Consider the following 72,089-nt stretch of genomic DNA (forward strand, 5'->3'; position numbering starts at 1 on the left):
AAACCCGTGGGATACACGGATCGCACAGATTTTTTTTAATATTATATTATTATTTTTAAAAAATTGAGTTCAACTCTTAATTTTGTTCATTTAAAATTTTAAATGATATGACTTCATAATAATTATATTAGTAGACGTATATGTTCATAATTTTAGAACATTTAAACTTATTTAAAGTGATAGCATTGATATGGGATAAATGTTATTATAACGAAATTATCATTTTATTGAGGGAAAAAAATATAATGTCTCCATTATGTCCAGGCCGTAAAAATATTGTTTTAGCATGGTGATTACTTAATCGATTAACTACAATTCTATAAAAGATATTTGAAAAAGATAATATTACTGATTGAATAATATAGTTTTACTGATAATTTTATGTTCATTTAAAAAAAAATATTATTTATGTTTTTATTAAAATTTGAGTTTTAGTTCATATCAATAGGATACAAATTATACTTAGTCTAATATTAATTTGAATTATCTCAGATCAGTGTTTTACATTATATTTTATCCCGATGCTCAATACACCCACAAAATTAAACTAATTATTTTTAATTTAATTTTATTTATTTATTAAAGTCCAGATCAATAAGATAATTTTATTTTAGACTGAATAATTAGTATATTTATTTATTGGTCGAATTGTATTTTTATTTTAGTTTTGTGTTAGTCTAAATCAATTGTATAATGTATTTTTTTTTATTACGGATATATAAAATATATATAATTTTGTTTATCCAAGTTCATTAGTATATTTTTTTTAGGAGGATAGATAGTATTATTATTTTATCTTAGATCAAATTTCAATAATTATATTTAGTTTGTTTAAATTTAATTTAGCCCGAAATAACAAATTAGAATAATATAGAACTCGTTATGAATTTAAATTTAAATTGGTTGAAGAAGTTGAATTTAATATAAATTATAATGATATAGAGTTTCAATATAAAATAGAATTGAAATTGGTAAAATAATACAGTAAGTTGACTTCAATAACAATTAGAATTATAATTGATTGACCTAATAATTAAAATTAGAATAATTAAGTGAGGGTAATTAAGTAATTTCAGAAAGTACCGACCAACTACCAAATTTTTAATATTTCGTCTATTATAATATAATATAGATAGATATAGATAGATAGATAGATGGTATAGATATAAGAAAATACATTTATTATAAAATTAATATTATACCACTTCGAATTTGTGCGACTTTTTCTATAATTATATTTTGTTGACTTTAACGTTATAAAATCCTCTTTGGATATATGCAATAAAAAGAGACAAAAAATAGCAGAGTGAAAATGGGTACAGTAGCGCCATGGAAGCAGCTTGTGTTGAATGCTATGCAATCCAATTCTCACCTCAAACACTCTTCCTACTTTCAGCTCGTAAGTTTCTCTCTTTCACTCACCAACGCCCTTAATGATTGCATATTTTTTTAAGCTCTATTTTTCTTGATTCTTCTTCTCATTTGTTTAATTTGATTTGGGTATTTAGGCAACAATTGGAATTAATGGCAGACCTGCTAATCGCACTGTTGTTTTCAGGTTTTTTAATCATCTTCTGTTTTCAGGCTTTTTAAATTTATATATTTAGTTGTTTTTTTATTTTGTTTGATTGACCAGAGGATTCCAGGAAGACAGTGATAAGATTCAAATCAACACTGATTCTCGAACTCACAAGGTTCTTGTTCATCCCTATATGTTTAATGTACCTTTTTTCGAGATTGAAAGAATTGAAAAATTAACAAATTGTACCTGAAATTAGCTGTTTGTTCATTTCAGGTGGATTACTAATGTTCTTAACTCGTTTGTTGAGAATTTGTATTGATTATAATATGACTCATTGAATCCTAGCAGTTGATTTTAAATGCATGTCTGTGTATTTCAACAAATGGAACAGTCAGTTTTCTGTTTTTTTGGTTAAATCATAAACGAAACATAATTTGCTAATTTGGACAAAGGGTGTACGGAAAATGGCCGGGTGTCCTTGCTGGCATTAGGATTGATAAACTGTCATCTTGTTTTGCCTCCATCCTCTCCCCTATCAGTCCTTAAAATTAATAAAATCCCTGCAATTTCCTTGTAAACATCACCTTCTGCAGACCAATTTGTTAAATCCTGTGTGTGCTAAATTTCATTCAATCTCCATTAAATGTTAATGAGTTTCAGGAGTGAGATATACGCACTTCATTTACATATATATGTGTGTGCACGGATATATCTGAACCTTTCTCCTTGTGTTCACACATACATATTTGTTTCATGTGAGGGCTTGATTGGATTTATTGCATAGGTTTCTTTGTTTTTCCCAAGCTGTTCTTCGTGCGGTTTTTCTCTCTTTTTTTTATTGAAGTTCTTCCTACTAAATTATATTCCTGTTAGTAAGTCACAATATCACAGACTCTTATATAGGCATGTCAGTGGACCAAAGCTTTGATCCCATCCGTCTTAATCCAGGCCTTAATAAATAGATTCGGATCATACTAAAATAATTCGATCTGATAAGGATCTTATCTGGTCCAGTTAAAAGTAGGTATGTATTATACCTCATCTGATCCAATTATTTATGTAGTTGTATATATTTCAGTTTATAAATTTAATTTAATAAACATTACAAAATTGATAAACTTCTACGAGAGCTATTTTTCGTTTAAGTCACTCGTCTCTTTCTTTAACACACACGCCCCCCCCCCCCCACACACAATACATCGTTTGATCCAAGCAACAGAGTCTAGAGTCTAGTGAATAGAAAGTTATTTCCATGTACACTTGATTAATTAATTTAAACATTTTTTCCACAAATTCGCAAAGTTTCTATTTTAGAATGAAATTTAAAATTCTTCTCATTGTTCAATATTCAGTATGAAATGTGATTCTTCATAATTATTCCTATATTCGTTATTTCAATTTATTTATTTATAATTTTATATATATGCTAAATTCAATTTTTTTTCGAACTCCAAAATTTTCCGTTTTGGGTATTATTCTTTGCTACAACATTATTTTTTCTTTTGCTCGCTTTTTGTGAGACTACACCATGTGTTATGTTAATTTATAATTCTATTTTATATTTAAACTGATCCGAGGTCTGATCCGATAACCGAGAACTCTGGTAGATTAGATAAGAATTTATTTGTCAATAATCCGACAAAAGATGAATGTATATGGATATGAATATAGTCAAACCTGATCCAAACCCGAACAGTTGCTATGCTCATAGCTAGATAATAATGCATGTGTCAGTTTCTCAACTTTTCGTGTAATTTAACTGAAAAAATGACATTGTTCCATCTGCTGAAATATTTAGTAGGAACCGATTTTTAAACTCTTGATCTAAACTTATGTATTTGCAAGTTTTCAGTTACTCGTTTGACAAATAACCCTCAATATTTCAGATTGAAGACCTCAAAAAATGTCCATTCGGTGAGGTGAATTACTGTATATCGTACTTTTCATGGTTAGCCTATAAATTCCCCAGTTCTAATCTTACTTGTTTATGACTCAATTTGGTAATTTGTGAGGATTTAGATATGTTGGTACTTTACTGACTCTTGGGAGCAATTTCGAATAAACGGCGCAGTTGATGTTATCGATGGATCCAATCCTGACCCTGTTAAACTTCAGGTGCGAAAAAATCGCCTATCCTTTTCATTTCATGTACATTGCAGAGTAGAAAAACTCCTTCAAGGTTTAAATTTGTGAGAAACAAAATGATGTGAATTGGCTGGGCAGATTGTTCTTTTTATTGTAAAAATTAGATCTTTAAAGATTGTTTGTCATTCTTTTCTACCCATATATGAACAAGAGACTACTTTGACCCATTTACCTGAGCTGTTAAATGTTACCACATGTATATGTTAGGTCACACTTTCACTGTAGAGGGGGTGAATACAGTGTTTATTACAATCAAATCAAACTTCAAGAACTTATGTAACAGAAAACAAACTTTATTTAAACAATAAACTCTGTTACAATCTGGAACTGTTATCTCTCAGTGATGAACAAAATATCACGAGAGCTTCTAGAGTTATATCAAACAATATTCTCGATAATGATAACACTTCTAGTGTAAACTCTATTTCTGTGTTTATATACTACACAGTTACAAGATATTCGCTAATTGATATGGAATATAATTCTGCTTCCTAAAATATATCAATCAGATATCTTCTATTCCAAGTATTCCATTCTTCACGGAATTCCTTCTTCATGCATATCTCTTCTTATGTTTATCTTGATCTTCTTAACTTTAATCAGCTACTGTCCTTATCTGATCATCCTTCAGCACTTAAGTTCTGATATCTATCTCCTGATGACATAAGTACTGATATCCCTTAAGTTCTGACTTCCAGTATAAGTACTGATCAGTTAAGTACTGATTTGTTCTGTTCAAATAAGATCTGAAATCTAAACATAAAACATATTAGCCATGACATTATCAAATATATCTAACAATCTCCCCCAACTTGTAAATTAACAAAATATACAAGTTAAACAGATATTTGATGATGTCAAAAACATTAAGTACAAATGCATGAGAAATAGACAAGATAACTACAACTTACAGTCCTTAAAGTTTTTACCAATTCAACTTCTGATAACAACTTCAATCTGTATAAATATCAGAATTTAAGCAGTTGTAGATCTTCGACTTGGCTTCATCATTTTCTGATCTCTCTGATGTCAGGAGTTGTTCTGAGATAATTCTTCAACAAACATTTCTCAGCATATCTGAGTTCATCAATCATTCTCCGTTTGACATCTTTAAGCTCTGCAGTATCTTCACCAGTTTGAAATATTGCAGCTCTGAGATCATTAATCTTTGCTTTTCTCAACTCCCGATCTAGTCTTATGACATAAGCTTTATTAGACTCTAGATTGAATTCAAGCCCCTTAATACCAAGATATGTTCTGATCTGTGCAGTATTAGGCTTCATATCAACAACATCACCATTGTGATTTCTGTACTTTGGAACATATCTGCTGTCAGACTTATCAGAATAAAGTCTTTTCTGTCTCTGAATCTGTTCCTTTAAGTAGTTTGCAGCAGTCTCTGTTATTCTGTCATCCACTTGAAGTAAGAACAATACATGCTCCAATTCTTCAAAATACTTCAACGGAATGGCATTTTGTCTTATATGATAAACCCTACCATCTGTCATGAAATACAACATGATGTATTCTTTCAAATAGGTATGGTAAACCATCTGTACAGATTCTAGTTGATTCAATCTCTCAGGAGTTGCTCCAATACCTGGTTCACTCAAGGAAGTTGGATCATCGGTAGTGTTGTGTACTCTTCTTTCATCAGCACTTCCCAATCCAGTTTTATCTCTAGCTTCCTTTCCAGTAACTACTCTTGCTTCAAAACCACTTGCAGTAGTCTTCAAAGGTTGAGTCTGTTTTGCTTTAGTGAATCCTGGTAGGAGTGTATTTGATCTTCCTTCTGATATCAAGTTAACTTGAGCTGTGTCAGAGGTTACTTGCTTCTTCTGAATATCAGAACTTACAATTTCTTGACTCTGAACAACTTGAGCCATGTCAGAGGTTGTTTTAAGAACTTTCCTTGAAGTCAGAGCAAGATTATCTTTTCCAACAGTAATTTCTTCTTCCTCAGGAGGTACATAAGGCTTGATAGGTTCACCAACCTTTCCTTTACCCTTGGATCTTGGATCTATCTGTGGTTGTGATCTAGCCAAAGTTTCTTCAGTATGTATCCTCTCTTTGATCACAATGCCTTTAGGTTTTGGAAGTAACTTTTTACCAGAAGCTTCAGATTTAGATGTGACTTTCTCTGATTTAAGTCTGGCTTCTTCTTCCTTTAAACTTTCCAAGTCCATCCCTGGATTTTCTTGAAGAAATAACTGTCTTGACATTTCCTCATCAAGATCTAGAAGTTCATCAGAACTTATCCTTTTACCAGCAGCAGAACTTATTCTTTTCCCAGTATCAGAACTTGTTCTGTGACTAGCTTGTCTTGATGTAAACCTTCTACCTTGACTATGACCACTACCCATTCCAGAGTTTCCTTGGTCATCTTTTCCATCATCCTTTCCTTGCAGTGACTTGTTGGTTTTGCATTTGGACTTAATTACCTTCTCCCCCTTTTTGGCATCAGCAGGTAATAAAAGAGAGATAAGTAATTCCACTGAGGTCTGGATTTCAGTAAGTTGCGATTGCTGAGAAGCTTGATTTGTCAGAATTTGATCAATCTGAGCTTGTTGCTTCTCTTGAGTTTTCTCAATATAAGCAACCCTGTCAATGGTAGGTTGGAAGAACTTTTTCTTATCAAGTTTCCAAACTTGTTCCTGTTTAATAAAGTTCTCCTGAATCTTGTGTAGCTCTGCATGAGTGTTGGAATGAAGACCTTGTAGATGTTTAGTACTCAATGCAGTGACCCTAAGCTGAGTTTTAAAATCATCAGAATTTAACATTTCATCAGCTTTAGTCAAGTGCTCAGCAAGATGTAAAGCATTTGGAACACATGAAACTGAGTTCCATTCCTTAGTCCACTCCTGACCTGCAGGAGTTTCACTCCAAGGTACTGGTGCATCCCTGATAACAAACTCCTTTAGCAGTTCAGACTTAGGAAGAGTCAGTGGAGGAGTATGTCCTGAAGGACCTGCTGCATCAGCATCTACAGTTGTAGCAGCTTCACCAGTATCTCCAACATTTGCAGCATCAGAACTTAAAGAATCAGTATCTTCTGATAAGACAACTGTATGAGTAGCAATGGAGGCTTCAACATCCTCTAATTGCTGATCTGATACTAAGTTCTGATCAACAGCCATATCCTGATGCTCACCTAAAATCTGATCATCATCTTGATGCAGAGAAGGTGTTAGTGATAACTCAGGAGTTTGAACAGCATCAGTAACAGGTGTTGTGGAAGGATTGTTTGCTGTTGGGGCTTCTAAGAAAAGTATTTCAGGCACAACCAAGTTCTGAATATCAATTTCAGCACTTGTGCCTGGATCAACAAGAGATATAGAAGGTGAATTAGCCTTGTCAGATACAGGTTCCTGAGATGGAGTTGATGGAGAAGAAGTGACTGGAGCAAATTCCTTGTCTTGTGAGATCAGAGATTCCTGATCCCCTTCCTTAGCTGCTTCCTCCTCATCATCTGAAACTGGCCTCTGTGCCCTCTGTTTCTTGTACTTTCTTGTTGATTTGGATTCCTTGGGAGTTGCAGGAACCGTCATACGTCTAAGCCTCTTGAGAAGCCTAGAACCCCCAATTGCAGAATCCTTCTGAGAAGTTGCCTTCTCAGCTTCATCTATCATAGGTTCTGAAGATGGAATCTGATCCTCAGAATCTGATTCATCTCTCAAAGTAATCCTCCTCTTCTTATGAGATGTTTGAGGAACAGTCTTTGTTCTCTTTGGCTTAGAGGATGTAGGCTTCACAGTAGGTGCTGAAGAAGAAGGTTGAGCATTCTGTGAAGTAGAGAGATAGGATTTGAGATAAGTTCTGAGGGTAGGTTGAGTAGAATGAGAGGTAGGGACTGAGGTTGATGGATTTTGGTTATGGTGAGTTGGTTGAACATTTGAGTAAACAGATTTGTAAGTAGCTGGATCAGCATTTACCAGAATCTGTTTCACAGACTGAGGAATCTGTAATTGTCTCACCATTGATTTCTTTGTGTCAGCATTTATCAGGTCGTTAAAGTACCTTTTTGCAACCTTAAAAGGTGGGGTTTGAGTGCTGACTAACTGGGGTTCAGCAGTACAATACGTATAAATAAGTTGACAGAATCTAGCAAAATAAACAACATCTCGATCCTCTGTCATCCTATCCCCAATAAAACCAATTATTCCAGTTGCAAAATCAAAATGAGTTTGATGGATAATAGCATACCCGATATGCTGACTCAGAATTGGGATGGCATCAAAATTTGAACACTTGTTGCCAAAGGCCTTGGTGATGCAATCGAAGAAGAAACTCCATTCTCTTCTGATATTAGCCCGTTTCAATTGTCCAAGTTTCGTCAGACTCTTTTCATATCCCAATTCAGCCATTAACTCCCGAAGGGCTGAGTCCTCTGGAACTGAGAAAGTACAATCCTCTGGAAGATGTAAAGCCCTGCGTACTGTACCAGGAGTGACTACAAAAGATGAATCACCCACTTGGAAGATAGTACTGGGAGTTCCACGGTTACCACCATCATCAAAAACGCCAGTCCTCCAGAACCTCAGAACTTGTTGACTTGAAAAGAATTCAGGCTGAGTTAAGGCGTACACAACCTCACTATGTGCAAGAAGATCTTGCACAAAATGCAATTCAGATGGAGCTTCAGTATGATCAAGAATTGCAGCATAGTTGTTTGGAACGAACTTTGCTCCATCAATGATTAAATCCTTTGGTGCCATGTGAAAAAATATTGAAATTCAAGTATGCCTGTTAGGTGTTTGAGATAATGTCTGTATGAAAAACCAACGTGAGAAAGAATGAGAAAGAGAGTAAAAGTAAGAAGAGAGATAAAGTATTAAGAAAATAAAAGATTAAAGAAATCTTCTCTCTGTTGTTCTTATACTCGAAGAAAAATGTTACCGTTGGACACCTGTCAGACATGCAGTAATAACGGATAGTTACTGGGCTCGAGAAAACAGGAATGATTACTTATCCAGTTGCCTTGTTTCAAGGAAAAACCATTTCAGTTATCAAGAGACACAGTTTTAATTCAAAATTAAAACCGTTAGCACTGATTGAATTATTTTTCACTGCAACATTAATATTCTGAAAATGAATCATGTTAAAAATGACCTAGATAATTTCGATGAATAAGTGCTGACAAAGAATCAGAACTTAAATAAAGACAAAATTTAAATGGTCATCAGAATATCAAGCAGGATTTAACAACACAGATAAAATAACTCAGAGACAAAATCTTGAAGTAAAAACAGTTTTCATTAATATATCAAGTCAATACATATATGAAATAGAAATTACATCAATACAAGATTTTCCCTAAGCTTCTAATCCTATCATCAACAGCTTTAGTCCTAGCTAAGAAGCCTGACAAAGCTGAGGATGAAGAAGAACAGGAAGAAGACGAGATTAAGTCACCCTCCTCTTCCTATCTTCGACAAACAAGATAGCGAGTCGTATGATTCGCTCTTGCTGACGGATACGACGAAGGTGAAGGTCTCTTCGAACGGCCACCAGATCACGTTTGATAACCTCTGGAAATTGAATCCAGAGATTGTGAGGGATGTTGGTGATAGGGTAGGGATTTGGAATTCCATTCAAAAAGACATGCACAGTCTCATCACCGTAATTGTAGAACCAGCCAAATTCAGCCATTTGTGATAGTAAATGAAAAACAAGACTGAATTTGTGATACAAGTGGGATGAGAAGAATAATGTGAAGTGGCTGTTTATATAGGCAAGAGAATGCCAAGAGACGCAAAGATATTTAATGCTGACAGGTAGAAGTAATTCTACCTCATCTCCCTAGACCTTGAAAAAGAATAACAGTCATTGGAAAAGGAATGGGCACATATAACAAGAGTGAACTGTCCAAGGACGAGTGCCATTATGTTTTAACCATAGACTATTAATCTTCCACTTCAACATTTCGAAATTAATCTTAGACTGTTACCAAATTTTACTCATAAATAAGTCAAGTAAAGGGTTAGACTGAAAAATCAGAACTTAGACCTATACCAGAACTTAACAGTCATCAGAACATAATGTCTTAACTCGAACAAGGAATATCTATCTCAGTAAATACTCATACAAGTTCTTAGTTATGAACGTCAGAACTTAATCATCAGAACGTGTAACTAGAACTTGTCCTCAGAATTTGTGCAGAAGTGACACAATGACTGTTTATCTAAAATAACATAGACCACCACAGAAATTTCATCATTCATATGGAGTGATGTGTGTGTGCATTAAGCTAAATAACAGACAAAGAGTAAAGTCTGATCTACTTCAGTACATCTTAGAAATAAGTCATAATTAAAATTTTGCTAAAGAGCTGTCATTATCCTGAAACCTACTGATAAATGAGTTCATGCATGAGTTCACCTCTACTGTTTTTGTGCTAATTTTATGCATCTTTTGAAATTCTATTTTACAGAGGCTTCTCAGTGTAAGTGAGTCACGACTGTTTATTAGAATTTATGCTATTATCAGAGTATTTCTCCAGTAATCATAGAGTGTGAAAAGTCACCAAGAAAATATTTTGCTTTTCTAATGCATATTTACTTAATACCAGCAATGCACTTGGGTCGTCCCATTCACATTTTTACTCTAGATCTCAAAGGAGTACCTGATATTATTCTTTGATTCTTTTCTTTTTCTTTTGATATGTGAGGTTTATCAGCACTTAGTACATTCAGCAGTTTTACTAGAATCAGAACTTAAACAGATGAGTAGCATTATTCTAATTTGTGACTTAGTAATAAGATATACAAAGTAAACTTAACTAAGCTCAGTTATCAGAATTTGCTTGTGTCATAAGATTTCCACAGAAATAATTACTTCTTTCATGGAATCATTTGTTTATTTAAGACTAGTAGGTCAGTATCTAGCACAGTTATCCTCATGGGATCGAATAGTTACTGAAACAGACATATCACTTATCAGAGTTTAGAAACATATATCAGACAACAGTCAGTACTTAAAGACATTTATCAATTAATGCACAGAATATACAAAGAGATTAATTCTGTAAATACTGATCATAAAGTCTGATAACATAGAACAAGTTTAAGCAGATTTAGAGAAAGAACCTGAAATCATTCCAAGTTCATTTACCAATTTTGAAAAGGTAGCTTCACACAGTGGTTTTGTGAAGATATCTGCTACTTGTTGATCTGTGGGAACAAAATGCAATTCCACTGTACCTTCATCCACATGTTCCCTGATGAAATGGTACCTGATGCTGATGTGCTTTGTCATAGAGTGTTGAACTGGATTACCTGTCATAGCAATAGCACTTTGATTATCACAGTAAATAGGGATTTTGAAATATGTTAACCCATAATCCAGTAACTGATTCTTCATCCAAAGAATCTGTGCACAACAGCTTCCTGCAGCAATATACTCTGCTTCTGCAGTTGATGTGGAAATTGACTTTTGTTTCTTGCTATACCAAGAAACCAACCTGCCTCCAAGAAATTGGCAGCTTCCACTTGTGCTTTTCCTGTCAATTTTGCAACCTGCAAAATCTGCATCTGAGTAACCTATTAATTTAAAATCTGATTCTCTAGGATACCATAATCCTAGATCAGCTGTTCCTTTAAGATACTTAAAGATTCTTTTTACAGCTGTTAAGTGAGGTTCTCTTGGATCTGCTTGAAATCTTGCACAAAGACAGGTAGCAAACATGATATCTGGTCTACTAGCAGTTAGATAGAGAAGTGAGCCAATCATACCTCTGTAATCAGTAATATCTACTGAATTACCAGTATCCTTATCCAGTTTTGTTGCAGTGGCCATGGGAGTGGATGCACTTGAACAGTCTTGCATTCTAAATTTCTTCAGCAAGTTTCTGGTATACTTAGATTGACAAATAAAAGTTCCTTCTTCAGTCTGCTTGACTTGAAGGCCCAGAAAATAACTAAGTTCTCCCATCATACTCATCTGATATCTTGACTGCATTAGGTTGGCAAACTTTTTGCAAAGTTTGTCATTTGGAGACCCAAAAATAATATCATCAACATAAATCTGGATCAGAAGTAAGTCCTTGCCATGGTTGAGATAGAACAATGTTTTGTCAATAGTTCCTCTATTGAATCCACTTTCCAGAAGAAACTGAGCTAAAGTCTCATACCATGCTCTAGGAGCTTGCTTAAGTCCATAAAGTGCTTTATCAAGCCTGTAGACATAATCTGGATGTTTGGAATCTACAAAGCCTGGAGGTTGTTCAACATATACTTCCTCTTCCAATTCTCCATTGAGAAAAGCACTTTTCATATCCATTTGAAAGACAGTAAACTTTTTGTGAGCTGCATAAGCCATGAATATCCTTATGGCTTCTAACCTAGCAACTGGAGCAAATGTTTCATCATAGTCAATTCCCTCCTGCTGAGAATATCCTTTTGCAACCAGCCTTGCCTTGTTCCTTACAATTATGCCATCACTGTCAGTTTTGTTTCTGAATACCCACTTTGTACCAACAACCGATCTATTCTTGGGTCTTGGCACTAAGGTCCAGACTTTGTTTCTTTCAAATTCATTCAACTCTTCCTGCATTGCTTGCACCCAATCAGCATCTTGAAGAGCTTCTTCCACTTTCTTTGGCTCAGACTGAGAGAGAAAAGAATTGTAAAGACATTCATTCGAAGTACCTGTTCTAGTTCTGACACCTGCCTCAGGATTTCCAATTATTAAATCAGGTGTATGTGATTTTGTCCACTTCCTTGCAGATGGAAGATTTTCTCTAGAACTGGATGCTCCCCCATGATTCATGCTGTCTTCGGTTTCATTTTCTGATGCTCCCCCTGAAACTATGCTCTCTGAGTTGGATCCTTCAGTATTTAGATTTTCAGCACTGTCAGTACTTGGCTTATCAGAACTTGACGAATCAGAATTTGAAGAGCCAGATGTATGTTCTGATGCTTCTTGAGATGTGATAATATCTTGAGTATGCTCCCCCTGCATTGGTGCATCTTCCTTTGACGTAGTCACCACAGTTTCAATAACATCAGAGTTTAATCCATCAGAATTTACAGTATCAGGACTTAGACTGTCAGGACTTGAGGTATCAGAATATGAATCTTCATTTTCAAATCTCAGCTGATCATGATCAATGCAATCTTCAAGTCCAGTGATCTTCTTGTCATCAAAAGAGACATTGATAGATTCCATGACCACTTTTGTTCTCAAATTATAGACTCTGAAGGCTTTTGTAGAAAGTGGATATCCTACAAAGATTCCCTCATCAGCTTTTAGATCAAACTTGGATAGCTGTTCAGGATGAGTCTTGAGAACAAAACACTTACATCCAAATACATGAAAGTATTTGAGATTTGGCTTCTTGTTCTTCACCATCTCATATGGTGTTTTTCCATGCTTGTTAATGAGTGTTGCATTTTGAGTAAAACAAGCAGTCTGCACAGCTTCAGCCCAGAAATAGGTTGGAAGCTTTGCTTCTTCAAGCATTGTTCGTGCAGCTTCAATTAGAGTTCTATTCTTCCTTTCAACAACTCCATTTTGCTGTGGAGTTCCAGGAGCAGAAAATTCCTGCTTTATTCCATGATTTTTGCAGAACTCTTCCATTATCAAATTCTTGAATTCAGTGCCATTATCACTCCTCAAAATTTTCACAGAATCTTTGATCAATTTATCCAGATGTTTGACATGATCAATCAGGATAGATGCAGTTTCACTTTTTGTGTGCAAGAAATACACCCATGTGTATCTGGTAAACTCATCTACTATGACCAACGCATAATTCTTCTTTGCAATAGACATGACATTCACTGGACCAAATAGATCAACATGAAGTAGATAATAAGGCTCAAGAATTGATGATTCAGTCTTGCTCTTGAACGAAGATTTTCTTTGTTTAGCCTTCTGACATGAGTCACAAAGACCATCAGGAACAAACACTGATTTTGGCAGTCCTCTCACAAGATCTTTCTTGATCAGTTCATTTATCTTGTTGAAGTTTAAATGAGAGAGTTTCTTGTGCCAATTCCAGCTTTCTTCAGTTGAGGCTCTACTCACTAAACAGATTGCAGAACCATCAGAACTTGTTGAAAGCTTAGCTTCATAAATGTTACCACGCCTGAATCCCTTCAGAACAATTTTTCCTTTAGATTTACTAACTATTTCACAGTGTTCTGCAAAGAAATCAACATGATAACCTTTGTCACAGATTTGACTTATACTCAGTAAGTTGTGTTTAAGTCCTGAGACCAGAGCTACATCTTTAATGATGACATTCCCAAGATTGATATTGCCATATCCCAAAGTTTTTCCAATGTTGCCATCTCCATAAGAAACACTTGGGCCAGCTTTCTCCACAAAGTCTGATAGCAGGGCCTTATTTCCAGTCATGTGTCCTGAACATCCACTGTCCAGAACTAAAATATTTTTCCTGTTGCCCTGCAATCAAAAAGACCACTAATTATTAGTTTTAAGGACCCAGACTTGCTTGGATCCTTTGGCCTTTTTAGGTTTGTTAACATTTGCAGCGGATTTAACATCAGATTTTATGTTAACAGTTTTCTTATCAGAACTTATACTAGAAGGAACAACAGAAACTTTCTTTAAAGAAGGTTTTATTTGATAATAATCATAGTACAAACTATGATATTCCTTACAAGTATAAATGGAATGCCATAAACTACCACAATGAAAACAAGGATTTTGTGGTTTGTGTCTAACAGACTGACTCTTAACTCCTGACTTTGTAGATAAGGAGTTAATATTCTTATTCTTCCTGCAAAAAGAAGCCAGATGGTTAGAACTTCCACAGTTATGACATGCTTTCCTAGGAGCATCAGGAACAGATTTATAGTTATTGCTTTTATTCACACCTTCCTTTCCATTCCTATTTTTCCTAGGTGATTTTACCTTGTTTGCATTCTTAACATCTTTCAGCTTATGCTTAAGCTGCTTCTTTGTCATTAAGCCTATGTTAACTTCAGCTGTCTTTTCCTGTTTTAGTTTGTCAGAAGCTAATTCCTTTTTAACTTCTGATTTCTCAGTTTCGGATTTTTCAGTTACAAACTTAACAGGTTTTAACTTCGGCTTTTGCTTATCAACAGGCTTAATTTCTTCAGTTCCTTTTTCATTATTTTCTCCATAACCTAAGCCCTCTTTCCAGTTTCCACTGCTTAGCAAATTTTGAGTTGTTTTGCCAGAGTTAGTCCAAGTTCTGATAATCTCTCTCTCCTTTTCTAACTCAGTTTTTAGAGATTCATTCATTTTTAGCACTTCATCCCTAACATAAAAAGCATCATCTCTATCCTTCTGAGTTTGATGAAACATGACTAACTCTTTTTCTAAGAAATTATTTCTTTTCTTAAAAGCAAGATTTTCAGAAGTTAATCTTTCACATGTTAAAGTTTGATCTCTATAACTGACAAACATGGTTTTAAGATATCTTCTCAACTCATTAATATCATCAGTATGAAAAGCATAAGTAGTCTGAGGTACCTTTGTTTCAGCAGCTTCAGAACTGCTCTCAGAACTTGATTTATCAGCATTTGCCATCAATGCATAGTTCTCCTCACTTTCAGAGTCTGAGGTGTCTGTCCAGCTTTTCTGCTTTGTGACAAGAGCTTTGCCTTTGTCATTCTTGGTCTTCTTGCACTCAGGAGATATGTGGCCTTTCTCACCACAATTATAACATTTAACATTAGCGTAATCTCCTCTGTCAGACTTTCCTCCTTTTCCTTCAGATCTTCTGAAATTCTTCTTATCAGAACTTATGCCTTTCCTGGAAAACTTCTTTCCCTTCCTGAACTTCCTGTATGCAATCTTTGTGATTCCTTTCACCATAAGAGCACACAGCTTCATCATCTCCTCATCAACATCAGTTTCAGGCAAGCTTTCAGAATCTGAGTCATCATCACTCTCAGAACTTGATGACTCAGTATCAGATTTTATGATAAGAGCTTTACCCTTATCTTTCTTTGAGGAAGATGGTTTGGGGGATTCCTCTTCAGCCTTGAGAGCAACAGTTCTTGACTTTCCTCCTTTCCTCTTGCTTCTTTGTTCCATCTCAAGTTCATGAGTCTTGAGCATTCCATAGATTTCATCAAGAGTTGTTTCATCAAGATTGTAGTTGTCTCTTATTGTTGTTGCCTTCAAATCCCAACATTCAGGAAGAGCTAACAGGAATTTGAGGTTTGTATCTTCAAGATCATACTCCTTATTAACCAATGACAAGTCATTCAAGAGTTTGACAAATCTTTCATATACATCAGTCAATGACTCATTAGTCCTAGAGTCAAAGTGTTCATACTCTTGAGTGAGTATTGTCTTCCTGTTCTTCTTAACTGTTTCAGTTCCTTGACACCTTGTCTCCAGTGCATCCCATATCTCCTTAGCAGTCTTGCAGTTGATTACCCTGTTTGACATTACATTATCAATGGCACTATGCAATAAGTGACGTACCTTGGCATCCTTAGCAATAGATGCTATATCTTCAGCAGTGTAATCATTCTTTTCCTTTGGTACGGTCATTGCTGCTTCACCTGGAACTACAACAGCGAGCTTGGTAGGTTTGTGAGGCCCTTCCCTGATTCTATCAAGGTATTCTGGATCTGTTGCTTCCAGAAACATGGTCATCCTTACCTTCCATATGGGATATTCAGATGGTCTCAATATGGGAACTCTGATAGTCTCATATCGACTCTGAATTGATGTCTTTGATGATTCCTCAGTTTTGGTAGGCTTAGTTGGAGTTTCTGTGTCAGACATGATTGTGTTTGGATCTTTAACTGTATGTGTGTTAACAGATAGCTCTGATACCACTTGTTAGGTCACACTTTCACTGTAGAGGGGGTGAATACAGTGTTTATTACAATCAAATCAAACTTCAAGAACTTATGTAACAGAAAACAAACTTTATTTAAACAATAAACTCTGTTACAATCTGGAACTGTTATCTCTCAGTGATGAACAAAATATCACGAGAGCTTCTAGAGTTATATCAAACAATATTCTCGATAATGATAACACTTCTAGTGTAAACTCTATTTCTGTGTTTATATACTACACAGTTACAAGATATTCGCTAATTGATATGGAATATAATTCTGCTTCCTAAAATATATCAATCAGATATCTTCTATTCCAAGTATTCCATTCTTCACGGAATTCCTTCTTCATGCATATCTCTTCTTATGTTTATCTTGATCTTCTTAACTTTAATCAGCTACTGTCCTTATCTGATCATCCTTCAGCACTTAAGTTCTGATATCTATCTCCTGATGACATAAGTACTGATATCCCTTAAGTTCTGACTTCCAGTATAAGTACTGATCAGTTAAGTACTGATTTGTTCTGTTCAAATAAGATCTGAAATCTAAACATAAAACATATTAGCCATGACATTATCAAATATATCTAACAGTATATATTGTCATAGTTCTGTAATAATGCATTGCAGCAAAGAGAGAAAGCATGGTTTGCAAGTTCTCCAAGGTCAAGATTGCAGTACGTGGGTCCTTATCCCGGTCTTCCCTCTATAAGTGAACAATCATCGGGAGAGTTCTCTTTGGATGATTCTACAGGTCCAGTTGATGCGTTTTGTTTACTAGTTTTAAATCCTGAGCAGGTAGGATATCTTTTTGGTTCTTATATGTTAAATTTTTATAGATCTTATTACCATAAACATACATAAGTTATAATATACATTTTACAAACAGGTGGATTACTTAAATTTGAAGGAAAATAAGAGGGTAAACTTTACAACCAGACAAAGCGATGACAGCGAAAAGCTTTGGAACTTGGAGAGAATCAACCCATGAACTCTATTATGTAATTTTGTAATTCAATTATGACACATTTACATCTTGAAATCATTCTAGTAATTATTGGTAATGAATTTTGCTTGTATGACCTTCCTTTAGTAAGTTTACAGGCCGTGAAAGAATCTGGAGGACTTGCCTATCTTTCCGTAAACATAAGAGTTCAGGTGTGTTTATAGTAATGACATTCCTAGCAGCATATATGTATTGAATAGAGAGTATACCTCTGCCAGTATGCTATGTTAGAACAAAGTATATTGTGGTGTGAAATGTGACAAGATAGAGATGTTACCATATTATACTAGCTCTGGGGCCTGGGGGGTACTTTTGAATGTTGTCCGTCTTTAGACTTCAGTTAAGTAGTCTGTAATCGGTGGTTCCACACGGGCTTTAGATATAACGGTCAAATATAGAACATCTTTTGACAATATAGCTACATTTAGCGTAAATCTACAGTAAAAATTACAAAATTATCGAAATCAAATTATAATCATTACAACAAATCACCGGAATCAAACTATACTCATTATAAATCTACTTGGACATTTCTTTAAGGAGGATAAAGTATTGGGTTCAATGGTTTAAGCAGAACTAAAATGTTTCCTGCTGCCTGGAAAGTGGAAACTTAAAAACTTGCCTCAGGTAACAAATTTGTGGATGTGGATTAAGGACCTCAACTATGAATTATGATAGGCCTATGTGATGTGCAGTCTAGTTCAGCGGCCCAATAATTATTGGTTACAGTATCACCAACTTAAGAACCCACCCTATTTTTTGAAGTTGGGCCGAAGATATACGTTTGGGTTCATTCATCTTTGTCAATCATTTGTCTTTTCGACAATAAAGCAATTCAAGCACGTTGTTTTATCATTTATTCAAAAACATAATAACACAGGAAATTTTATTCAACTCATAAAGTATTAAATTTGCCGTACTTAGGAATACATTTTGGATGGTTTTAATTTTTACATTAATTTATTGGAGAGTGTTTTTTTTTTAAAATGAAGACTGTTTAAACTTGTAAGAAGTATTTATTATTTTCGACTTGCACGGAAATTTATATACTGAAATTAAAAAATGGCTATACATATCTTATTAGGAATGATAATATGGAACATATATTTTGATATAAATTAACAGTTCTGTAAGGTAAATTTTAAGAATAAGTTGATGAAACAGATCTGAAGCAGCAAACCTAGCTTTGTCTGAGTCGAGCCGAATTTAATTTTTTAAAGACGAACCAAGTCAAATTTAACAAGTGTTCTAAAAATCGGTTTAGGCGGATGCATAGGCACTAGGCGATAGTAAAACGCCCGGAATCGGACCTAGGTGGTAATTTAGGCATTTTTTTAAAATCGGGTCAAAATCAGAATTAGGCGGGTTACGTGGTCAAATATCTGTCCTAGGCGGTCTAGGCGGAAAATAATTAAAAAAAAAACTTTTTTATGTTTTTATGATTTTAATTCCATTAATTTTTATAATTTTACACAATTATTATGCTAGTTTCTAATATAAAATATTGATAAGAAGTAACAAGTAATCTAATATATATATTTTCTCACTTAAAATATAAAAATGACATATTGTAATCAGTTTAGAAGTGTGAATTAAAATATAATTAATATTGTAAACTATAATTAGTACATAACGAATGTCAAATGTGAAAATATTGTTTAATATCATTCTAATTTCTTTTGTCAAACAAATATTCGACTTATCGATCATTATATAATTATAAAAATTATAAATAATATTTATATTCTTTCGATTAATGTTACGATTAATCAGTCTGAGTTAATCTCCAACTTGCCGATTAATCTCTCGAAGGTACACTCACTGTTAGGAGCGCCTAGCGAATTCTGGATATAGATTTAAGCTCGGCTCTTTTATAAACAAGCTAAGCCCGAGTCGAACACGAGTTTATTCACGAACAACCAAACTAAGCCGAACTCAAGTCGAGTCGAGTTGTCTGTTAATAATTTGTATATATTTTTCAATCGACCAACCTTAAAGTATAATTTATAATTTTACAAGTTGTATCGAGATCAAATATTAGTCTTATTTTATAATTATACACACACACTCACACTCTACACTTATTTATCAATCTATATCATTTTTTTCAAGACGAGTTTTAGGAATATATCCAATTTTATTTTATATTATTGAAACATCCGTAACTTTTAAAATCGTATATTACTTTTAAAACTGTCGATGCCGAAATTTTACTATTTATTTAAATTTGGTTTATGTAAATTACAAGTTATTTAATGGTTTTTGTTAGGTATGAAATGCACACATATGGGGTGAATGTGTTTTATTGATTTTACTTGCTTAAAAACTATGTTTGAATATTTTCAAGATAATCGAGTTGAATGTTTGGATGCTTGAACTTGACGGACTAAATAATTGTAGTGATAATCAAATAATTGTAAAGACAAAAACACAATTATCAAAACTCACTTGATTTATATTAAAATCAAATTAGTTGTGCTACAAATATGTTTTCTTGAATATGTTAGAACATAACTACTTCTTGAGAGAATACAAGAATTCTAGATTTGTGTTTGTTACATCTGAACTAAGGACCCGTGACGTGTTTTATCAACATGCTTAGTTTACGGAGCTTGCACTAAAATAGACTAAGACATTTTCTAAAGTCCTTTTGTCTATATCCATTTTAAGTGCAACAAATCTACATATAATCTTCCGGTTCATCTTGACCCCTGATCTTGCATTCCTCAAGCTGCATTCGTAGACTTTTCATTTTAGTGAAAAACAGTTTGTTGACTGATAATCTTGAATCTTCAAGTTGGTTGCATTCTGTAATTGGAGCTGTTATCGAGATCTGCATCACTGTATAGAGATGTCTCATATTGACATACAAAATGATTTATCGAAAACTTCACTTCTCTACAAGTGTTATGATTTTCGATATCTCCTGTTCTCTATATGCAGTTTGACTTTCGATATCTCTAGTTCTCTATATATAGCTTGACTTGTCGATATCTCCAGTTCTCTACATGCAGTTTTGACTTGTCGATACCTCCAGTTCTCTACATGCAGTTTTGACTTGTCGATATATGCACTTCTCTACATACCCTTGAATTTCTCTACAAGTAGAGTGACATCTTTACAAGTATAATAACTTTTCTACAAGTAGAGTGACATCTCTACAAGTATAATGACTTCTATACAAGTAGAGTGACTTCTCTATAAGCTTATCTGACTTTTCGATATAACTTGATCTGTGACTTGTTGACATTTAACTTAGAACATTTTTCAATCCACAACATCATTCTTCACCAAGCAGTTTATCTTCATTCTGAGGCATGATCAGACTTGATCTTCTTTCAGAGATTTATTCATAGCTTGTTGGCTGTTTACTGAAAAATACTCCAGTCTAGTCTATATGAACATTTTTACAGACTCAAGAAACACCATTACAGAATACATAAAATTACAAGTCAACTAAATCTCAGGATTGTCAGTGTGACTTAGTCTTGTTATGTAAAGGCATGTCTTGCACAACAATCTCCCCGAATTTGTGAGAAGATTACTTGTCACAAATTCATGTCTGATAACAAGACTAATCACAAGCTAAAATTTGAAAGACAAACAGAAATACAAAGATACAGACTTTCATATATGGATGTCACTTAACAGTTACAAAGAGATTTGTGTTTACAGAATTACCTAGAGTCTCCATAACCAGGGTGAGACCTAATTAAGTCCTTGAGTCTAAGACACTTTAGTTCTTCAATGAGCTCAATACCTTTTAGTGCTTTCACAAGCTTTAGCCGTTCATATACTGAGTAACTGTCCAGATACTTGACTCTGTACCTTGAGAATATGTGAGTCTTGAAATTGATAAATACACCATCTGTAAAAACTCTACTCAATCCTCTATCTTTCAGCCCATTTTATCTTTTCTGAAATATCTCCGTCTCTTTAGCCTTTTTAATAGCATTTGCTTCCATCTCATCCTTCTCCCTTGAATTTTTTTCGTCTCTTCCTCTCAACCTTCTAGCTATCTCAACCTTCCTCATTCTTGTAAAAGCATCCTTATCAGTCATCAGACTAATCACTCTTTCAAGTTCTATTGTTGAGTAATTTTCAATTACTTCTTTGTTGAGTAAGTTGAATGTGCCATCTTTGAAGTAAATTTTTACCTCTCCCAGAGTTTTCACACATATTTGGACTATTTCTTCAGCTAGTTGATTGTTATAATCATCTTCTGAAATTGGTAGAAAATCTTCTTGATTAAAGCAGTTCCATAGTGCACCCATTTCAACCTTTATTTTCTTTGATTTTCTTCCAATAGACTTGAAGTGTGTTTTGGATGGTGGTTTGAATGATGGAGGTTTAGTCAATTTCTCCAAGAAGGTTTGGTTGGCTGAGATAGGTATTTTAAGTAGAGAGCTGGTTGTGAGTTTATAAAAGTATTTAGGCTTGGAGGTTTGGACAATTTAAGTTTTTGTTTGGCTAGGGTTTTGGGTTGAGGTTTGCAAAGTTGTATATTTATGGCTTACTGGTGTTTTCTTACTATCTTTCCCATCTCATCCATTCTTCTTCTTCATGTATTCATCTCTTCTCTTATTCTCACCTCTCTTGCATGCAACACCATTCTGACTACAATTGCTCTTGCTGGATTGACTTGAATTTGAGCCAAAAGATTTGTGTTCATCTTTCTTTTTCTCATAATCATTCTTGTCATCATCTTTTATATTTATATCAGTCTTTGACAGCATATCATCCGCATTCCTCAAGTATCTCCCAAAAATATTGATCATCTAAAGATCTTCATCAATTTTGATCTTCTTCACTTTCAGCTCAAATTCTATCACCATAATTATTCTTTTATTTTTCATGACACAATGCTTTGGGATCAGAAAGTATCTACATTTCTTGGTGGTTGGACAGATGTAGGATACCCCTTTGCTAGGTTTTAGATATGCCTCGGGAAAAGCTCCCCATTGGCATGCCTTAAGTTCCCTTAGCAATTGGGTATCCTCTGGAATCATCACTCTAACTTTGTTAATTAAGATATTCAGTTCTGAGGCTCTCCTAGATTTGAGAAATGTTAGTGAGACCTGTACACATCTGTCAAACCCAAAGTTATTAATGTTGACCACCATTCTCTTCTCCCTTAGCATATTTCTAGTGACCAACAGTACCCTCATGAAGTTGATGTTCCTGTCAACTGCTCTCTTGTATGTGTGATGGTTATGGTTCACTGAGACTATCAGGAACTCCAAAAATACACAAAATTCTTTGTCAAGACAAAGACCTTCAGCTTCCCTCTTAAGTCTCTCTTTCGTACCACTTTCAACTTGACTTATAGATTTGAGCTTGGCTGCTTCCATCCCCCTCTTAGGCTTGTTATCAGGTTCAGTAGAGGTCTGAGATGGTTGTGATTTGACAATTTGAGAAATCCCTTTAATAGGTACCTTTAAAGCACCCATGATAGCTCCCAGTAACACACTTGTCTGCATTTGAAAGTAATTCTGGGAGTCTATCAGGGTCTTTATGCCAGTCTGTTGGCTGTGAACCTGAGCCAGTAAGTTGAGTGACCTGAGACACTATATTTGCATTAGAATTTTTAAGATCGGTCACTTGATTTTTAAGGTCATTAATTTGTGTAGAGGAAGAAGTGGAAGGTGCACTTGCAGATGCTTGAGTTCCAAAGGTGTCCTGCACAACTCTTCTAACTTCTTCCATTATCAAGGCTGAAGGCTCATATCTAGCCTTGTGAAGTTGCTCCAATTTGAACTTTGTGTCATTGTTGTCAGATATTTGAGTTTGGAGAACATTAGGCAGGGCCCCAAATGATTATTTGAGTTGCTTGATGCGTGCCTCCACATCAGTTAGACTGAAATTGGCCATATTCTCAGAAATTTGTTGAACTTTTTTTATTTATATTTGTTAAGGCACAAGTTCATCAATTTTCTGGCTCACCATCTGCTTGACATATGCCTGATGACCATCTAGAGTCTTTGTGGGAGCTTTTCCAATAAGGTTAAAGGCTTTGAGTTGTGCCTTGTAGACCTCTGTAATGGCATCATATACTTCTTGAGGAGTAAGCACATTGGCATTGCTACCTAAGATGGTGACATACTCCTCCCTAAATCTTGACAAAGCCTCCTTGATGTCAATGCTGAAGGTTTGAGACATCCATGCATCAATATTTCCATCTTGTTCAACTTCATCTACTATCTTAGCTTGTTAGTCTTCAACCTTGTTAGATATTGAATGCTATAAAATATAACACAGAGGGGGGGGGGGGGTGAATGTGTTTCTTGGTTTTAAGCTTTATGGATTATGATTTGAACAAAGCAGTTTAAAAATTTGGATATTATGTTTAACATAACTCACACAACACAATATATCAAAAACTCACTTAAGTATAATTAAGTTTGTCTTGCTATAGATCTGTGTTCTTAAGAAAATAAGAACTCACCTTCTATCTTAAGATAATACAAGAAAATCTAGATCAGTTTGTTACAACTTACAAGTGAATTAAGGACCCGTGTATGCTTTATAGACTAGCAGCACAGGTTTATAAAACTTGCATTAAAATGTACTAAACCATTTTTTAAAGAAACTTTGTTTATTTCCTTTTTTGGTGTTAGGAAATCTGTGCAGATGCTTGTAGGTCTGTGACCACCTTTTGTCCAGTTAATTTTTGCCCTTGATCTTGTGTTCTTCAAGCTACTTTGTAAAATTTCCAATTCAGTGAATGAATTATTTGTTGACTGATAATCTTGAATCTTGAACTTATCTGTATTCTGAATTTGAGATAGTATGTCGAGATCTCCAATTGTTCTATAGAGAGGTGACATATCGATAAGTATAATGACTTATCGATATCTCTGAGTTCTCTATAGGTATACTTGACTTGTCGAGGTCTCTAGTTCTTTACATGTGAAATAACTTGTTGATATATATGAGATCTCTATATGTAGAAATGACTTGTCGATATCTCTGAGATCTCTATATACACAATTTGAATTATCGATATCTCTGAGATCTCTATATGAGAAATTGACTTGTTGATATCTCCAGTTCTCTACATCTTAATTTGATTTATCGATATCTTTGAGATCTTTACATGGAGAAATGACTTGTCAATATCTTCCAGTTCTCTATATCTTCATTTGACTTGTCGATGTCTCTGAGACTTCTCTATAAGCCATTTTGGACTTCTCTACAAGTCATTTTGGACTTCTCGATATAACTTAATATGTGACTTATCGATATCTTGACTTAAAACATTTTTCATAGAACAACGTTATTCAACTCCAAGCTTCTACATCTTTTCTCTGAGGCATGATCATGACTTAATCTTCTTCCAGATTTTATTCCTTAGCTTGAAACTTTTCACATAAAAATCTCCCAGTCTAATCTACTAACCATTTTTACAGAGTTAAGAAATACAATTATAGAATACATAATTGATTATCAAACAACTTAATCTTAGGGCTGTCAAGTGACTTAGTCTTGTTATTGTACATGCATGTCATGCACAATAATCTCCCCAATTTGTGAGAAGATTGCTAATCATAAATTCATGTCTGATAACAAGACTAACCTCAAGCTAAAATTAAATACATAAAAAATTGACAGATTGACAATTACAAACTTTAATACATTGAGTAATTATATCAGTTAAAATTATAACTATCAAGTGAATTTCTCATAACCAGCTTCTTTCCTAATGAGGTCCTTAAGATCTACTAGCACTTGAAGTTCTTCAATAATTTATGTCCCTCTTAAGGCTTCCACCAGTTTGAGCCATTCATCCAATGAGTAATTGTTGAGATAATTAGCTCTGAATCTAGAAAATCTGCCAGCCTTTATATTCAGAAAATGTCCATCTTTTGAGATTCTACCCAACCTCTTTGTCTTGTTCTCATTTGATCTTTGTTCAAACATTTCAATCTCCTTGGCATATTGCCTTTCCCTTTCTTTCCTATCGGCCTTTATCCTTGCATGCCTTTCATTACTTTTTCTCATCCTTCCAGACATCACAGCCTTCCACATTCTTGTACTAGTATCCTTATCCTTCATCAAGCTTATCACCCTCTTCAATTCTGTGGTTGAAAATATTTTCATTACTTCTCTGCTAAGCACAATGAAGGAGCCATCCTAGTAGTAAATTATGACTTCTCCCAAAGAGACAACCCAAACTTTGACTATTTCCTCAGATAGTTGTTGGTGATAGTCATCATCTGTTATGCTCTTATTTAAAGGTAGAAAATCAGCTTGATTAAAGGAGTTCCAGATAACACCAACATTAGCTTATATTTTCTTTGGTTTTCTCACAACAGTCTTGAAGTGAGTCCTGATTGGAGGCTTGAATAAAGGTAGGTTTGAGATTTCCTTTAAAGTGACATGGCTGGATGTGATTGGTATTTTGAATAAGGAATTTATAGTTTGTTTGTAAAGGTACTTAGGCTTTGAGGTTGGAGTTTGTTGAGTGTTTGATTGGCTAGGTTTGAGGGTTTGAGTTTGAGTGATTTGGATTTCTTGGACTTTCTGTTGTCTTGTTCCTTCCTCTCCACCCTTTCTCCTCCTATTTTTGTCATCCCTCTCCTTCTTCTCTCCTTTTTCTTTCTTCTTCTCCACCACTTTGCTACTAGCTGCTTTACTAGACTAACTTGGATTTGAGCCAAAAGGTTTTTGATCATCTTTCTTCTGCTCATCATCATCTAAGTCATTTCTAGTGTTAATTTGAGTTTTGGGCAACATAGTTTCAGCATTTGTCAAATATCTTCTTAGAATCTTGATAATTTCTTCATCTTCAACAGTCTTAATCTTCTTAGTCTTCAGGTCAGTCTCCAATGTCATGATCAATCTTAAATTACCCATAACACAGTACTTAGGAATCATGAATTGTTTACATTTTCTGGTTGAAGAGCAGATATAGGCCCCCTTGCTTGGTTGAAGATAGGGTTCATGAAATGTAGTAATTTGTGCCTTTTTAAGCTCTCCAAGTAATTGAGTGTCCTTTAGAATGGCCCTGTTGACTTTCGCAATGATGACATCCAGCTCAGATGCACTCTTGGATTGAAGATTTGAGAGAGACACCTGCAAAAATCCGTCTACACCACAGTCATTGACATTGAAAACTATTCTCTTTTCTATGAAATTTCCAACTTTCACCATCACCATTCTCATAGAGTTTATGTTTTTGACCAAAGCCCTTTCGTATGTGATGTAATTGTTGTTTAGAGAAATTCTCAATGTTGTGAGCAATTCATTGAACTCTTTGTCAAGTCAAGGTCCTTTGGCATCCAACTGGAGTCCGTCTTTACTAATATCATGAGCACTTTGAGTGATTTCGCTTTGGCTTCTAATTTTCGCTTGGTCACCATCTTCCCCTTAGTCTGGTTAGCAGGAAAACTGATTGAAGGTAGAAGGATTTGGGATCTTACTGAGTGAGTAGTTTATGGCAGATACACATTTAACGCTCCCATGATAGCTCCCAAAGAAATTGAGTTCTGCATTTGAAGATGCTTGTAGGAGTCTAACAAGGACTTAATTTCATGTTATTGAGATTGTACCAAAGTGGTGAGAGCACTGATCTGAGCTGTAAGAGAATCATTGGAGGCCCAAAGAGTGGAGACTTGTTGTTGTAGATATTATATTTGCAGATTTGTTAAGGTGGAGATAGAGGGAAAAAGGCTGAGAGCTGGTTGAGAGAGGAGCACTAAATGTAGCTTGAATAGACTCTTTAATTCCTTCCATCAACAAGGCCGAAGCTTCATATCTTGCTTGATAAATTTTCTCCAACTTGACCCTTGTGTCATTGTTGCTAGTGATTTGCTGTTGGACAACCTCATGCAAGGCAATAAATGTTTGCCTTAGATTTTTGATGTTGGTCTCTATACCAGTTAGATTGAAATTGGCCATCTTTTCTGAAAACTTGTTGAATTTATCCTTGATCTCAACCTGAGATGACAGAAATGCATCAATCTTATCCATAAACATCTTCCTTATCTTTTCCTGATGTCTACCCAGAGTCTGTTCCAATGCTTTTCCAATGAAGTGGAAAGTCTTTAGCTGTGTCTTATAGACCTCTGTGATAGCATCATATATCTTCTGTGGAGTGAGGACCTTGCTATTGCTACTCAAAATAGTTATATATTCCTCCCTAAATCTAGCCAAGGCCTCATCCATAGTAACACTAAAATTGTTAGATAACCAGGCATCAACATTCCCATCATGTTCAGCTTCATCAGCTATCTTGTTCTGTTGAGCTTCAATTTCTTCCTTGTAGGACATCAAGATGGCTTGATAATCCTGATTAGACATGTCTGTTATGAGTAGATGTTGTGTAATGTTGGCCAATCCTGCCAATTGGTCTACAAAAAGATCATCCATTGTTGTTGTTTGAGTTTCTGTATAATGTAGCCATTGAGATATTATGTGAGAAGGTTGAGGTGTAGTGTTTGAGGTGGAGGGTTGGCTTGAAGTGTTTAGGTTTGGTGAGATGTGTTTGAGGTAAAGGGTGTGGAGATAGGAACATCACATGTGACAGAAGGCATAGTTGTACTCAAAGTTGGAATTGTGGTTATGACAGTGTGTTTACGAAGAATGGGAATCTCCATTTGAATTGGAGGGGATTTGACTAGGTTACTATCATGTACCATGGTCTCAAACCCTTGTTCTTCTTGCAAAGAACTGGCACTTGAATGTGCTATACTTGCCTCCCCAATAGTGGGATCATTAGAAATTGTACTCCTAGCTTCAATTGACAATGCAATTTTTGCGAGGGTTTTAAGGGGAGTTGTCCCTGCTAGAGGAACCTCCAATTGAATTGGAGAGGATTTAGATAGCTCCCCCTCAGGAGTACTACCCTCAAACCTGTCAATCTATGAAGATTGTTTGGCACATGAAGGTGCTTGAGTATCTTTCATATGGTCTTCAGTTAGAACTGATGAAACCCCTGTATTTTTATTGCTGTCATCAAGGTCTACCCCAACATGTAGCCTCTCACCAACTGAATATAGTGTCTGGGTATTGATCTCAGTTTCTTGAACCGTGTTACTTGATTTTGGCAAAACTTGAGATGAGGATTCAAGTTTTTCATTGTAGGAAGAAAAAATTTGTGAGATAAGATTTGTAAGATCAGAAATGAGTGTTGGCAACTCCCCTGCGTAAATGAGGGAGTTTTAAATAATATGCCCTATTTGTGTGTGCCAACCAAATTACTTCCTTCACCAACTTGAGAGTGCTCAAGTTGGGGTGCAGAATCTTTAAAGATTGCATTTGGGAGGATGCTTGATTCAATAGAGACACCTTGTTGAGAAGATGCCTCTAGAGTCCGTTTATTTCCCTATTTTATAACTACATCCTTTTGGGAAGATGCGGAGATGGTTTCTTGAGTGGTCAACTCAACTATCTTTTTCTTCTTTAGATTTCTGACCAGGTTAGACTCTAGGTGTGTTTGGTCCTCACCACTCTCATAAATTACAGTGAAGGGTGCATTCTTTCCCTTCTTTTTACTCACTCCACCCAATTGAGAGGATGAAGTGGTTGGCTCCCTAGCTTCTAGTGGTAATGAAAAAATGGTCTCAGTTGTGGAAGGCCCATGTTGGTTATCTTGTGTTTGTACTTCCACAGATATAGGAGCCATAATTGTACTAGGTATGACACTAGAACTCATGTCAGACATAGGGTAGAGATAGGTTCTAAATCTCTCCAACATAAAGTTAGTGAGATTTAGACCTCCCTGTACCTTATTCTTTGTAATTGGCGAGCCAAATAGAATTTTGGACACTTGTTTACAGTTACCTATTTTAGTTCTATCAATATCATCAAGTAAATGTATGTCTACAACTTTATGATTTAAAGTAGACATAATAAACCCAGGGAAGAAAAATTTCCTTACCTCTGTTGGCCAATGGCATAGTGAGCCTAATGCTGAGTTCTTCTAGGATCAATAGCCCCACATTACGGTGCTTGTTGTAAGCCATGGAGAACACCATCTTTTGGACCACGCTGGATATATTGTCATACCCAGTCTTCCTGCAGGTGAAGGCTTCTTGTTCAAGCTGGCAAAGTTGATCTTCTCACTGTAGTTTATGAAATCCATAAACTCAGCTAGCTCCTGTTGAGTTGGTACCTCCACCATGTTGTCTGTAGGGATGCCCAATGTTTTGTTGACATCATTGGAATCAAATTCCACCTGCTTTTCCTGAATTGAGCAGTTTACCACCAGGAACACAACTTGATTCTCATGCACAACAGTGTTGACCACAGCTGAGTTCCAAAACTCATTGAGCACGTCCAGGTATAGGATAGGATTAGTAGTCAAGGCACCTGCAAGATAGGGCTCATAAAAAACTTAACAAAACTCTTGAAACTATCAGGAGCTTGGTTAGCATCAGTAAAAGCTAGGTAGTTGGTACCCTCCTTTGGAATAACATCTCTAAAATTGTTTTGCAGCCATTGTGATTGTATGGATTTGAGTGGGTAAGAATTTTGAGAGAAAGAACTTGAAAAGAGAGAGAATGGTGAAGATTTGAAAAAGCTAGGTCAATTGAGATCTCGAAAGCGTAAAGAGGGGTTATGTCAAGATGTCTGGGTATTTATAGAAAAAGGGAAGTGACTTGTCGAGAAGTAGGAATAAACGGTTCAGATTTGCTTATCGAGAAGTCACGTGAATTGTAAACTCATATCGAAATGTCACTTTCCTGAATCTTATCGAGAACTAGATAATGACTTATCGAGATGTAAAATAAATACCTAGTTTGTCCTAATTTGTAATATCCGGGAAAATTATGTGAATATTATATGTTAAATAAATAAATATTGTGTGTTTTATAAATTTAAAGTAATTGTTGCTATGATATGAGATGTTATATAACTGTTATGTATGTTTCTGTACGGGCCAGAAAATTTTTCGGTTGATTAAAATATGTTTAAATTGCAATTATAAGAACTTATCTACAATCAGGACGCGTAATTATCAGCAACTTTATTAGGATACCTGTTTTATTTGATTTTATACGTGTTTGATTGTATTTTACGTGTTTTTGGAATTTTCGGGGAATTTAGGGATCGTTTCCGTTTTTCAAAAGTCAACGGACCGGGACCCCACCGGGACGACAAACCCCACAAAATCGATGTTTTTATTTTTATAAAAAAATTTCGTATTTCAAATACCCTTTATTTTTTTGTATTTTTAAATTATTCGCAATTTTCGGGGAATTTTGGCATTAATTTTGTATTTTATCGTTTTTAAAAATATTCCCCCGTAATTATTATTTTGGGGCCTAATTATTATAATTAGGGGATAAAAACACCCTTAATTAATTTTTGGGGATATAATTTCTGTAGATATAAATGGCTGCAGAATTTTTATTTTATTTATTTTATTTTCATAAAAATTCAGAAAATACAAAGAAACCAAGAACATTTTTGGGGGTATGATTTTGTTCTTCACAAAGAATCGATGATATTGGGAGTTCTAGGAATCCTCTGTTGACGCTCTTGTAACCAGAATAATCCTTGTTTCGAGCCCGTTCCATTGATATCAAAACCACGATTTGAGGGTGAGTATTTTGTAAAATCGATTTTTCTAGTTTTGTTCTTGAAATCGTTGTTGAGTTGTGTTGATTTTTGATCGATTCTGATGTTACCAATAGCTTTAGTATGATCTTTGGAGTCGATTTCAATATTTATTTGTATCGAATGATTGCTAGTTGAGTATAGACGAGTTCTTGGTTTTATACTTTTTATTTTTTTCGATTTCTGAATTTTTGATGTTGGTTCGGTTGGTTTTGAATTTACGAACTGATTCTAGGCATCCAGGGCTTTAAATTGATAGCAGATTCGTTTGTTTTGGTTAAGAATTGATTGGGTTGTGTTTTTCCGGTCGAATCGCCGGTTTTTACAACGATTTTGGCCGGAGTTCTTGTTCAGAACAGTTGTTGGTGATTCTGTATGTGAGGGTGATTTTCTGGGGTATTAACGAATCGTTTGGGCTAAAAATCGGAAGATTTGGGTTACGTTTTGGACCACCGGAAGTCCGGGAAGTCGCCGGACGTTCGACCGGAATCTGGAATTTTCCAGAAACCGGCGAAACGCCGATCGTCTTCTCCGTCTCCGGCGAAAATCCGGTTACCAGGGCCACCGTTTGATTCTGTGGAGAAGAAGACTGCCGTCTGAAAACTGTTTTTATTAATTTATTTTTACTTTTATTTCAAAATTCATTTTCTTACTTTTAAAAATCATTTAAATTGTTTTCAAAAATCATTTAATAAATATTTTAAATACTAAAAATTAATTTCTTAATTATTTTAAATTCCTAAAATTATTTCCTTTAATTATTTTCAAAAATACAATTTGATTTAATTATTTATAATTCATTTTAGTTAATTATTTATAAATTTAATTAGTTGATTAAAATTTAATTAATCAATTAATTTTATTTATAAATAGTTAAATAAATGTAAATTATTTATAATTAATTCAAATAATTCCTAAAAATTATTTTTAGGTTTTAAAAATTATATTTTGGTATTTAAAAATCAATTAATATTATTATTAATTGATTTAAATCTATTTATTTCTTATTTTATTCATAATAATTAAACCGTTCGTCCGTTTAATACGAAACGAACGCGTACAGACTCAGAAAAATATTGCGCTTCCAATAAAAATACTTTTGAGACCTAATTTCTTTTATATTGCAATGTCATTTGATTTGTGTATCAGTTTAAGTCGGTATTTGATCGGTAAATGCTAATATTGACCTAATTTTCATTCTGAATGCAATGAGACGTATCTTTTAATGATTTGACTTATGTATTACATGAAATATGTGAGTACGTGTTATATACATGCCATAATTACGTGTTACGTGATATACATGCTATCTGTTTACAGTTTATTATGCCATGCTAGTTATAAACGATCGGGTAGATGTCAAGACGTATAGTTACGTCGATTGAGTTTAGTTCTGTCAATTAAGATAGTCCTTTTGTTTATAGAATCGAGTAGCAAGGAGCGCAGTCAAGTGTTAGACGGAGATAGTAGCCAGCAGTTAGAAACAGAGTTAAAGTAAGAGATTATTGAGCATACCAGGCAAGTACCCTAACTTCACTTATTGTTCCAGTGACGTTTATTTTGAATCTTATTATGCAAATATTTATATGTTCACATACCATTCAAGTGTTATTGACTCTAAATTTATCCTTTTAATTTCTCTACTATTCTAAGTTCAGAATAGTTAAATATTTTTACATTTCGCTATAACTTACTCTATACAGTGAAGCTTTGAATTGAGACTAGCGAATAACTAATTGTTCTGGTTATTTCGCCATTGGTTGTTGAGAAAACTCCGGACCATGAGAAATGGGGAGTTATGTGGTTAAGGATGTCATTTGATTCGACTCCTTTGACGGAAAATGGTTTTATGGGTTGGATGGTTGCGTAAGAGGCCGTGGCGGCGGTCCAGTGTGAGCTATGTGTTATACAGGATATAACACCTTGCTAGGCCAATATGTGCCTTGGGTACCTTTTGTTTAGTTGGATATGTTTCAGCATACCGGTGTTGCTCCGCGGCTGATCACCGGCGGCAACACACCGTCGTTCGAGGATTCCAATCCCAAAACATAATATATTGCAAATGTTGTTTATTATCAAATTTATATCAGTTTTGATACTGTTCAGTTATTGTAGTTGGTTTTGTTCATCAGATATACTGTTATTATTCCAAATCATAAGCTATTTACTACTTGCTGAGCATTTCTTTCGCTCATACTTGTTTCTTATCTTGATTCTTTCAGCTAGGCCAGGGCAAGCTTAAGTTCCAGGTCTGACCAGAGGTTATGTGTTTGTAAATAGTTGGTGTGTTTCCAGGTAGACAGTTTGGGATACTTAATTAGTCTAGAGGTTTGTAATAAAATTTGAATAAGTTGTAAAACTAATTAGACTATGGTTTGTAATAACACTTGATTTATAGTAGTGCCTGTTCCATACTATAACCTGTGATCGATCCAGTGCAGGTAAAGGGGTCGTATTCATTATATTATTCCGCTGTGATTATTTTATTTTGGTTTATTGGCGAGTGACCCCCAAATCTAGACCCCGGGTTTGGAGGGCGTCACAGGTTGGTATCAGAGCTACAGGTTATGGTCACTGAAACAGGCGTAGGATTGTCATAGATGAGTCATAGGAAGAGTACATAAGATAGGCGCGTGTAATTTAGCTTTTATAGGATTAAATTTAGGATATTGGGCTGGGTTATAGTTAAGTTGTTAGGTTTCCTGTTTTGCGTTTAGCTTTAGGCCTTGTGTCATTGCCCTGTTATTTTGTTGGTTTAGTTAAGATTTCAAGAGAGAATTTTAAAGATTTGGATAATTCGGAGTAAATTTTCTTTATGTTATTATTCTCGAGATAATAAGCAGGATTATGTGATAATCATGTCGCTTGTGTTAATATGGTAGCAAGTTTATGATATTTTGGAGGAGAGATAGTGTTTGCGAACTTTAATATGTTAAAGAATTGCTACATATTTGACACAATGCTTGACAGATTATTATATATGTTGCTTGTTTCTTACCAGAATAATGGCACCAAAGAGAAGGAATAATTCAGGAGAGGGTAGTACCGAGAGCCGTACAGATCCAGCGATTATCCAGATGTTGGGACTGATGCAGCAGCAGATGTTACATCTTACGCAGCAGCAACAGCAGCAGCGAGTAGCACCATCTGTAGTGACTTTTAAGCAGTTTCAAGCAGTGAAGCCACCTGAGTTCAAGGGAAGTGCTGATCCTGTGGAAGCCAATGCATGGCTCAAGGAAATGGAAAAGGCTTTTGAATTGGTCGGAGCAGGAATTGAGCAGAAGACCAAGTTTGCAAGTTATTTTCTGAAGGGTGAGGCGAACTATTGGTGGGAATCCACGCGAGCATTGGAAGGAGGTGAGTTTATAACTTGGGAGAGATTCACAGAGTTGTTCCTGGAGAAATATTTCCCGAGGTATATGAAGAATCAAATGGAGATTAAGTTCTTGAACCTGATCCAGGGTGATCTTACTGTGGCTGAGTACGAGGCTAAGTTTACTGAGTTAGCAAGATTCGTGCCAGACCAGGTTGATACAGATGAAAAGAAAGCCAGAAGATTTGAACAGGGATTGAAGTTTTGGATTCAGAACAGAGTGGCCATGTTTGAGTTGACTTCATATGTGGCAATGGTTCAGAAGGCAATGGTGATTGAGAGTAGGAGTGATATGTCTCAGAAAGGAAATGATGGGAAGAAAAGGAAAATGGAACCCTCAGAGGGAGGTCAGCAGTCAAGTAATTTTCAGGGCCGTTTCAACAAAAGGCCAGGATTTCAGGGTAATAGGAATGTGGGATTCAAGAGACCACAATCAGGAAATGGAGGACAAGGCAACCGTTTTCAGAATTCAAATCAACAGAGACCCAATCGTCCACCTGCATCAGAGTGCAAATTTTGTGGTAGAAGGCATTTTGGGATTTGTAAGGCTAATGTGTTGTGTTATAAGTGCAATCAGAAGGGACACTATGCTAATGAGTGTCGAAGTCAGACTACAGCTCAGAGATTAGGGACAGTGTGCTTTAAATGTGGAAAGATGGGGCATATTGCCAGGGACTGCCAGACAATTGAACCAACTGCTAATGTGCCAAGGATTGAAGGACCACCAACGAAGGACCAGCCCAAGGCTAGGACATTCAATATGACTATGAAGGATGCTGTTCAGAGTTCTGACGTGGTTGCAGGTACGCTTCCAGTCAACTCCATAGATGCTAAAGTTTTATTTGATTCTGGAGCTACAAGATCATTCATTTCTCAAAGTTTTGTCGATAAACTGCATTGTGAAGTTAAATTGTTAGAACAAGCATTAATGATAGAGTTAGCTAATAAGGATCAAGTTTCCGTCGACCGAGTGTGCCCGAAGTGCGATATTAAGATAGGAGGACATCATTTCTATGCCGACTTAATACCTTTTAAGTTGGGAGAATTTGATGTTATTTTAGGAATGGATTGGTTGTCAGAAAATAACGCCCAGATTGATTGTAAGAATAGGAAAGTGAGACTTCAGACCTTGGATAATAAGAAGAAGGTGATATTCCGAGGAAATAAGCAAGAGAAGAAGTTCTTAACGATCGCTCAAGTGAAGAAGTTATTGCGTCAGAATTGCGAAGCATATTTGGCCCATGTGATAGACACCAGTAAGGAAGTTCCAACACTAGAAGCGATTCCAATTGTCAACGAATTTTCAGATATCTTTCCAGACGATCTACCAGGATTACCTCCCGACAGAGAAATTGAGTTTGCAATTGATCTAGCACCCGGAACAGAACCAGTTTCTAAAGCCCCGTACCGGATGGCACCAGTGGAAATGAAAGAATTGGCATCTCAGCTGCAAGATCTTTTGGAGAAAGGAGTTATAAGACCCAGTGTATCCCCATGGGGCGCACCAGTACTGTTTGTCAAAAAGAAGGATGGGAGTATGCGACTGTGTATCGACTATCGAGAACTGAATAAGCTAACTATTAAGAACAAGTATCCATTACCAAGGATCGATGATTTGTTTGACCAATTGAGAGGCGCTGTATGGTTTTCTAAGATTGATTTAAGATCCGGATATCATCAACTAAAGATTAAGCCTGAAGACATTCCGAAGACCGCATTTAGAACCAGATATGGGCATTATGAGTTTCTAGTAATGGCATTTGGATTAACTAACGCACCAGCAGCTTTCATGGATCTGATGAATCGAGTATTTAAAAAGTATTTGGATAAATTCGTGATCGTATTTATAGACGACATCTTGATCTATTCCAAAACAGAAGAGGAGCATGTAGAACATTTGAGGATAGTTCTGGAGATACTGCGACAGGAGAAGTTATACGCAAAGTTTTCCAAGTGTGAATTTTGGTTAAAAGAAGTACGATTTCTTGGGCATGTGATTAGTAATAAAGGAGTGGAAGTGGATCCAGCAAAGATTGAAGCTGTAATCAACTGGGAGAGGCCAAAAACACCAACGGAAGTAAGAAGTTTCATGGGATTGGCAGGTTACTATAGAAGATTCGTGCAAGATTTTGCGAAGATAGCTACGCCATTGACAAAGCTCACCAGGAAGAACCAGAAATTTGAATGGGATGAGAAGTGCGAAGAAAGTTTCCAGGAATTAAAGAATAGATTAGTATCTTCTCCAGTACTAGTCTTGCCAGATGAACAAGGAAATTTTGTGATCTACAGTGACGCGTCGTACAAAGGATTAGGATGTGTTTTGATGCAGCATGACAAGGTAATAGCTTACGCTTCAAGACAGTTGAAACCACACGAAGAGAAGTATCCAACGCATGATCTGGAATTGGCAGCTATAGTATTTGCATTGAAGATTTGGAGGCATTATCTTTATGGGGAAAAGTGCGAGATCTACACGGACCACAAGAGTTTAAAGTATATCTTCACCCAGAAGGAATTGAACATGAGGCAGAGAAGATGGTTAGAACTAATCAAGGACTACGACTGTACTATTAACTATCATCCAGGCAAAGCAAATGTGGTGGCCGACGCGCTAAGCAGAAAAGAAAGATTGAACATGATAACTTCATCCGAGGAATTAATCAGGGAATTTGAGAAGCTGGAAATAGAGGTTAGTATTCCAAGTATGTCTACAGAGGTATTGTGTGCAATGTCTTTTCAACCAGAATTATTAGAGAAAATAAGAAGATGTCAGGAAGAAGTGATGAGCCATGAACGAGACAGTTTGACAGGAGAAGAAATAGGGAGTCAAAAGGATGATAAAGGGATATTAAGATTTTCTTCCAGAATATGGATACCCAATGTAGCCGAGCTGAAAGATGAAATTCTTCGAGACGCTCACAACTCTAGATATTCAATTCATCCCGGGAGTACGAAGATGTACAGAGACTTAAGAGAAAACTTTTGGTGGCCAAGCATGAAGAAGGAAATTGCAGAATGGGTAAGTAAGTGTTACACTTGTCAGCGAGTCAAAGCGGAACATCAAAGGCCCAGTGGACTGATACAACCATTGGACATTCCAGAATGGAAATGGGAGCATATAGCGATGGATTTCGTAGTTGGATTACCGAGGACCAGGGCGAATCATGATGCTATTTGGGTTATTATCGACAGATTGACGAAGTCAGCGCATTTTCTTCCTATCAACGAGAGATTCGCAATGGATAAATTGGTACGGTTATATCTTAAAGAAATTGTGACAAGACACGGAGTTCCAGTATCCATAGTTTCAGACAGAGATCCTCGATTTAACTCAAGATTTTGGAGAAGTTTTCAAGATTGTCTCGGAACGAAGCTGAACATGAGTACCGCGTATCATCCGCAGACAGACGGTCAAAGTGAAAGAACGATTCAGACTATTGAAGATATGCTAAGGGTATGTACACTAGATTTTGAAGGTAGTTGGGACGAGCATTTGCCATTAGTTGAATTCTCCTACAATAACAGTTATCATGCCAGTATTGGAATGCCACCTTACGAAGCTTTATACGGTAGAAGATGCAGATCTCCAATATGTTGGGAAGAAGTTGGTGAAAGAAAGATTTTGGGTCCAGAATTGATCCAACAGACGAAGGAGAAAATAGAACTCATTCGGAAAAGACTAACAGCAGCTCAAGATCGTCAACGCAAATATGCTGATCCTACCAGAAAAGATATGGAATTTGAAGTTGGTGAAGCAGTGCTATTAAAGGTCTCACCTTGGAAAGGTTTATCAAGATTTGGAAAGAAAGGAAAGCTGAGTCCGCGTTATGTTGGCCCTTTTGAGATTTTGAAGCGTGTGGGAAAGGTTGCTTACGAATTAGCGTTACCACCTCACATGCAGCATATTCACAACGTGTTCCACGTGTCAATGTTGAAGCGTTATTTGCCTGATTCGAATCATGTGATAGAATACGAGCCAATAGAGATCCAGCCAGATTTGTCTTTTGTAGAGCAACCAGTGCAGATTTTAGATAAGAAAGAAAGAGTGCTTAGGAATAAGTCTGTATCTTTAGTACGAGTCTTGTGGAGGAATCCCAAGGTTGAAGAGTCGACTTGGGAATTGGAAAGCGAAATGCGATCCAAGTATCCTCATTTGTTTTCCTAGGCTGATTCTGAGGACAGAATCCTGTTAAGGGGGGAAGGATGTAATATCCGGGAAAATTATGTGAATATTATATGTTAAATAAATAAATATTGTGTGTTTTATAAATTTAAAGTAATTGTTGCTATGATATGAGATGTTATATAACTGTTATGTATGTTTCTGTACGGGCCAGAAAATTTTTCGGTTGATTAAAATATGTTTAAATTGCAATTATAAGAACTTATCTACAATCAGGACGCGTAATTATCAGCAACTTTATTAGGATACCTGTTTTATTTGATTTTATACGTGTTTGATTGTATTTTACGTGTTTTTGGAATTTTCGGGGAATTTAGGGATCGTTTCCGTTTTTCAAAAGTCAACGGACCGGGACCCCACCGGGACGACAAACCCCACAAAATCGATGTTTTTATTTTTATAAAAAAATTTCGTATTTCAAATACCCTTTATTTTTTTGTATTTTTAAATTATTCGCAATTTTCGGGGAATTTTGGCATTAATTTTGTATTTTATCGTTTTTAAAAATATTCCCCCGTAATTATTATTTTGGGGCCTAATTATTATAATTAGGGGATAAAAACACCCTTAATTAATTTTTGGGGATATAATTTCTGTAGATATAAATGGCTGCAGAATTTTTATTTTATTTATTTTATTTTCATAAAAATTCAGAAAATACAAAGAAACCAAGAACATTTTTGGGGGTATGATTTTGTTCTTCACAAAGAATCGATGATATTGGGAGTTCTAGGAATCCTCTGTTGACGCTCTTGTAACCAGAATAATCCTTGTTTCGAGCCCGTTCCATTGATATCAAAACCACGATTTGAGGGTGAGTATTTTGTAAAATCGATTTTTCTAGTTTTGTTCTTGAAATCGTTGTTGAGTTGTGTTGATTTTTGATCGATTCTGATGTTACCAATAGCTTTAGTATGATCTTTGGAGTCGATTTCAATATTTATTTGTATCGAATGATTGCTAGTTGAGTATAGACGAGTTCTTGGTTTTATACTTTTTATTTTTTTCGATTTCTGAATTTTTGATGTTGGTTCGGTTGGTTTTGAATTTACGAACTGATTCTAGGCATCCAGGGCTTTAAATTGATAGCAGATTCGTTTGTTTTGGTTAAGAATTGATTGGGTTGTGTTTTTCCGGTCGAATCGCCGGTTTTTACAACGATTTTGGCCGGAGTTCTTGTTCAGAACAGTTGTTGGTGATTCTGTATGTGAGGGTGATTTTCTGGGGTATTAACGAATCGTTTGGGCTAAAAATCGGAAGATTTGGGTTACGTTTTGGACCACCGGAAGTCCGGGAAGTCGCCGGACGTTCGACCGGAATCTGGAATTTTCCAGAAACCGGCGAAACGCCGATCGTCTTCTCCGTCTCCGGCGAAAATCCGGTTACCAGGGCCACCGTTTGATTCTGTGGAGAAGAAGACTGCCGTCTGAAAACTGTTTTTATTAATTTATTTTTACTTTTATTTCAAAATTCATTTTCTTACTTTTAAAAATCATTTAAATTGTTTTCAAAAATCATTTAATAAATATTTTAAATACTAAAAATTAATTTCTTAATTATTTTAAATTCCTAAAATTATTTCCTTTAATTATTTTCAAAAATACAATTTGATTTAATTATTTATAATTCATTTTAGTTAATTATTTATAAATTTAATTAGTTGATTAAAATTTAATTAATCAATTAATTTTATTTATAAATAGTTAAATAAATGTAAATTATTTATAATTAATTCAAATAATTCCTAAAAATTATTTTTAGGTTTTAAAAATTATATTTTGGTATTTAAAAATCAATTAATATTATTATTAATTGATTTAAATCTATTTATTTCTTATTTTATTCATAATAATTAAACCGTTCGTCCGTTTAATACGAAACGAACGCGTACAGACTCAGAAAAATATTGCGCTTCCAATAAAAATACTTTTGAGACCTAATTTCTTTTATATTGCAATGTCATTTGATTTGTGTATCAGTTTAAGTCGGTATTTGATCGGTAAATGCTAATATTGACCTAATTTTCATTCTGAATGCAATGAGACGTATCTTTTAATGATTTGACTTATGTATTACATGAAATATGTGAGTACGTGTTATATACATGCCATAATTACGTGTTACGTGATATACATGCTATCTGTTTACAGTTTATTATGCCATGCTAGTTATAAACGATCGGGTAGATGTCAAGACGTATAGTTACGTCGATTGAGTTTAGTTCTGTCAATTAAGATAGTCCTTTTGTTTATAGAATCGAGTAGCAAGGAGCGCAGTCAAGTGTTAGACGGAGATAGTAGCCAGCAGTTAGAAACAGAGTTAAAGTAAGAGGTTATTGAGCATACCAGGCAAGTACCCTAACTTCACTTATTGTTCCAGTGACGTTTATTTTGAATCTTATTATGCAAATATTTATATGTTCACATACCATTCAAGTGTTATTGACTCTAAATTTATCCTTTTAATTTCTCTACTATTCTAAGTTCAGAATAGTTAAATATTTTTACATTTCGCTATAACTTACTCTATACAGTGAAGCTTTGAATTGAGACTAGCGAATAACTAATTGTTCTGGTTATTTCGCCATTGGTTGTTGAGAAAACTCCGGACCATGAGAAATGGGGAGTTATGTGGTTAAGGATGTCATTTGATTCGACTCCTTTGACGGAAAATGGTTTTATGGGTTGGATGGTTGCGTAAGAGGCCGTGGCGGCGGTCCAGTGTGAGCTATGTGTTATACAGGATATAACACCTTGCTAGGCCAATATGTGCCTTGGGTACCTTTTGTTTAGTTGGATATGTTTCAGCATACCGGTGTTGCTCCGCGGCTGATCACCGGCGGCAACACACCGTCGTTCGAGGATTCCAATCCCAAAACATAATATATTGCAAATGTTGTTTATTATCAAATTTATATCAGTTTTGATACTGTTCAGTTATTGTAGTTGGTTTTGTTCATCAGATATACTGTTATTATTCCAAATCATAAGCTATTTACTACTTGCTGAGCATTTCTTTCGCTCATACTTGTTTCTTATCTTGATTCTTTCAGCTAGGCCAGGGCAAGCTTAAGTTCCAGGTCTGACCAGAGGTTATGTGTTTGTAAATAGTTGGTGTGTTTCCAGGTAGACAGTTTGGGATACTTAATTAGTCTAGAGGTTTGTAATAAAATTTGAATAAGTTGTAAAACTAATTAGACTATGGTTTGTAATAACACTTGATTTATAGTAGTGCCTGTTCCATACTATAACCTGTGATCGATCCAGTGCAGGTAAAGGGGTCGTATTCATTATATTATTCCGCTGTGATTATTTTATTTTGGTTTATTGGCGAGTGACCCCCAAATCTAGACCCCGGGTTTGGAGGGCGTCACATAATTGGACTGAATTATTCCAATTTTATTGAATAAATCAACATAAAATTGGAATTAGTTTTGTGTCAAAAGTATTTTACTAAAATAATTTATTGAATTAAATTATTTCAGCTCTAAGTTATCGAGAAGTCTAAAATTTATACTTGTAGAGAACTCTATGTATAAACATATGTCAAGATCTCTACAATACTTATCGAGAAGTCATAATGAAGCTTGTCGAGAAGTCCTTCGAGAAGTCATGAAAAAGACTTATAAAGAACTCTATCGAGAAGTCTCAAAATGACTTGTCGAGAGGTCATTTAGACTTATCGAGAACTCAGTTCTCTATATATTTTTGTTCTTTTCAGTTTTGTCTTATATTAATTTCACATACTGAAAATGTAAATTAACATTTAGACAATTTTCTCAGAATTTTGAAAAATTCCAAGTTGACAAATAAAAATTGAAAAATAAATATACAAAGAGTTCTGAAATATTTATAAACCATATTCCAGTTAGTTTCCAATTAAATCAAATTAATTTTAATTTATTAGAAATTAATCTGTTGTAACACATTAGCTGAGTTCTTGCCTTTAGGATGAAGAATTTAACATTCCAATTTCACTAACAAGTCTAGTGAAAGTTGCTTCATCCAAAGGTTTAATGAAAATGTCAGCTAATTGTTTTTCTGTTAAAACAAAAATGAGCTCAATGGTACCATTTGCAGCATGTTCTATAATAAAATGGTACCTTACATCAATGTGCTTAGTTCTAGAATGATTAACTAGAATAACAACAATAGATATGACACTAGTATTGTCACACATGATTGGAATTTTATGTAACACTAGGCCATAGTATATTAGTTGATTTCTAATCCAAAGCACTTGAGCACAACAACTTCATGTGGCTATATATTCAGCCTCAGCTGTAGATGTTGACAAAGATGGTTGTTTCTTACTGTACCAAGATACAAGTCTTTGTCCAAGAAATTAACAGCTTCCACTAGTACTCTTCCTATCAACCCTGTATCCAGCAAAATCTGCATCTGTGTATCCAACAACTTCAAAACCAGTTCCCTTAGGATACCACAATCCCAAGTTTGTTGTTCCCTTCAAATATCTGATTTTTTTTACTGCCATCAAATGTGATTCTTTGAGATTTGCTTGAAATCTAGCATACATACATGTTGTAAACATGATGTCTGGTCTACTAGCAATTAAGTATAGCAAAGATCCAATCATTTCTCTATAGCCAGATTTGTCTACACTTTTTTCTTTCTTATCTTTATCCAACTTGATAGTTGTAGACATTGGTGTAGATGCAGGTGAGCAGTCAACCATTCCAAACTTTTTCAATAAATATTTAACATACATGGTTTGACTTATGAAGATGTCATTACTTCTTTGACTAACTTGAAGGCCAATGAAGTAACTGAGATCTCCCGTCATGCTCATCTCATATTCATTCTGCATGAGTCTGTAAAACCTTTGATATAACTTTTTATTAGTAGAACCAAAAATGATATCATCCACATAGATTTGAACTAGGATAATATCATCACCATACTTCTTTTAGAATATAGTCTATCAATTGTCCCTCTAGTAAAGCCATGTTTGATCAAGAATTTTGATAGTGTGTCATACCATACTCTAGGTGCTTACTTTAAATCATAGAGAGCTTTTAAAAATTTATAGACAAAGTCTGGAAATTCTAGATCTTCAAAGCCAGGTGGCAGTTGCACATAGACTTCCTCTTCCAATTCACCATTAAGGAATGCACTTTTCACATCCATTTGATACACCTAAAAATTTGAGTATGCATCAAATGCAAGGATAATTCTTATTGCTTCAAGTCTTGCAACTAGACTTCCTTCTTCTTGTGAGTAGACTTTAGCAACCAGTTTTGCTTTGTTTGTTGTCACAATTCCATTTTCATCCATCTTCTTCCTATACACCCATTTTGTTCCAATAATGCTTCTGTTTCTTGGTGTAGGGACCAATTCCCAAACTTTATTTCTTTCAAACTAACATAATTCTTCCTGCATGGCAGTTATCCAGTCAAGATCAAGCAAGGCCTCTTCAGTTTTCTTTGGCTCAATTTAAGACAGAAAGTATGCATGCAAACATTCATTTACAGTAGCACTTCTAGTTTTCACTCCAGCATTGGGATCACCAATTATTGCATCTCTAGTGTGACTTCTATCCCATTTCCTGGTGTGATCTTGTTGACTAGAATTGTTCTCATTATTGGCATGACTTGCAGAACCGCCATCTTCTCCCCCCCAGGTTTGTGTCATCAAACTCAGATAAAATTCTTTCTTGATTAGAATTTTCATTTTCATGGATCACTTGATCAGTTATTTCTTGCTCCATTCTATTTTCTATATTGATCTCAGCATCATCCTTAGAATCACTGTCAATATTGATATTTTTAAACTTTAAAGCTTCAGCTTCATTTTCATCAAGGAATTTCAAGCCTGGACACTTGTCATCATCAAAAGTCACATCCGTGCTTTTCATAATTTTCTTCTGTTCAAATACATAAACTCTGTAGGCAGTTCTTTCCAATGAATATCCCAACAAAATTGTTGTCCTTGAGTCAAATTTTCCCACATATTCAGAGTTGTCCTTGAGTACAAAGCATTTTTTTTAAATATGCAGATGCTTCACATTAAGCTTTCTTTTTTATAGAATTGAGTAAGGTGATTTGTCATGGTTTTTGTTGATCAAATATCTATTTTGAGTATAACATGCAGTATTCACAGCTTCTTCCCAAGAACTAGTTGGCAGATTAGCATCTTGCAGCATTGTTCTGGCAGCTTCAACTAGAGTTCTATTTTTCCTCTCAACCATACCATTTTGTTGAGGTGTTCTTGCAGATGAAAATTCTTGAACAATGCCTTTGTCTTCGCAGAATTCACCCAATGCTACATTTCTTAATTCTGTGTCATTATCACTTCTTAATCTTTTTACACAATTTTGCTCTTCAGCCTACTTTTCCGGTTTCCTTATGTGCTCAATAATGATGTGTGGAGTTCCATCATTTGAATGCATAAATTCTACCCATGTTTATCTTGAGTAGTCATCCACCATCACCAGTGCAAATTTCTTTCTAGAAATAGCAAGACATTAGCTGGTCCAAACATGTCCATGCAAATAAGTTGCAATAGTGCACTTATGGAATTCACAGTTTTGCTTTTGTGACTGGACCTCTTTATTTTGCCTTTCTGCTAAGCCTCACAAACTTCATGTTGAGCAAATTCTAAATTTGACATGTCTTTCACTAATTCCTTTTTCACCAAGGTATTACTTGCTTTGTAATTCAGGTGAGAGAGTTTCTTGTGCCACAGCTTTGCTCAATAGATGCCTTGGTGTAGAACCATCAAATTTCATCCTTGTTTGCTGAACTTAGATCTGCAACAAATAATATTCCTTTTCTTACTCCTTTCAGAGCAGTTTCACCTTGAATTCCTTGTCAGTAAATTGGCTAACACTTAAAAGATTTACTTTAAGTCCAGCAACTAGTGCTACATGATCATCTATGATAACATTTCCTGAAACTAGCTTGTCATAACCCAGTGTAAATCCTTTGTTGTTTTCTCCAAAAGTCACTAATGGGCCAGCCATCTCCTCAAATTGTGATAGCAGGGCCTTTTTACCTGTCATATGTCTGGAGCATCCACTGTCAATGATCCATATGACTTTCTTCATCTTGCCCAGCACACAATGGGGTTTAAGTGTGTTTAGCTACCCAAACAGTATTGGGTACTTTCTTCTTTTTCACAGAAGAAGTAAAAGTAGAATTTGCTGATTCAAAAAGAACAGTATTTATTGATTAATTTGCATTTTTATTTTTAGCCGTAGATCCGAGATTAACTTCTTTAAGATTTAATCTCAATTTATGGTAGTTTGTCATCACTTTCATATTGCAAGGAATGCAATATAATTAATGAATAATGCTATTGAATTATTTTTAAATTCTGTATACTAAATCTTATGATTATCTCCTCTATTCTCATTCAGTTCTCTTGACTGAATTTGTGTACTCGTTACATATACATGCCAACAAAAATAATGATAATAATGATAACCTGTTATGTTCATCTAGATACAATATAGTGAATTTAAATGTATTTTGACTAACAAGAACAAAACAGTGGAGTGAAAGTAGAAAGTACAGATTATGGCCTTCTTTAGGCTCAAATGATAATTTTTGCAGTGGCAAGGCACTATGCATCATACGCAGAGAAACTACAAGTGTAACAATTTTCAGTCAACATTCTGCTATAATTTAGAAAGTTAATTTAATTAAAGACAAAGCCAAAAAAAAGTGAAGATGGATAACACAACGTTCCACATTATCACATATGACTAACATTTTTCTGTGTTGCATTTTAAATTAAAAACAAAAAAAAATAAGAAGTAAAAAATATGCGATGTAAAATTAAAAATATGAACTTCAATCATCGAAGCTCTATCATCTCTAGATACACAACGTACATGTAGAGTTTTCGTTCGAATAAATATAATCTACCTTTTATCATCAGACTTGGTAGCACGCGCTGAAGAAACCTATAGGAAAATATTATAAAATGCATTTGGATCATAAATACTAAGGAAATCAGAGTTTGTTATAATACTGTCATCCAAAAACACTACCTATGAACAAAAATTAACGTTTTCTACGAGAACATACATGAACTAGACTTCGATTTTATGAACAGCTACATCCAGGCTCAACATCTGGTAAAACTAGCTACAACAATATCAATTGTACAAATAAACCAGTAAGGGATTAAGAATAATATATACCTGAAATAGCTTGTGCAACTATTTGAAACTCTTGTGGGTACTTTCCTATGGAACCGTCTCTGGAATTGCATTGACATATCTTGGAAGGTTCTGCTGAAAAATGTTATTATGAGGAGGTAAATTAAATTCCTAAATGGCGCCAATAATTGAACTATCAGCATCATTCACCAGGGCACCGGTCAACTCAAAATAAAAAAAGTCCCATCATCCGGGCGCAAGAGCTTCAAGGCCTTGGCGTGAATTTTTCCAATCACATTCTAAAGTGTATGTTGTATGTTCCCTGTATCGGGCTAGCTACAACAGATATTCGATGATATGAATTATTCCTACAAAATGTGATATTAATTATTTTCGAAAATACATTTATGTACACATCATTAATTATGTTACTACTCCCATGTCATCTATGTTTTGATGTTAAACAAAATGTTTATCCAAAAAGTATCAAATATATCAGACTTAAAGTATATTTATTAGCTGTTATTCATTAAATATGTTCGGATGCTGCACTCTAAAAAAAGTTTTAGAAATTTAAACAAATAAACATAAATAATAAATTGATTTAACAGTCCATGTCAATTAGGTGTACTGCTCCTAAAAGGTTGAATATCTCCTTTTATATTACAATAGAAGTGCTGTTCTCTTTTTTCAGTCTATATTTAAGGTCCCTAGCATATGATCCTATGGAAGGAAAAATAGATAATGCTTAACAGGTTCTCATAAAAATGAATAATTAAAGTATAATTAATTAATACATTAGGTTACTTTGCACTACTTCTGAACAAGCTAAATAAGTATAACCAAACTATTACTCAAACAAAATCATATTGTTCATTTCTCAAAAGCCTAGTTAAAATCACAAGAAAAAGTTGATTGTGTATATGACCACTCGGTATATCAAAGCGCCTCCATCTCCCTCCCCCTCCCTCTTTCTCTCTCTTTTTATCTCTCTTCCTCCTTGTCACACACACACACACACATCTATAATAGATATACAATAGTAGAGTTGTGATAATTAACTAAAAACCCCACAAATTAAATTCAAGAAATACAAAGAACACAATAAATTAAAATTCACAATTGGTGGAAACAATAACCCTACATATACATCAAAAAATTACACCATGTTGACGTTATAATAATGTAAAATGAGATAAAATCATAGAATTACTCCAAGAAAATACCAGCATACCTGACTAAATGTCGAATCAGATAAGAAGAAAGTCCTAAATTACTCCAAGAAGAAACCGACTCAAAGGAAAGCGACTACAAACCATGATTACAAGCTCTGAACCTGATTGAGAATAAAGCCCCATTTTTTAATAGAACCTTAATTTACTCCAAGCCCCTAATTACTAGAACCTGATAGAGATTAAAGCCTTTATTTACCCCCAACCTATACTGAACAACAAACTCCGAACTCCAAGAAGTATTTTGAGATTGTATTGTTTGACGGAACGTGTTCTGTGTTTTGTTCAACTGAGAGGCACAAGTTGAAAGCATTTTTGCATTTTGTATATTTAGAATTGACAAAACAAAGTGAGCGGGTTAAATTTTGGTTTTTGGCCGCCCAAAATAAGGTCAAAATTTGACATGCTGCTTAATTATTTTGGTTATACGGTAACACATTTTTTAATAATAATACTAACACTATATTTTATGTTACAATAGCAATATGATGTCTATGATAAAATTAACTTACCTTTAGTGCAACTCCAAAATAAAGTGTTAGCTCAAATCAAATTTTAGTGATATAAGGCAATATTTTTGCTTGTAACACTAAAAAAGTGTTGGTAAAGGCCATATATGGTGTAGTAGGAGCTTCAACCATGTTCTCTATGGAGATACTCAGTGCTTTGTTGATATCATTTGTATTGAACTCCATATCCACACCTTTGATTGTGCAAGTTACCATCATGGAAACTGCTTGATTATCATCTATATTAGTGTAAAGAACTACATTTTTCCCAAATTTATTCAGCACGTCTAAGTACAAGGTTGGGTTTGCAGTAAGAGCATTTGCTAGATAGGAATCAAACACTAACTTCAAACAGCACTTGAAATTATCAGGTGCCTGTGTTGGGTCTACAAAGGCTAGATAGTTGGCTCCATCCTTGGGGATTATTGCTCTTTGGGTGTTTGAGTTGGATTCCATTAGAAAGCCTAAGAAAAATGAGGGGGTAAGTATTTGTGAGAGAGAGAAAGCTTGAAAGGTTGATAATGGTGAAAAATCATTGTAATTAGGTCAACTGAGATCTTGAAAGCGTAAGGAGGGGTTATGTTAGGTAATGAATTACACACAGAGAGGGGGGGGGGGTGAATGTGTTTTTGTATTTTTATGCTTTTCTTGAATCTTTTATGATTGTGAACAAAGTAAATCAAATCTCGTAGTAAAATGTGTTAAAACAGAAATTAAACATGCAACTATGAATAACACAGATCTTTCAAAATTCACTTAATTTTATATTAAAATTAAGAATGTTTTGCTATAAAATTTCTAGGCTCTTTATTGATAAAAGCTCAGCTTCTATCTTAAAAGAATACAAGAATTCCTGATCTAATTGCTACATCTAACAATGGACCAGTGCTAACTTTATATGATAGTTAACTACTGGTTTACACAGTGTACAATAAGAGATGCTATTCACTTTAGTTAACAGTCACTAATCATTCCATTTAAGAAAAAGTATATCTTCCATTTCTGGCTTATCATATCTTTGTATACTGTGTTAACTTTGATCTTCCTTTGTCAGTTAATCTTCACCCTTGATCTTGCACACTCTTCAAGCTACTTTTTGTAGACTTGTCAATCCAACTGGTTGGATTATTTGTTGATTGTTATTCTTGGATATTGAACTGGTCTGTAATTTGTACTTTGAGATTTTACCTCGAGATCTCCAGTTAGGCATATAGAGAACTTGACATCCCGATAAGTATAATGGCTTATCGAGATCTCTAATACTCCATAGGAGATTTGACTTGTAGAGGTCTCTGAGTTCTCTATAAGAGAATTTAGCTTGTCGAGACCTCTTCACTTCATGTCTTCACTTTGGCTTATCGATATCTCTGAGTTCTCTAGTGACTTGTTGACTTGTCGATAACTCAGAGTTCTCTAGTCAAATTTGACTTGTCGATAACTCAGAGTTCTCTAGTGAATTTAGACTTGTCGATATCTCTGAGTTCGTGGGTAAAATTTGACTTGTCGATAACTCAGAGTTCTCTAGTGATTTTTGACTTGTCGATAAATCTGAGTCCTCGAGTGAAGAAATGACTTGTCGATATCTCCAATCTTCATGTCTTCAAATTGACTTGTCGATATCTTCTGAGTTCTCTAGTAGCTTTCCTGATTTCTCTATAAGTCATTCTGGAGTTCTCGAATGACTTCTCTATAACACTAAATCTGTGACTTGTAGAGATCTTGACTTAGAACATTTTTCTCCAAACAGATTTATTCAACTCCAAGCTTCTTCATAATTCTTTTGAGGCATGATCTTCTTGATCTTCTTCCAGATAGAATTCTTAGGCTTGATATTGTTTAAAGAAAAAGACTTCAGTCTGCTCATTTGACATTTTTACAGACTTTAAATTTTACAATACAAAATGCAGACTAAGATTACAATACAACTTACTTAGGGTTGTCAATTTGACTTAGTCTTGTTAAAGTACAGGCATGTCTTGCACAACAATCTCCCCCAATTTGTGAGAAGATTTCTTAACACAAATTTATGCCTGTTAACAAGACTAATCCCAAGTTATAATGGAAATAAAATTAATATAGAAGTTGACACAATTACAGCAATGTACATTAGATGATTTTGAGTTGGGTAATTACAAGCATCAGACAAAGACTGGGATTTTTTATTCTTCTCTAATGAGGTCCTTTAAATATTCAAGAATTTCAAGTTCCTCTATGATTGGAGTCCCTGTTAGAGATTCTATCAATTTGAGTCTTTCTTGCTTTGGATAACCATCTAACATTTCAATTCTAAATTTTGAAAATGAGCCAGCTTTTACATTTAGAAATCTTCCATCTTTGGAAATTCTGTTCATCCCTTTTTCTTTGAGTTCTTCTAATCTTTTGATGTACATTTCAATCTCTTCATCATACTTCCTCCTTTTCTCCTGATATTCTGCTTTACTCCTTGCTCTTCTTTGTTAGTCCTTAACAATGCAACAAGAATTACAGAAGGGGGGTTGAATTGAATTCTTGAAACTTTTTCACAAAGATATGAAAATGTTCTATCTTAATAATATATAACTGTGTGAATTAATTTGCAAACTGTGGAATAGTAACTTGGAATGAATCAATACACAAGTAATTAAAAACACAAGTCTTTAAAAACTTTCTGGTTGATTTGAATGTATCCACCAGAGATATATATTAAATCAAGAGAACTCTGTGTAGCAATTAGCTCACATCTGCTTACAAAATTGAACAACTAAGTTTTCAGAGAAATGCTAAGAATGCAGCTTACAAATGTTTCTCTGAGAATTTCTTGCTTATTGTTCTTGTTGTTCTGTTTGCTACTTCTTGGTTTATATATCACCAAGATTACAAAGTAATAAGACAAGATAATAAAACAAAACCTATCAAGTCTAATACTATGTTGCTTCATTACTCTATTCCAGCATCTTTGAATATCTTCATAATAGCATGGAAATGGCAATGCTTCTTTGTTCTCTAAAACCCAGTTGAATAGGCTTCCACATTCTATTTTCATATACTCGACGCATGTGACTGTGTTGTCACTTTCAACAGATGTTTGAATTCTTTATTCGTTGGGTTCATGATCATCCGTCGGGTTGCCTTGTTGATCATCCGTCGAGTGGCATTGTTGTTTATCCGTCGAGTAGCTATCTGGCACTTGAATTCATTTCATTTATGCGGAATTACAAGACATCATCTATGTACAATTAATCAACCTATTCTGCATATCTAGTTAAAGTCCACATGACTTGAGTACTACTATAGAATCTAGACGATGTGTATGCAGAAATGTGCTACAGACTTATTGTTACACAAGCTACTCACTCGATGGATAATAAATCATCATCCGTCGGGACTATATTGAGTCATCCGTCGGGACTATAATCCTTATCCGTCGAGCGCTACATTTTTCACTAAGTAAAATCTACCAAGGTGTTTTGTTAATGAGATCATCAAGTTCACACCATATCCACAACAATCTCCCCCAATTTATGTCTACTGGAATTGTAGCCATAAATTAAGAGAAACTTGATGATAGCAAAACACCCTAAAAATATAACTTTGAAAGTAAGTAGATAAACTGTAAAGTGCTTCAATTAACAAAATGTACAAAGATTTGCTCACAGTCATTTTCAAGGTGCTCCTCTAGCCTGAGCAGATTAATCTAATTCCTTGAAGGTCTGGATCTCTTTCCAAGCTTTCTATTGTTTTCTTCTATCTGATTTTGGAGTTGTCTGTGGAATTCCAGTTCATCAGATTCTGAGAGATTTAGCTTTTCTTGCATCTCCAAAAGAGTCTCATTGCTAGAGATGCTCAATTGATCTTCTAATTTGAAAAATCTTCTAACTCCTTTATCATCCATGAACTCCATCAGCCAGTAGGGCCTTAGATGCACTCTACTTCCTGTGTAAGGAATAGTTAGAGTCTTTAAGAGTGCATCTTTAGCTGTAATACTCCCCAGTTCTTCAATCTTATTTAGAACTAGTCTTCTTGTAGTTACATTGAATCCAAAGTTCTTCTTGAATGATGAATAAACCTTTATCAGTACAACTTGGCTTTCTTGAAGGATCCTGTGAAGTGGCCATTGAATCTCCTTTCCTCCCTTGTACTTGAAAACTAACCTTTCAGGTAGATTCCTGTAGGCATCAATCCCTCTAACTTCTTCCAGTTCATCTAGATAGAGGTTTAGGTCAGAGAATTCCTTGATGTCATATAAGTACAAGTATTCTCCCTTGTTGACTTTATATTGAGCTTTGACTAGAGATTTGGAATTGAGAGGTGACAGCTTCACTTTCTTGACTGCTCTTGACTTTGTTCTCTTTGGCTTGTTAAGGATTGGCAAATTGAAGTCAGGAATTGGTAGACTCTCCCTATCTATTGGTTAATCCTTAGGCACAATAGGTTCACCATGAATGTTTCTGTAAGGATCCACCACCTTAATGTCTTCAAATACCACTGAGGGTTTTGGTGCTTGAGTTGTAGTTGGAGTGGATTCCTTGGCAAACTGATCCTCCAATTCCTTACCAACAAAGTTCAATTTCCTTTTGGTTCTTTTGGCCAATTCCTTGTATCTTTGAGACTTCTTCAGTTGTGGTTCAACTTGCTTCTTTGGATCTTGAGATTCAGTGATTTCAGATGGCTGAGCAGGAATTTGTTGTGTTGGTTTCACAGCTTGTAGCTTGGCCAAGATAGCAGCTTGCACTTTCTTTTGTTTAGCTTTTTTAGCATCTAGAATAGCTTGCTTCTTTTCTTGCTTCAATCTTGCCTTTTCTTCTCTCTTTGCTTGAGAAAATTGAGGATGTCCAGCCACCACACAAATTTCTTTCCCATTCCTGAAAACTTTAGCAATTCTCCTTTTTAAGGCTGAATCAGCTGGATCCTTGTAGAAGGCAATTGACCTAGACAACAATTTCTTCTCATCAGACTTAAGTGTCTCATACACTGTATCCAAATGGTTCTTTAATGATGATTTTGGATAGTTCACCCTTGGCTTCAGAATTATTTTAGCCTTTAGAGATTTGATGCAGGATGGCTGTCCCCTTTCCAGATAGTTCATGCTCATTTCATTCACAGAGATTTGCCTGACTTGAGAGTGATGAATGGCTGACTTTTCTGGCTTCTTTTCTAGCCCAAACTTCTTCTGAATGTCCTCATCAATCTTCTCCCAGTTGATTGGCTTCAACTGCTCCTTTTCAGCTGCTCTTAAATTGGCTGCTGCTTCATTTATTAAATCAATGCTGTCTGAAACTGGTGGCTTGGTGAAAGCAATTGTAGGCACAATTACTTTACTGATTTGAATGTTAAGCTATTTTTCCCCTCACTTGGTCCTTTCTCCCCCTTTTTATTATCATCAAGTGGAGTAGAGGAGGAGGTTTGTGCATCCACCAGTTTCTGAAGTAAGTCTGTCTGTTGAGCTTGATGTAGATGAATGGCTGTAAGAGATGCTTCCATAGCTGTCATCCTTGTATCCAAGGCATCTATCTTTGTGGAAAGATCAGAATTTTTTCTGATCTGTCTCTTAATACCAAGCATTGTAGCTTCTGGAAGCTTAGAGTCCATTTTATCAGAAATAGACTGTTAGGAATATATGTGCATTAGTTTGATGATATGTTTAACAAAATACTTAAGTAGAAATCTAGTGTTTGTAGCCTCAACGGATAAGACCATTTTGGCTATCCGTTGATGGTGTAGCTTTACTTAGAAATAAGTCTAGTGTTGTAGCACATTTCAGTCTCTGAATTTGAGATATAATTCTTAAATGTTGAGGGAAATTATAAGTCATGTTGACTACTAGAGGATATGCAGATAGGAAGGCCAATTGTAAATATTTCATGCCTTGTAATCTTGTATAAATGAAATGGTGTCAACGGATAACTTAAAGACCTTCAACGGATGAGAAACAAAGCTTCAACGGATGTCTCTAAAGCTTCAACGGATAACATCCTTCAACGGATGAGTGCATCAACGGATAGAGCTTTAACTGCTAACACATCAACGGATAAAGCCATCAACGGATGAAGGCTTCAACGGATGTTCTGTTAAATAGCAGTTGACAAGTGGTAGTTGTACCTACAAACAGAGGCACATGGGTTGACAGAGACAACTGAGATGTGGTAGCCTAATTCAGGAACATCAGAAAAAGCAGCCGTTCTACTCTAGCATAAAGAGGCAATAGTCAACAATGCACTGGAGTAAAGTGGAGTAGAAACAAGTGGAGAACTTATTTTATTATTGTACTTTTTATCTTTGTCTTCACTTGTAAACTTGGTGATATATAAACCAAGTAGCAGCTAGTAATTAGATGAGAATTTTTCCAGAACTGTTTAGAAAAATCTTGAGAGAAAAATTATCTAGTTTGTACTAGGACGCAGCTGTGATCAACTTCTTGAATCACAGATTTTCTGAAATACCATCTCTGGTGGAACAACAATCCACCAGAAAAGTTTTTAAGGTCTGTTGTGTTCTTTACATTAGTGTTTGAATATATATCTGTCTGTATTAGCTTAAAGCAATTCATACACTTGTTTATCTTAAACATATAGCCTTTGAAACTGCTCAAAACTTGAAAAAGTTTTGAGATTTACATTCAACCCCTCTTCTGTAAATCTCATTGTTAGTTCATTAGGAATAACAATTGGTATCAGAGCTAGCTCTTGACACACAAAGAGTTTAAAGATCTTGGAAACTAACAAAGATGAGTAAGAAGGATATTGGAGTAAAAATCCCAGTTCTTGACAAAGACAGTTATCACCATTGGAAGGTGAAAATGCACCTTCATCTACTCTCCCAAGATGAAGGTTATGTAAACTGCATTGAGAATGGTCCTCACATTCCCCACAAAGTAGCCACAGTTGCTACGACCACAATTGCTGTTGGTCAATCCATTCCAAAACCTAGAGCAGAATGGACAATGGAAGACACAGAAGAAGTCCATAAGGATAAGAAGGCTATGCACATTTTGTTTAATGGTCTTGACAAGGATATGTTTGATAATGTGATAAATTGCACAACTGCCAAAGAGGTTTGGGACACAGTTCAGCTACTGTGTGAAGGTACAGAACAAGTAAAAGAAAACAAAATGCAGCTTCTCATTCAACAGTATGAGTATTTTCATTTTGAAGAAAATGAATCTTTAAATGACACATTCAATAGATTCCAAAAGCTGTTGAATGGACTGAAGCTGTATGGTAGAGTGTACCAGGTGAAGGATTCAAATCTTTAATTTTTAAGATCCTTGCCAAAGGAATGGAAACCCATGACTGTCTCCTTGAGAAACTCTCAAGATTATAAGGACTTCACTCTTGAAAGATTATATGGAATCTTGAAGACTTATGAACTAGAGCTGGAACAGGATGAGGTATTGGAGAAGGGAAGAAAGAAAGGAGGTTCAGTTGCCTTGGTAGCTGAAAATGAGAAAGAATGCAGACAAGAAACTGTGAGATCTACATCAAACTCCAAAGATGGCACAAGCAAATCAGAATCAAGCAAGGGTAAGGAGCAAGTTGCTGAGAATGAAGACAACTCCAGCCAAGATGACTCTGATGGTATTGATGAGCATCTTGCATTTCTGTCCAGAAGATTTGCAAAGATGAAATTTAGGAAAAACACTAGAGCCACTAAACCTCATAAGAACATGGTGGACAAATCCAAGTTCAAGTGTTTCAATTGTGGTATAAGTGGACACTTTGCAAGTGAGTGCAGAAAGCCAACTTCTGAAAAGAAGAAATTTGACCAAGTAGATTACAAAAAGAAATATTTTGATCTGCTCAAGCAAAAGGAGAGGGCTTTCATTACTCAAGAAAAAGACTGGGCAGCTGATGGAGAAGAAGAGGATGAAGATGTGGAATATGTCAACTTGGCTCTCATGGCTGATTCTGAGGAAAATGAAGTTAGTTCATCAAGCAACCAGGTAATCACTACTGATTTAACACAGCTTACTAAAGAAGAGTACAATGATGCTTTTAATTACATGTCTACTGAACTGTATCATTTGCGTGTGTCTCTTAAATCTCTTGCTAAAGAAAATAGTAGGATTAAAGAGAACAATTTGTTTTTAAGTGATAGAAATGCTGTGTTAGAAGATAAGTTGATTGACCTAGAGAAAACTAAGCTACATTGTATATCTGTTGAAAATGAACTAGCTGAATCTGTTAAGAAAGTAGAAATACTTTCTAATCAATTAGAGAGAGAGCAAGAGGTGATTAAAGCCTGGAAGACATCTAGGGATGTTAGTGCTCAAATTGCCAAGGTCCAAGGAATTGAATCATTCTGTGAGACTGCCTGGAATAAAAACAAAAAGAAACTGGAATTAATTGATGGGCTGTCAACGGATGTGGAATCAACAGATGATGAAAGTTATCCGTTGAAGGAAGAAAAGGAGCATCCGTTGAAAGTTCCTCAATTAAAACAGGCACATGTTTCTAAAAGTGAAAATCTAAGGAAACTCAACAAAAAGTTTGGTTCAACTTCCAAGAACTTTGTCAAAGAAGAAGCAAGCACATCCAAAGATTTCAGTAAGGTGAATATAGGACACATGACCTTAGAACAGTTAAAGAATAGGCTCAAAGTGGTTGAGGATAAAAAGGAAACTAAAAGGAAATCTAATAGAAATGGGAAGGTAGGGGTTAACAAACATAACAATTACACACCTGATAAGTATGCTCCTAGAAAAAGCTGTGTGCATTGTAGTAGTGTTAATCATCTATCTGCTAATTGCAAATCTATTAAGAAAACTCCCATACCTGTGCCCTCTTCCATGCCTAATATGTCTGCATCACCTCTGCATGCTATGCCTGTTATGTCTCATCAGAATCCTTATGCACATTTTGCTAACATGCCATATTTTAACAATCCTTATCTTGCTGCATTTAGTATGCCTCAAATGCCATACAATATGCCAATATGGAATAACATGCTTACACAATCCATGCCTTATCAAATTTCAAATGTGCTAAATGATTCTGTGACTAACCCTACACCTCAACCAACTACATCTAAGATCAAGGTTGACTCAAAGTTACCTAAGTCTAAAGATGCAGAAGGAATGAAGTCTAGGAGAAAGGCTAACAAGAATGGACCCAAGGAAACTTGGGTACCAAAATCAACTTGATTGATTTTATGGTGTGCAGGGAAAAAGAAGAAATCTATGGTACTTGGACAGTGGCTGTTCAAGACACATGACAGGAGATTTCTCCCTGCTCACAGAGTTTAAGGAGAGAGCTGGCCCTAGCATAACCTTTGGAGATGACAGCAAAGGGTTTACTATGGGATATGGCTTGATTTCAACAAGGAATGTCATAATTGATGAAGTTGCATTAGTTGATGGTCTCAAGCACAACTTACTGAGCATCAGTCAACTATGTGATAGAGGGAATACAATTTCCTTCAATTCAGAAGCCTGTGTTGTCACCAGTAAGAAAGACAACAAAGTGGTTCTAACTGGAGTTAGAAAAGGAAATGTGTACTTAGCTGACTTCAACTCTATAGATGCAGAATCTATTACTTGTCTCTTCAGCAAAGCAAGTTCAGTTGAAAGTTGGCTATGGCACAAGAAGCTATCCCATTTGAATTTCAAGACAATGAATGATCTAGTCAAAAAGGACTTAGTTAGAGGAATTCCTCTTGTTGAATTCTCAAGGGATGGTTTGTGTGATGCTTGTCAGAAAGGCAAACAAAGGAAAGCATCATTCAAAAAGAAGCTTGAAACAACAATTGATGAACCATTACAGCTGATACATATGGATTTGTTTGGACCAGTCAATGTATTGTCAATTGCAAGAAAAAGATATTGCTTGGTGATTGTAGATGATTTCTCAAAATTTTCATGGGTCTATTTTCTTGGATTAAAGGATGAAGCAAGTGAAATCATTATCAATCACATCAGGCAAGTCAATAATCATCCTGACTTGAAGGTTAGGAATATCAGGAGTGACAATGGAACTGAGTTCAAGAATTTGACAATGAGGCTGTTCTGTGAAGAAAATGGAATCATGCATGAGTTCTCAGCTCCAAGAACACCTCAGCAAAATGGGGTAGTTGAAAGAAAGAACAGATCTTTAATTGAGGCTGCCAGAACAATGCTTGAAGAATCAAAGTTACCAACATATTTTTGGGCTGAAGCTGTTAATTGTGCCTGCTACACTCAGAATATTTCTTTGATCAATCAAGCTAAAGGCATGACTCCTTATCAGTTGTTCAAGAGAAGAAAACCAACTCTAAACTTTCTTCATGTCTTTGGATGTAAATGCTTTATACTGAAAAATCAATCTGACCATAAAGGGAAGTTTGATGCAAAGGCTGATGAAGGGATATTTGTTGGTTACTCAGCTGGAAAATCTTATAGGGTCTACAATCTAAGAACCAACATTGTTATGGAATCTGTGCATGTTGTGTTTGATGATAAAAAGATTGATGGACTAACAGATGAGGGACACCATGAAAGACTCAAATTTGACAACATTGAGATATATTGTGATGACAGTGAAGAGGAGATTGATGGAGATGACACTTCAAAAGGGATTCAAGATATGCCCTTGGATAATGCACAAAATACTGCATCCGTTGAAAGAGGCAATGCAGTATCCGTTGAAAGACATAATGCATCATCCGTTGAAGTACATAATGAAGCATCTGTTGATCATAGTTCATCAACAGATAATTGATTTACATCATCAGTTGATAGAACTCCAAGTTCCCTGCAAAGGACCAACAACTCAGGGGGAGTTTCAACTGATCAACACTCTGTCTCACATCACGACAATACTGAGGCCACCTCATCTAGAGCACATCTTCCACCTCAAAGGAAATGGACCAAGAATCATCCCTTTGAACTGATCATTGGTGATGCATCATCTAAAGTGCAAACAAGAAAAGCTACTCAAAATGAATGTCTGTATAGTAGTTTTCTATCTCAGGAGGAACCTAAGAAAGTGGAAGAAGCCTTAATGGATCCAGATTGGATATTAGCTATGCAGGAAGAGCTGAACCAATTTGAGAGAAACAAAGTTTGGAAGCTGGTACCCAAGCCAAAGAACAAGAGTTCCATTGACACAAAATGGGTATTCAGAAACAAGATGGATGAAAATGGCATTGTCATAAGGAATAAAGCCAGATTGGTTGCTAAAGGCTATTCTCAACAAGAGGGAATAGATTTTGATGAAACATTTGCTCCAGTTGCAAGACTTGAAGCCATCAGAATCTTTCTAGCCTATGCAGCTAATGCCAATTTCAAAGTCTATCAGATGGATGTCAAGAGTGCATTTCTAAATGGGGAATTGGAGGAAGAAGTTTATGTAAGCCAACCTCCAGGTTTTGAAGATCAAAATTTTCCAGACCATGTGTATTATCTGTTGAAAGCACTCTATGGACTAAAGCAAGCACCTAGAGCCTGGTATGAGACTTTGTCAAAGTTCCTTCTAGATAATCATTTCACAAGAGGTACTGTTGACAAAACTCTCTTCTTTAGAAATGTTAATGGCTCTAAGATACTTGTACAAATTTATGTAGATGATATTATATTTGGATCTACAGATGATAAGCTTTGTAAAAAGTTTGCTAAATTAATGCAAAGTAAATATGAAATGAGCATGATGGGAGAGCTAACTTACTTTCTTGGGTTACAAGTTAAACAAGTTAGTGGTGGAATTTTCATTAGTCAAACTAAATATATTTATGATCTTTTAAAGAAGTTTGACTTAATGGATTGTTCACCTGCAAAAACTCCCATGGCCACTGCCACTAAGCTTGAATTAAACAAGGCTGAAAAGTCTGTGGATATTACAAGTTATAGAGGCATGATTGGCTCACTTTTATATTTAACTGCTAGTAGACCTGATATAATGTTTTCTACATGTCTCTGTGCTAGATTTCAAGCTGACCCTAAAGAATCTCACTTAGTGGCTATTAAAAGAATTTTCAGATATCTCAAGGGGACTCCAAATCTAGGAATTTGGTACCCTAGAGAGTCTGGTTTTGATCTAATTGGCTACTCAGATGTAGATTATGCAGGTTGTAAAATAGACAGGAAAAGCACAACAGACACCTGTCAATTTCTAGGGAACAAGCTTGTATCATGGTTCAGCAAGAAGCAGAATTCTGTTTCCACATCAACAGCTGAAGCTGAGTACATTGCAGCTGGTAGTTGCTGTGCACAAATACTATGGATGAGGAACCAGTTATTTGACTATGGTATGACTGTTGACAAAATTCCAATATTTTGTGACAACACAAGTGCCATTGTCATTACTGAAAATCCAGTGCAGCACTCAAGAACCAAGCACATTGATATCAAGTACCACTTCATTAGGGAACATGTGATGAAAGGTACAGTGGAACTTCATTTTGTTCCAAGTGAACAACAAATTGCAGACATATTTACCAAGCCACTTAATGAATCAACATTCACAAGATTGGTAAGTGAGCTAGGTATGCTTAATTACTCTTAAAATTCATGTCCTTATTGCAATTTGATTTGAAGCCTGAAATGTATTAGCTGCTAGAACAAATTTGATTTTTAACACAGATTATTCCATCAACGGATATTCCCTATCCGTTGAAAGTCAAAATTGTTCTGTCAATGGATGTTCATTATCCGTTGAAAGACGTATACATTTCTGGAAATTTTTATCCGTCAACGGATAAAACTGAAGTGCTCTTCAACGGATGACAGTTTACTTTATCCGTTGAAATATCACATCAGTCGATTCAGGTGTTTCACAGCCGTTGATTCTATTGTCTTAACCGTTGATACTCATACATACAGATGTATGTATTTATTTTAAAGGTAGTTTTTAGAATACTTACAGTTTATTCTTAAACGGCTGAAATTCACTTACATATATTTATTGTTTAATCTTTTATTTATGCTTTTTAATTTGAGAAAGTATATAAGCCCTTCTGATTTTTCATTTTTACTTTACGCTTTCTTGAAATTTCAAAGCTTTTACCATTTTCTCTCTGCAAAACCTTCAAGTTATTCTCTGTAATTTCTACTCACAACAATGGCACCAGTAGTAAAGATTATGTCTCAATCTGTATTCATCTATAAGAAGAACAATTTCATAGCTTTGGTAGAAAAGAATGAAGCCCACTCCGATTATCACAAAATGATGGACTTCATCAAAAACTGTAAACTTAGCTATGCAATGCTGGAAGCCCCAACGATTTACTGTGAAGTAGTTGAGGAGATTTGGACAACTGCTGAGTTCAACTCAATAGATATGACTATCTCCTTCACTCTCAAAGGTAAAAATCACTGTGTTAACTGTGATGATTTACTAGCATGTTTTAAATTACCTGAGAACAATGCCATGACACCACACACTGATAATGATGTATCCAACATGTTAGATTCCATAGGTTATTCTCTTAACTCTGCTAGTTTAGGGAGTATTAAAAGAAAAGGCCTTAGCAAAGAATGGAGTTTTCTTGGGGATGCCTTTATCAAGGTTTTCTCTGGGAAAATTAGCAATTTTGATGCCATAACTTCATCTCTTGTTAATATGCTCTATATGCTTGTTTCTGATAGGTATTTTAATTTTAGCAACTATGTTATGCTAGAATTGGGTACTAGATTAGGTAACAAAGCTAATAGATCTAATAACATCTATTATGCTAGATTCTTTATGTTATTGGCTAACCATGTTGCTGAAGGTTTGGTCATAACCAATGAGAATAATAAACGCAAATGCTGGGCACAAGAGAAAAGAGTTCTTGCAGATTTATTGAGAATGGATCTCAACAGCAGTGTGCCATTGGTATATTTACCAATCATGAATGCACCACAGGTAAGTGAGGTAATTGCTTCTACAACTCCTACTTCTTCCAATCCCTCTATTTCTTTATCTTCTAGTGTGGCCATGGAATCTGTGACAATGCCCCAACAGATTCCTACCAAGGTCACCAAAACTAAACTTTCAAAATTAAAGACAAAGAAAACTACCTCTGTTGTTTCTCAAAAGACAACAGTTGTAACATCTACCATTAACCCTGAGGGGAGTGAACAGGGTGTGAGTGGTGAGGGGAGGGGTGAACATCAAAGAAACCCCCAGGATAAGGAAGGAGAGATAAGTGCTTCCCAAGCTAGCCAAGCCACAGTTTCTCAAAAAGCTGTGGTGGTTGAAAGGGTTACTAGCATATCCCTAGCTGCATCCTCCCAAAAGGATGTAACTATTGAAAATAGTTCCCAACCAGGAACACAGAACAAACGAGGGAGGGACAATAAAGCCAAACACTCACCAACAAAAGCCTTTATTAGAAGAAAGAGAGCCAGAACCCAATCTTCTACACAGGGTGCACACACTGCACAGATACATCCATCTGTATCTATGCCTTCTCAAACTCAGTTTGATGTGGCTCCAACAAATGTGGAGTCACAGCCCCATTCTCTCACAATTAACACACATCAATCACCACACACTTCATCACCATCTCTAGATGTGGATATGTTATTCCCATCAATTCCTGATTCTCCCTCTTTACAACTCAGGGAGGAGCCCCACTCAAATACAGGTGATCATCATCTTTTAGATGATTTGTTGGATCACCCGCAAATTCTTTCAGATGTAATTGAAGGATCTGTGTCACCAAAACTCATATCAATCTACACAGATTCAACAGTTATATCACTTTCAATTTCTACTTCTTTTCCTTCTTCAACGGATATCACTCATCCGTTGACAAGTGGTTGTTCTTCAACGGATAAGCTTAACAGCAGTTATCCGTTGATACCATCAGTTTCACCTTCAACGGCTATTTCACATCCGTTGATAGTCTCTACACACACAACTGAAACAATTCCAAGTGTAGAAGACTTGATTACTGTACAATCACTTCTAGGAATGAGGGAAGGGAGTGACAATTTGAGTGAGAGGCTGGGTTGCTCCCAGGCAAAAGGAGAGATTGAGAGCTCAAACATGCATGCTATTTTTTCCAGCATGGCAAAAGTAAGTGAGAGGAGTACCACCTTAGTAGGTGAAGGTGAGGGAGTGAGTTGTGTGAGCCAGGGGGAGCCCCTGATGCAAGAACATAGAGAAAATGAGAGAAAGGCAGGTACAACAGATATAAGGATGGATCCAGCCATTGCTAGTGAGTCAATGATTGTGAATGATGCTGAAAAGGAAAGACAATTTCAGCAACATTACAAAGCTGTTATTGATAACATTTCCTTGGATGCTGACACTTTTACTCATCTTGTTTCAGCCTATCAATTATTGGCTGCACAGGGCAATGTGGAGGCAGAAAAGACACTACATCTAGTACATACATCAACATCTCTTCAAAGGGACAAAGCTACTATTAACAAGATGCCTTCAACAGCTGGTGAGTCATTTGAAGAATTTGGAGTAAATTCTGATGATGATGACTTTGTTTCTTCTGATGGAAGCATGAACTTAGGGGGAGATGAAGGCCCTAGTTCTATTCCAAATCTACCTGAATGGGCCTTAACAAAGGAGTCTACAACAGGGCAATTCAATGTCTCCTTAGTCAAACAAATCAGTACTATCAAACAGGCCATTCAGAAAACTTCTCATGCTGGTACAAAGGCTATCCTTACAGCTCACTTGGACTCACTGCATCTCATGAAGTTACAGCAAGTAAGACAGAATCTGAGTGTGGATGAACTCAGAAAAGGATATTGCTGACTTGAAATCCTACAATTCTGAAAAATTGGATTCAGTCATGCCCTATGGTACAATGCAGGACATTTTGTTGAGATTGAAAAAGGAATCACATACTAAAAAGAGGCTGGCCAAATTGGAAGACAGAGTTCAAGTTATTGAAGATTCTGTGGCCACCATTCTTCACAACCAACAATCTCAAACAAATCTACTTATGCAGCTGGCAAAAGCACAGGGCTTGACCCCTCTCCTTGATGATAACAAAAAGGGGGAGAGTAAAAGGGAAGGGGAAGGAGAGCCATCTACAAAAATCCAAATATCTAAAGTGCTAGTTCCTACCATCACTACTTCTCCAATCATTCAAATCAAAGGAAAGCCTGATGGAATTGATTTAATCCAGCTAGCAGCAGCTGAAATTCAAGTGAAAGAGCAAAGGAGGAGAATTGATGAAAGGATGCAACAGTTGTTTGGCTCTACACAAGATAAATCAATATCTGTGAAACATAGCACAAAGGTTGAACCAATCAATATGGAGCACAAGCCAGAAAGGAGAAATAAGGTTGGAGAGACTTCTTTCAAGAATCTAAAACCTATGGTTCTCAAGCCCAACACTAGATCCAGCAAGGACTCCACAAAGAACCCTCTAGACTTTGCTCAGATAAAAGAAGTGGACTTTCCTCTTCCAAAGCCTGATGAAGACAAAGTTTTGGGTGCTAGCATCATAAAACACAAGGAGACCATGGATGAGGCAGTAAGGAGAAACATGGCTATTATCTTTAGAGAGGGAAAGAGCATATGTGTGATGCAAGGACATCCCAAATTCTCAATAGCCAAGAGGGAAGAAACCAAAAGGTTAAAGAAAGAAGCTGAAAAACTCAAGGCTGACAAAAGAGCACAAGCAAAGCTTGAATAAAAGCTAAAGTCAAGTCTAGTTGAAAATAAGAAAGGAATTGAAGTCAGGGGTGAAGACAAGATTGCAAACTTAGATGAGGTTTTTGGGAGTATATTTGGTGAAAGTATGGAGGAAAAAGAGGAATGGCAGAAGGGAAACAGAAGAAAGGCCAAGGCACATAGAAGGAGTGAAGACAACACTGAAGAAACTAAATCTCTACCTTCCATACCTGAACCCTTTGTTGCTGATCCCACTATAAACATCCATGGTGAACCAATCATCCCAAAAGAGGAACCTATTGATTGGGACACCATCAATTTGCCTACCTTTTTAACCACTCTTCCACTACCAAAGAAACAGAAAAGAAAATCCAAATCTACACCTCCCCTAAACTCTAAGAAATTCACTCAAAAACATAAACCTAACCCTAAGCCACCCATTTCTAAAGATGATTATGTTCACATCTGTGACATAAAAGAAATTTCAGACATTGAACTCTATCTGGATGAGCTGAAGGATGTAAGGGGAATTGCTGCCTACAGACAGCTACCAGAGAGATTGGTGTTCAGATACAAAGGAGCTGGGGAAAGAACATGGCCTCTCTACAGGATTCTGAATGAAGGCTACTCTACCTTGATTAGAGTCTTTTCAGCCATACAAAAGGATTCTGGCTTTACCAGGACTGCCAAGACTGAAATTCTCAACAAGATTGCCAACATAAGGAAAACTTGGAGGGAGCCCAATGCTTTGCCCAGAACCTTACTCATTCAAGAAAGGGGAACTACAATTCACAAATCACCTCATTGGTTGATGGAATTTAGAGATGATAAAGGAGTCAGAAGATTTTTCAGACTTGAAGACCAACTCAAGATTGCCAGCAATGAAACTCTCAAAGAAATGCAATCTAAGTTGGATATCAGTGATGAAGATGAAGCTGAATTCTTCAGACAACTCCAACTCCAAATTGAGGAAAATGACAAAGGGCTAGGAAAGAAAACCAGGGAACAAAGAAGAAAAAGATGATTTGCTCAGGCTAGAGGAGCACCCTTGGAAATACTGTAAATCTTCAATTACTTTCTAGTACATACACTTTTGCAGCACTTTTAAATTTCTACTTAGTTTCAGTTCATATATTTGTTAAGTGTTTTTTATCATCAAGTTAACCTTGAATTTATGTCTACAATTCTTATAGACATAAATAGGGGGAGATTGTTAGGAATATATGTGCATTAGTTTGATGATATGTTTAACAAAACACTTAAGTAGAAATCTAGTATTTGTAGCCTCAACGGATAAGACCATTTTGGCTATCCGTTGATGGTGTAGCTTTACTTAGAAATAAGTCTAGTGTTGTAGCACATTTCAGTCTCTGAATTTGAGATATAATTCTTAAATGTTGAGGGAAATTATAAGTCATGTTGACTACTAGAGGATATACAGATAGGAAGGCCAATTGTAAATATTTCATGCCTTGTAATCTTGTATAAATGAAATGGTGTCAACGGATAACTTAAAGACCTTCAACGGATGAGAAACAAAGTTTCAACGGATGTCTCTAAAGCTTCAACGGATAACATCCTTCAACGGATGAGTGCATCAACGGATAGAGCTTTAACTGCTAACACATCAACGGATAAAGCCATCAACGGATGAAGGCTTCAACGGATGTTCCGTTAAATAGCAGTTGACAAGTGGTAGTTGTACCTACAAACAGAGGCACATGGGTTGACAGAGACAACTGAGATGTGGTAGCCTAATTCAGGAACATCAGAAAAAGCAGCCGTTCTACTCTAGCATAAAGAGGCAATAGTCAACAATGCACTGGAGTAAAATGGAGTAGAAACAAGTGGAGAACTTATTTTATTATTGTACTTTTTATCTTTGTCTTCACTTGTAAACTTGGTGATATATAAACCAAGTAGCAGCTAGTAATTAGATGAGAATTTTTCCAGAACTGTTTAGAAAAATCTTGAGAGAAAAATTATCTAGTTTGTACTAGGACGCAGCTATGATCAACTTCTTGAATCACAGATTTTCTGAAATACCATCTCTGGTGGAACAACAATCCACCAGAAAAGTTTTTAAGGTCTGTTGTGTTCTTTACATTAGTGTTTGAATATATATATGTCTGTATTAGCTTAAAACAATTCATACACTTGTTTATCTTAAACACATAGCCTTTGAAACTGCTCAAAACTTGAAAAAGTTTTGAGATTTACATTCAACCCCCCTTCTGTAAATCTCATTGTTAGTTTATTAGGAATAACATAGACTTCTTCATCTCATCAATATCTCCTTTGATGGTGTTGACATCTCTAGCATGTTGGAAACCTTGAATTTGTTGTAGTTGCAGAGAAGCAAGATGTGCTTGAAGGAGCTTATTGGTGTTGGCATTTGTGGTGGTTTGAAGAGCAGAATTTGTCTGATTTATGAGTTGAATCAGGGTTGTCTTGAAGTAGTGTTCATCACAATGCTTTGAAAATGCCCATGATGGCATGCCTGATCTTGAGCTAGAACCTACTTCTCCCCTATGTCCAATGGCTCTTCTTCACTATCTCCACCTTCATCTCCAAAGAAATTTGCTGAACCACCAGTTTCTTAATCAACATCACCAGCTGTAGAGGGAAAAGCTGTGATGGCATCCTTGGCTCTTAGCATTGACTGTGTGGTGTGCACCAAATTGAGCATCCTTTCTGCATTATCATTTCCTTGTTCAGCTAGAAGTTGATAAGCTGGAACAGGGTGAGTAAATGTCTCAGCATCAAGAGAGGTGGAATCTATAACAACTTGAGGTTGCTGAGATAGTCCCTCCCTGTCTGCATCCTGGATATCCATTAACTCATTTGTAATGACATCCATCCTTATAGCTCCTGTACCTGCATTTCTCTCATAATCTCTCTTTTGTTGCATCAAGGTCTCACCTTGGCTCCCCACCCTCACACCCTCACCTTCACCATCTAAGGTGGGACTCCTCTCACTCTCTTTTGCCAATCCTGAAGAACTGGATTGCTTATTTTCACTCTTTTCCTCTCCTTTTTCCTGGGAGCAACCCAGACTCTCACTCATAACACTCTCTTCCCTCAATCCTAAGAGTGACTGTACTACCACTAAGTCTTCTGCACTTGAGATAATTGATGAAATTTTAAGCTGTGTAGAGACACTCGATGGATAAGGGATATCCGTCGGGTTAGCAGTTTGACTATCCGACGGATAACTGCTGTTAAGCTTATCCGTCGGGATACAATCACTACTCGACGGATGAACAATATCCATCGAGAGAGTAGGAATAAATGAGTTAGGAGTGGAAACTATTGTGGACTCTGTGCAGATTGATGAAAATTTTGGCACAGATGTCTCAACAGTTTCTGAAAGAATTGGCAAGTGAGCCAACAAATCATCCAAAAGATGATGCTCACTTGCACTAGATTTCCCAATAGAGTCAAAGAAGGGGAATCAGGAATTGATGTGTTGATTATATCCACATCCAGAGAGTTTGTGGGAGAATTTGGTGTTTGGGGTGCTTCTATAACTAAAGATTTTGGCTGTGACTCCACGTTTATTGGAGCCACATCAAGCTAAATTTGAGAAGGTGCAGTGACTGTGTCTTTAGCATCAGTTTGCACAGTGTTTGAATCGTGTGCATCCCCAAAGGTTTTTGATTGTTTCTTTCTGGCATAAGTTTGGGGTGAGCTAGTGTCCCTTATCCTTTTGGCCTGTGCTCTTGGCTGAGAGCTTTGTTCAATAGCCCCATCCTTTTGGGAGAATGCAACTAGAAATGAGCTTTTGTCCTTTTTAAGCACTATAGTTTGTTGGGAAACCGCAGTGTGGCTAGGCTGGGAAACACTCACCTCTCCAACCTTATCCTTAGGGTTTCTTTTATGTTCACCCTGTCCCTCACCTACCTTACCCACCTTCACACTCCCCTCTTTGGGTTTGGTGGATTTTACAACTGGCATCTTTTGAGAGATACCAGAGGGGGCTTTCTTTCATTTGGATTTTGAAATTTTTGATGGTTTAGTAGCTTGGGTAGGCAACTGTTGGGTCATTGACACAGTTGCCATAGCTATACTAGAATTCAAAGAAATCTGTGAGGTTGGAAGAGTAGGGACAGATGAACCTACCTTACTTACCTGAGGTGCTTCCATTACAGGGAAATAGAAGAGTGGCACCTCCTTGTGATGGTTTGACCTGTTTAGATCTGCAATAATTCTTCTCTCTTGAATCCAACACTCTAATTTATTGTTTGGGTTCTCAAGCACAATTTTCTCAGAGAGGTGGTTAGCTAGCATCATGAAAAATCTAGCATAGTAAACATTTTTACCCCTTTTATTTAACTCCCCTAATTTAAACCCCAACTCAAACAAAACTGTAACTAGCATATAAAGCATGTTAAGCATAGAAATATTGAAAGAATCAAAATTACTGATTTTACCAGAAAAGACCTTGATAACTACATCACACATGAAACTCCATTCTTTCCTAAGACCCAACCTCCTAATATCACTTAACTTAGAAGTAGAGAGTGCATACTTCAAGGAATTAAGCATATTAACAATATCGGCATCTGTGTGTGGTGAGGTCACAGTATTATCAGGAATTTTGAAACATGCTTTAATAACATCACTATTGATACAGAATTCCTTACCTTTAATAGTGAGTGTGATGGTCTTATTAGTATAGTTGTATGTAGCAGTCGTCCATATCTCTTCAACAACCTCACAGAAGATGGTGGGTGATTCTAGCATTGCATAGCTGAGTTTGCAGTTCTTCACAAAATCCATCATTTTGTGGTAGTTACTTGAATGTTGAATTCCCTTATTTACTAGAGCCGTGAAGTTGTTCTTCTCATAGATGTATCCAGTTTGTGACATGATCTTGACTACTGGTGCTATTGTTAGAGAGTGGAAATTGCAGAGATAAAGATGATAATTGCTTTTGAGAAAGAGAGAATTTAAAGCAGATGATTTGAGAATGATAAAAGATAAGTAATGGAAATGAATTAAGCTTTTATACTATCTCAAAAATAACTGTCAAAAATAATAAAGTAAAATAAAGTAACCAATAAAAATTACCCAAAATAGCCGTTTAAAAATAAACTGTAAAAATTCCTTCAATTATCCGTCGTGTTATACTTATAAACTGTAAGTATACTCGATGGATAATGTTCAGGGAATTAACGGCTAGGATTCAGACAATTCGACGGATGAGGATAAATCAGTTATCCGTCGAGTCATAAAATATTCCTAGAAAAATAATTGATTTTATTAATAAAATGTATATCTACGGATGATCAAACTCGATGTATACTGATCATCCGTCGAGATGTAAATTTTGACTTAACCAAAATTTCATTCAAGACTGTAAAACCAATTAAATTTCTGGCTGCATTACAACTTGAAAATTATCTGAAAAGATTTAAGAGTAATTTAGCATACCTAACTCACTTACCAACCTTGAAAAGGTGGATTCATCCAGTGGTTTGGTAAATATATCTGCAAGCTGCTTTTCACTTGGAACAAAATGTAGTTCCACAATACCATTCATTACATGTTCCCTTATGAAGTGGTACTTGATGTCTATGTGCGTTGTCCTTGAATGCTGTACTGGATTTTCAGTTATGGTAATTGCACTTGTGTTATCACAGAAAATAGGAATTCTTTCCACTTGCAGACCATAGTCTAGCAATTGGTTTTTCATCTACAAAATCTGTGCACAGCAACTGCTAGTAGCAATATATTCAGCTTCAGCTGTAGAAGTAGAAACTGAATTTTGCTTTTTACTGAACCAGGACACAAGCTTGTTTCCTAGAAATTGACAAGTTCATGTTGTACTTTTTCTATCAATTCTACAACCTGCATAATCTGTATTTGAAAAACCAGTTAGATCAAAACCAGAATCTCTAGGGTACCAAATGCCAAGTTTTGGTGTTCCCTTGAGATATATGAAAATTCTATTAATAGCTACTAAGTGAGATTCTCTAGGATCAGCCTGAAATCTAGCACACAAACATGTAGCAAACATTATATCTGGCCTACTAGCTGTTAAGTACAGAAGTGAGCCAACCATGCCCCTATAACTTGAAATATCCACACATTTTTACAGATGTGCAATCCATTAGATCAAACTTTTTTAAAAGATCATAAATGTATTTAGTTTGACTAATGAATATTCCATCACTAACTTGCTTTACTTGCAAATCAAGGAAGTAAGTTAGTTTTCCCATCATACTCATTTCATACTTACTTTGCATCAATTTGGCAAACGTTTTGCCAAGGTTTTCATCTATAGAGCCAAAAATAATGTCATCTACATAAATTTGAACAAGTATACTAGAGCCATTAACATTTCTAAAGAGAAGAGTTTTATCTACAGTACCTCTAGTGAAGTGATTCTCTAAAAGAAACTTTGACAAAGTGTCATACCAGGCTCTAGGTGCTTGCTTCAATCCATAAAGTGCTTTCAAAAGATAGTAAACATTTTCTGGAAAATTTGGATCTTCAAAACCAGGAGGCTGACTGACATAGACTTCCTCCTCCAAATCTCCATTCAGAAAGGCACTTTTGACATCCATTTGATAGACTTTGAAATTGGCATGGGCTGCATAGGCTAAGAAGATTCTGATGGCTTCAAGTCTTGCAACAGGAGCAAATGTTTCATCAAAATCTATTCCTTCTTGTTGACAATAGACCTTAGCAACCAATCTAGCTTTGTTCCTGACTACTATGCCATTTTCATCCATCTTGTTTCTGAATACCCATTGGTGTCAATTGGATTCTTTCCTTTAGGCTTGGGCACCAGCTTCCATACTTTATTCCTCTCAAATTGGTTTAGCTCCTCCTGCATAGCTAAAATCCAATCAGGATCCAATAAAGCTTCTTCTACCTTCTTTGGTTCTTCCTTAGAAAGAAAGCTGCTTTATAGACATTCTTCTTGAGTTGCTCTCCTTGTTTGAACTCTAGAAGATACATCACCAATGATGAGCTCAAAGGGGTGATCCTTTGTCCATTTCCTTTGTTGAGGTAGATTGGCTCTAGATGAAGAGGCCTCATTGTTGTCTTGATGAGTGATTGAGTTTTGATTATTAGAAACTCCCCCCGAGTTAATGGATCTTTGATTTGAGA

The 72,089-nt window shown here is 35.7% G+C and overlaps 1 protein-coding gene across 6 annotated transcripts; it reads left to right on the top strand.

Moving 5' to 3' along the window:
- The first annotated feature begins 1,262 nt into the window (after positions 1-1,262).
- Positions 1,263-17,747, top strand: LOC141668589 (pyridoxine/pyridoxamine 5'-phosphate oxidase 2). Of its 6 annotated transcripts, none has more exons than XM_074475523.1 (7): positions 1,263-1,399; positions 1,509-1,558; positions 1,637-1,694; positions 3,368-3,436; positions 3,542-3,637; positions 17,070-17,258; positions 17,350-17,747. In XM_074475523.1, the coding sequence occupies exons 1-7, from the start codon at positions 1,313-1,315 to the stop codon at positions 17,449-17,451; spliced, it is 651 nt and encodes a 216-aa protein (XP_074331624.1). In that variant the 5' UTR covers positions 1,263-1,312; the 3' UTR covers positions 17,452-17,747. The 6 variants fall into 6 exon arrangements, with proteins under 6 accessions (XP_074331624.1, XP_074331625.1, XP_074331626.1 ...); XM_074475524.1 differs by having other exon boundaries at positions 17,091-17,258; XM_074475525.1 differs by having other exon boundaries at positions 3,409-3,441.
- Positions 17,748-72,089: the final 54,342 nt, after the last annotated feature.

This window comes from Apium graveolens, chromosome 6 (genome assembly GCF_009905375.1).
Source record: "Apium graveolens cultivar Ventura chromosome 6, ASM990537v1, whole genome shotgun sequence".
Classification (NCBI taxonomy): domain Eukaryota; kingdom Viridiplantae; phylum Streptophyta; class Magnoliopsida; order Apiales; family Apiaceae; genus Apium; species Apium graveolens.

Bases quoted from the DNA above. Each gene is read 5' to 3' on its own strand.
- LOC141668589 (XM_074475523.1), top strand. From the start codon at position 1,313: ATGGGTACAGTAGCGCCATGGAAGCAGCTTGTGTTGAATGCTATGCAA. The intron at 1,400-1,508 runs GTAAGTTTCTCT...TTGGGTATTTAG, and splicing joins ACTCTTCCTACTTTCAGCTC to GCAACAATTGGAATTAATGG. The intron at 1,559-1,636 runs GTTTTTTAATCA...TTGATTGACCAG, and splicing joins AATCGCACTGTTGTTTTCAG to AGGATTCCAGGAAGACAGTG.